The sequence below is a fragment of the Rattus norvegicus genome, chromosome 18 (assembly GCF_021556685.1).
Source record: "Rattus norvegicus strain SHRSP/BbbUtx chromosome 18, alternate assembly SHRSP_T2T, whole genome shotgun sequence".
In the NCBI taxonomy this organism is placed as follows: domain Eukaryota; kingdom Metazoa; phylum Chordata; class Mammalia; order Rodentia; family Muridae; genus Rattus; species Rattus norvegicus.
In genome coordinates, this window is record NC_141551.1 from 20,934,368 (window position 1) to 21,006,456 (window position 72,089).

The 72,089-nt window shown below is 39.1% G+C and overlaps 1 long non-coding RNA gene across 1 annotated transcript; it reads left to right on the forward strand.

Moving 5' to 3' along the window:
* The first annotated feature begins 24,876 nt into the window (after positions 1–24,876).
* On the forward strand, positions 24,877–58,071 carry LOC134483003 (uncharacterized). Its single transcript, XR_015643118.1, has 2 exons — positions 24,877–24,974; positions 57,817–58,071. It is a non-coding gene; the product is annotated as an uncharacterized LOC134483003 (long non-coding RNA).
* Positions 58,072–72,089: the final 14,018 nt, after the last annotated feature.

A 72,089-nucleotide genomic window follows, 5' to 3' on the forward strand; every position in this document is an offset into this window, starting at 1 on the left:
CCAGTTGATAATTAAGTTACAACTTTTCTTCATAAAATAAATACTTATCACAGTGTTTAAGTTAACCCTACATAACTGACTTGTCCACAAGTAAGTTGGAAGAGACAAACCTCAGAAGTTTTGATGTTTTCAAACTTCAATATCTAGGCCTCTGCTTCATTTACAAGGTTAAATACCAGGAGATAAAAATATACAAGAGACCATGCCTGTTGCTAGTCATTGGAGAGGGAAGAGAAGGAGTTATATTTTTTCTAGAGCTGCTCTATCATGTCTCTTGCAGATTTGATTAGCAAACTTCTAGGAACTTAAGATAAACTTTTCTTCAACAGCCACATTTGAAAAGGAACCTAAAGACCGCATCCTAGCAAATCCTGGAGAGCCTTAAACCAGCTAGTTAATTGTCTTCTATGATTTATGTATGAATGACTTTGTATCTTTCCAGAGAAAGACATGAACATATTTTGTTCTGAAGTAGGAATAGAGTAAAAGTGTGTTGTGTCTTCACTCCTGGTACGAAACAAGAGCTCGCGTCATCTGCTGTGTTACATGAAGTGCTTTACAAATGTAGAGCAGCAGGTTGACTACATGTGTATTTGGGATGGAGACATCTGTCTTTCACTATTATTCTCTAGATTGGACATGGTCATTTCTGTGGACCATGTATATTTTTGTACGTTTTTGAACAGTCCCTGCAGATATTCTATTGGTCACCATGTTTTCCATGACGATGCACTGACCTAAGTCTGAAAGCAGGCTTGGGAAGTCAGGTGTTGTCATTTTGAAAGAGCTGGCTTTCAAAATGTGCTCTCATCTAAAGAGAGCCTCAGTAACACCGAGCCCTCATTTAGTTTATGGCATTTGGAAAAGGGGAAAACAGAGCTAATTTATTTCCTATTCTTTAAATAAAGGAGAGACCCATGTACATGAAACAAGATATCAGTTAAATTAGTACCTGTTTTCAGATACTTTGCCTTCGTAAGACTGTATGTATTGTGCTTGCTTTGGAATCTTGGCTAAAAGGATCATCCCAACATATTACCAAGAAGATTGTTCATAAAGCTAAGGATGCTCCAGGGTCTGCATTATCACATCGTACACTCATGGCACAGATGACACAGAAGGAACAAAAATAAATAAATAAAAGCAGGAGGCAGCTGCATGGGGGTCTGACCTGATGGCAGGCTTTTCTGAGTCTGGGCCCCATCCACACGTAGCATAGCTTGCTTGTTGCCACATGCCACGGTGCCTTTCAGTCCCCCATTCGTACGACTACTGCAAATGGTATCATTTTGCAACTAATTTACTCGCTTAGTTTTGGCCATTAGTCATTCCCAATATCCTCAATCTGCAGGTAATTTTCCAGATTATTAGTTACCCACCTGTCTTATTAGACTGGACTCTCTGAAACCCTGTGTGCCTGCGTTTTCTGCACCTTTAGATCAAGCAAATAATTGCCTGTACCTGGATGGAAGAATTTAATAGGAAGATTAGAGTTGATTCCAAAAGTTAATAACTATAGCATCTGGTTTCCCTTTTTAACATTTAAATGATAAATTCAGTGTTCATGGAGAGCGAGAATGAGTCGGCTCACCAGAGTTGAAAATCTTTTTTTTTTAAATCATTTTTGGTGAGGTTAACTGGAGAAGGGGGAAAGGTATGTTTTAATCTCTCTGCTAATGCTCTTAACTTTGACCCTAAATGATCTACCTTGATCAAATTAAAAGAAGAATGTAGTTTACTGATGGAAGAACCACGTACTGATAAGGTTGGTATCCAAGTCATTTTCCTGTGCAGAGATCTCTGATGGATTTGGTTGCTCTGTTAAGAGACCCCAGGTGTACTGAGCCTCTCATTTCTGTGCACATCTCCACAGAACCTTCTGCCTGGGATGCTTTTTAAAACAATTCGAGGTAAAGCTCAGAACATTATTTTCTAAACCAGGTCAGGAAAATCCAACACACACACACACACACACACACACACACACACACACACACACACACTTTCTGTACTCAGGGCCAGAATTGCAATTTGCCAGGAGTCTAAGGAGAGTACCTCATTTGCAATTAAATTGATATTCATTTTTTATCAAAAATAAATGTGCCTGGGCACAATATTTGCTTGGAGTTATAACTCTGATTTTTTTTTAGCTTGAAAAGAACTACATGTTTGCCAGTAATAGAAACAGAAGCCAAGCATTTCTGGAATTATATATATTTTTCTTAAACAATGCAATCATCAAACTCACAGAAGTTATGGAATGCATATGGAAGAGAGAAGACAACAGCTTCACAAACGTTGTGTGAATGTACTTTCGAGTGCATTTTAGCAAGCTGAATTGTAAGTCCTCGATTTCTGTACATGTCTATAAACCTTGTCTTCCCTCCTCTTGTAAAGACAAATAGATCTGCTCCATTAGTTGGCAGTCAAAAAAATCATAATCGAATTTTTATATAAGAGAAGAATGTATGAAGAAGGTAAATCTTAGTGTATTTCAGCACTCCCCAGTGATGTTCACTAATGGCTGGTATATAATGTAATCATCCTTCCCGGGTGTTTTGACTTCTACTTGGGTGTTCATCCAGCACATTATATCACAGGTTTATTCTTTCCACCATGTAATTGACTTTCATTGTCTCTTTCCAGCCTTCCATGCTTGTTCAATTAGATTAAACACATGGGGAAGAATTCTAGACCAGAGGTCAATAAGCTTTATCTGGCTATAATCCACACAACTACCTATTTTGAAATCATTTGTGTTTCAGTGGTGGACTCTAAGTTGAACACATTTTCACAACCTTACCGGCTATTTGTATTTCATAATTTGTTTTTGTTTTCTCGCCCTGACTGGCTGTTTGTATTTTATCTTTAGAGAAACTTCAGTCTGATTCTTGCTATTATTTTTTTGACTGGATTGCTGGTGTCTTATTATTTTTTTGAGGGCTTTAAATTATTCTGGATGTCAAATATATCAGAGAGTTTCCTTTCATTCTGCATATTGTCTCTTTACTTGATTAGCTGATTCCTCTACTGTGGAATACATTCTTACAGAATTTGAACCACCCATGTTTAATATGTTGTTGACTATAGCCTTACAGTTTATGGCAGAGTTGAGTCCAAGTAGGATCTTAATATTCTAGGGGCATATAATGGCTAAAATATATAATGACTGGCCTTCTCTGGAAATAAAAATGCTGATGTCTGATCTAGGCTGTTTACTTTTCTCAGTGAAATGGTGCTGGGATTCCAGATAGTCAACATCTTCCTCAGAGGCTGTTACATTAAGTAGGTTATTCCCTCCATCCCTTAAGATTCAGTCATGGCCACAAACAATACAAAGATTTTGATTTTATTGAACAACTGCCTCCAGTGTTAGAAACTACCACAAAGTTCTAAATCCACATCTCTAACAGGTCACAAACATTGGTTCTCAGTACTTTCAACATTGTAATGCCATGAGCCCAGATGTTATATTGGCATTCATTGATCAAGGGAAGAAGTAAAAGATTATTATCAGTGTAACTCTTAATATTAACTTTTGGTGCTGGCAGAGCTCTCAAATTGTCTTCAAGACACTTTATCCATTTGGTCTTTGTTCATGAACATCATATAAATTAAATATTTAATAAGATACCTCATCTTTCATCTTTAATATGCACCTATGATCTGATTCTTGGAACCGGACTGCATATAGGCAAAAAAAATTGAAAGACAGAGCAGAGTCACATCTATAGCCTCCTGACTGCAATGTAGAAGCTTTTATATGCTTGCTGCCTGTTGACATATTCTAAGTCCACAGAAGTAGAAAGGATGTCTTTTCTTCCTTCTCACATCCAAGAGCTGCTAAGAGTCAAGGGACACATTTGTTCAAGCAATTGCTTGTCTAAGCCTCTCTGCAATGGAACAACCATACTAAGCAGAAGACAATAATCCTGTCACACCTTCAGAAATCAGCAGAAGTGTCATTTGTTAAGGAAGGCATATAGAGAAGATTACCTAGTAGATTTACCCTTCTCATTTTGTTAAGATTAATTATTACCTCATGCATATGGTTTTGTTACTTACATGTGTGTCTGTGAGACCTATGCATGCAGTGCCCAAAAGGTCAGAAGAGAGTGTTGTACTTGTATCTAGAGTCACCGATAATTGTTAGCCACCACGGGGGCGGAAGACACTGAACGTGAGTCCTCCACAAGAATAATCAGAGCTGTTAGCTGCTAAGCCATTTGTGTAGCCCTCTGCATGGTTTTAATGCCCGGTCACCTCTATTCCCTCTAATCCACAAAGCATCAAAGACTGAAATCTTTCTTACTTCAAAGCATTCTACCCTTTCTTTTCCTAATTATGAAGTGTTCATGCTTGCACTAGAATCATTACACGTAATCCTATGAGCTTGTCAAGTTGCTGGATTATCTTCTAGCGTATCTCGCGCAAGTATCATTATTTATGAGGCGGAGTTTAGATATATTGTATGGTTTTTGTTTGTTTTTGAGTTTACGATGATGGACCCATGCCTAGATGCATAGACGGCACAGGTGCAAGCTTTATCCTTGTGCAGATGGCACGGGGTGGGGGCAGGAGGTGGGGAAATCAAATGGCGGGCAGTCTTCTTTCTCAAGAAGTCTACATCTCGTCAAAACTATGGCACCCTTATATGCAGACACTTCATCCTTCAAAAATTTTTTTCTTTGATCGTTTCTCCCCAAAAAGAGGCCACCTGTAGCAACAGCCTTGCGAAGCTTTGCTAGCAGCCAACCCTGAGCATCTGTCAACCAAATGCAAGGAGGAAAGGAGCGGAACACGAAAGAGAAAGCAGTTGTCTGGGGCTGCTGGGAATGCGCTGGCACGGAAGTGGGTGAGCACAACACCACTGGGTCTGCTCCTGCATAAACAGGTGAAGGCGAGACTGGGGGAGGTGTGGAAATAGCTCCTCAGTCACACTGCAATCTGCCTCTCCCAAGGTGCTGGCCTGCATCTGTTCTGCATTTTGTCAGAGACGCCTCTTTGGTGAGAGGCCTGCAGAATCACAGCCAGCCAGTCTATAGGAAAAAAAAAAAGAAAACAAAAACAGAATGAAATCTTGCCTGTGCATCCTTCAGAATTAATGTTGTATGATTCACTTAAAAAATTTTAGGTTTGTTTCCCACATAATTTAGGTAAAAGTGGAGAGATCTAAATTATTACCATTAAGCCCATCATGGGTAGAATGTTTGACTGAAACAAACCCTGCTCCACCTCCAGTTAACATAGAACTTCATAGCTCTCCAAAATATAGAAAACAGTGTCTGTGGAATGCTCAGACACAAACAGGGTTCATTCAGAAGGACCCATCTCTGGGCTCCTCATTCTAGGTTCTCTAAAAAGCAGGCTGAGGAAGAAATAAAGAGCAAACCAGTAAGGAGTGCCCCTCCCTGGCCTCTGTATCAACTCACACATCCACGTTCCTACCCTTTTTGAGTTCCTGCTCTGACTTTATTCAGTGATGAACAGTGATGTGGGGGTATAAGCCAAATAACCCCTTACCTCCCGCAAGATGCTCTGGATATAATGGTTTCTCACCACAACAGTAAATCTGTGCAAGACAGCACGTTCCCACAGTGTCCCTATGTTGAGGACTCTCACAGTGGAAGCACAGTGCTCTAATCCAGTCAAATAATGCTAAAAACATGAAAAGGGGAATTTATAAAAGAGAAATGTAACTTAAAGCCTTCTTTTTATTGTATTATATGAATAAATATTGCTATCACATTAACCTCATAAGAAAAGTTGATGTAACGTGTATTAATGAAAAAGCACAGAATAAGAATTGAAATAAACGAGAAAGAGGAGAAAGAAGAAAGGGAAGAAAGAGAAAGGAGAAGGAACAGGAGGTCACTGGAGAGAGATGGATAAGAGGGAGAGAGTAGGGAGAAGAAGGGGTAGAGGGAAGGAGAGGAGAGGAATGGAGAAGGGTATCAGAAGGAGGTAGATGAAGAAGAGGGGAAGACCAGGAAGAGAAGGGGTGTTTCTATAGTTCAGCTCCCCACAGAGCCCCTTGAATATGTGAATATGTTTCCATATTTTGTTCTGAAGCAGTAATATGTATAGTCAGAAATGGACACATCGGAAATATTAACTGTGCTGACTGAAGTAGCAAGACTTCAATGGCTTTATTTTTCTTATTCTTACTATTAAATGAAAAGTGCACTCGGTGGGCCATTTAAGCATTGCTTTTGTTCTTAAGAATAAAAGACTACAATACCAGTAATCTATGTTGTGCACTGCAGTAGTTATGCTGATAGTCCACAGTATGCGTTCAATTCATGGCTTGACAGGTACTTGTATACTTTACTAATTTGCATAAGAATGTATGATCAGCAGCTGTTGTTGACATATTGTTTCAAAATTGAACCACTGGGCTCTACAGTCCAGGGCACATGTTTTCATAGTTCTGTCTCACTGATTGACCTGTCCTTGGTATGGAAGCTTGAAAATAGATGTCATCTTTATATCCAACCTAAGAATCTCAAGCTTGACATTATCAAGTCCAATTGTCTCGCACCGGTATACCACAAATATTGTAAGACAATGCTACATATTTTTTGTGCACACTCAGATAATAGAATTACAGTACCAAGGTAAGACATGTCTGAATAATGAGAGGGTCATATGCTTGCTTATGATATCCTTCAGGTAGCTGTTTGCACTTTATGTTCGGCCATCCAATCTTACAGCAATAAAGGGCTGAAATGTCCTGTTCATCATTGCTGACTTATTAGGGGCTTCTCACAGGTTAGCAAGCATATCACTGGGTTCTGTATGCAAAATTGGAATGAGGGGATGTCTCCATCAACACTGTTCATTAGTGACAGTGGTCAAATGTCCCAACCTGATAAACATGAGAAAGTTGTGGTTACCGTCCATGTGTCAATGGTTCTCACACAAGCATTTCTAAATCTAATCACCATGTACTAAGAAAGTATATAGAGAAAAGGCAAGCAGCCTCTTCATGTATCAGATATTTAATGGAATCTCTCAAATGAATTCTCACATCCTTGGATGCTACTGGATATAGGTGGACACTTCCCTCAGAGTCATTATCCTGACAATGAAGTAATAGTACCATGACTACACTTGCCTATGGTCACGCAAGTTGGCACCTTGAGTACCATATTTAAAACAATGATAAAGGTTCAAGATCCTGTCTCCACCTACTTCGGAGGCAGCTACTTTAGCTGTGTGCCTACAATTTGGTATCTTGAGATTGAGGAAGACACAATAGTGTAGTGATCAGGCTAAGCTTTCTTTCCACCAATATACCTAGAAAGATGTATGTCCAGGGGAAGTATGAGCCTTGTGACAAGGTGACACATCAGGTACCAGAATCACCATTTGGAGATATAATCAGACTCCTCCAGACACTCAGTAACAGTAATCAACTTTTAGTCCTTCAAACAGAGATCCAAGCACCAATTGTTTTCTGACTAAGATAAAATAAGCCCATATAGAATGTAGATGTGAGCATTCTCTTTGTAGTCCTACAGTTAGTACGGTTGATTGTCCCAGAGCTCCCATTTGGCAAAATATAAAGACCTTACTTCGCTTGAACCAATACTTTTTCACTGTACTGACTAAAATAAAAACAACATATTTTCATTTTACTTTTTTTCTTTAAATAAGTCTTTACTATCCCCTACTGCCACCTTTCTCTTTAGCTTATACTATGCACTCAAACATATGCCATTTCCCACATTTTTTATGGTTTGGCCTGGGCATCATGTTACTTCTTTGTATAGACCCTGGAGTAAAACAATATAGTCTGGATTCTCACTTTTATCCTTCTTTAATCTGTACTGTTGACAAGTTCCTTTGCCCTCCCATACCTCAAATTATTAATATGCAAAGTGCTCATAACACCAAAAAACATTTCTCAGATCAGAACAAACATTAAATGAGACACTGTTGATGAAAACATAGATTGTATCATAAGATCCCTGAGGTGAAGAACTTATAAAGCTACATTGTTTTCCATTGTTCTTTGTAATTACTTCAAATTATTTTACCTTCACACAAAGCATAATCATTAAAAATTATTCTTCACCAAAATTAGACAGCATTACTTTGATGTGAAGGAAATTACAACACTGAAATATTGTCCAAGGAAAGAAGAAAAAGTTAGTTCCCTTTCAGTTTCAGCTGCTGGCTTAATCTAATAGGGGTTACGGGTAATAAGAGTATTTTTGATTTTAGGAAGTAAGGCTATGAAAATAATACTCAACCCCTTAACTGGGGGATTCTCCATTAGACTCCTTTAGATGTTCAGCGTATATATTGTGTGACCTAAACTAGTCTTTGTCCTAAGCGATTGGTGTAAACCTTAGGAACTTCTCACATTCAGTATTAACTGTCAATATTTCTTTGATGTGAAATTTTGGAAGGAAAATGAAGAACAGTTTGTCATTCATGTCTGTTTTATGGAAGAAATAAGAGCTGAACCAGTGAAATATTGGGAGTAGCATTGAGAGAAAAATGTGTTAAAGAAAATTGTACAATCCACAAATTTATATGGGGTCAACGTCTCCCACTTTCTTCACAAGCACTTTCCCAAGAGAAGGAACAGAGACACCTGCCACACAGAGTTAAATTGGGGTTACTATATAGCGAGTCTATTTTTAGCTTCCCTTTGCCTCCAGACTAGATGATGTAATGATACCACCTTCAAAGGAGAGAATTCTTCAGGGCCTTCTCATGCAAGGATCTGAGGTGCTTCATAAACATAATTAATTCTCCTAACACCTCTGAAAGGAGAGAATTCTATTTTTTGTACTGTTAACATGTTAAAGAATTGCCAGGAGCACATAGACAGGATCTAGGCAGCAGAACAAGTTGGGTCCTTCGGTGTTAAGGAAAAAGGGTCTCCTAATTGGGTTCATGTTCAAAAATGTGAGGAAAAGGACTGAGGTATTAAATGTATCATTGAGAGGTTCCCGGCAGGGCCCACTGACTTATTGACTCCAGTTGTAGAGCTAAGACTGCCTGAGTGTCCTTGGTCAAATATATATAAGCATGTGGTGTGTCATAAAATGTAATATCCCCAATCAATAGGGAAGTAAAGAAACAAGAGTTAATGTCCAGCTGCATTACAGAAGCTGCATTACATAGGTCCTGTCACTATGAATTAGGAACCTGTGATTGTTATAAACGTAGCCTGCAACTGTGTCTCTTGTAACTCATCTCATCATATAAGAAACCCTTTTTATTAAGTGTTCAATTTTTACTTAATTTTTTCCTCCTTATCTTTGGCCCGTGGCCAAAATGTCTTATGAATCTTTTTTCAAGACAATCTTTTTCACCAAGTTGTTCATTGACAGTGTTGCTGGCTTAGTTATAGCTACTGGCAACATAACTAAATAGCTTACCTCAGCAAGTCTCTGTCCACGCTTTACCTACCAACTCTCATAATTATATGCGAGATAGGAGAGACATAACTCTATTTTGAAAATACTACTTCTTTTATTTTTTGAGGACACAATATTATTATGCCAGTTCCCCCCTTTGGTAGGTTTGTCTGGTACTGTTATGTATTCAGATGCTAAACACTGACCCCCAAGCTCTGATTGCTCTTAATGAGATCCTCATGTACTCCAGATTCTGTTGTGTAGACCTTGACCCACAAGTTATCACTGAATGGTTAATAAAAAAGGCTAGACATCCTGTAGTTAGACAGAAGAGAAGTAGGTGGAGCTTCAGTTTCTGGGCTTGGCATATCAGCCAAGGGAACCATGAGGGAAAAAAGAAAGAGCTTCCTATATGACAGTCTGACCTATAAGCACAGGACCATGAAGGCTGACCTGATGGAATAAGAACGCCCAGGCAGAACTGGCAAGTGAGATTTCAGGGATCACTGCAGGGAAATAGACAAAATCACATTAGAGGATTGATATCATTCCAGCTGTATTGCTTTTAAGCATATTATAAAACGTTAAATTTCTATGTCTATTTTGGGGGAGAACTAAATGATGTGAGGTAAGGCGGAAACACCTAAAAGATACTTAAAGGCAATGAGGTAGTGTAGCAACCTCTAGAATAATATGGAGCACAATAAATTGGCACCCCATATTAGGCACCATTTGTAAAATAAATTATTTTTAATGTAAGTAGAAGCATTGAATTAATATGTGACTGCATTTTTTAACCAGTTAATTCTCCAATGACCACACAAAGATGACTAAGATTTATTAAAATGCCTCAGTCAAGTACTGAACAATTAATACTTCATTCTAAATGTTTCAGCTAGTCAAGCTTCCTCCCAGACAATATTTCCATCTTACTTGATGCTTTTATTTTGTCTTTTCTTGATTCAGCTCTCTTCTTCTGATGTTTTCTGCATTTCCCTCATGGCTCCCTCCTTCACTTCTCTTTCTTCATCCCTCCTAGAATCAAAAGTCCCACATATTCTCTCTAAAACTTTGTATTGGCTCACTGTTTTTATTGGCAAGGAAGAGAGTGAGTGAGGAACAGTGCTTATAGGATCTTAAGACAGAAGATGCTAAGAACAAACATAACAAAGTCGTGTCCAGACTGAAACAAGATAGGAAGGCAGAGAAATCAGCATTTGAATAGCACAGTGTACAAAATCCTTGTGCCTACACCTTTTTATTCCCTTGAGTGTAGAGAATAGATCCATCAACAAAACAGTTGCAACTTAACCATGAGAAAATGATGTTCTTACATATGGAAGACAGATATAAGAAATGTTGCAGTATAGTATGATTGTTATATCAGCATAGAGGAGCAGAGATAAGAGGATCTCTGAAGTTCCTTGAGTAGCAACCTAGATTCATCAGCTAACTCCAGTCCAGTGACAGACTCTGTTTCACAGATACTAAGTAGGGAGAACTAAGGTTGACCTCTGGCCTTCACTTGCATATGTATCCACAGGAATAATCAAAAGTGTTTGATGCAGACTATGTAAGTGTGAATGAATAGGCATATCATAAGTTAAAAGTAACCATAAAACTTTTAAAATTGACTCAATCTAGAATAATTATCTGCTTTACTTCTATTTCAAACTAAGAGTAATTTCCTCATAAATGCAAGTCAACTCTGATTGTAGCTCCCTGGGTAACTCCCCAAATTATATCTTGTAAGTTGAATCAAGTATATATATTTTAAGTCACAAAAGAAATAATAAATTTTAGGTGAGTATAAATGGAAAACATTAAAACTCAGCACAGTTCTGTAGTTAAGCCATAGTTTTGTACATGCAACAAGGAAATCTATGTCAGGGTTAACCTTTATGGAATGAAGAATTTATACCAGGACCTGCTACCACCAACAGGTCCCTTCTGTAGGACTTCTACCCCTTCACTTAGCACTCCCTGGTCCCCAGACTTCCCACAGGCTATTCTTAGTTCTAGCCAGGAAAGTTGTCCTTACTCCCTCATCCCTAAAAGCAAACAAATCCATACTTTTTCACTTTTGTTTGCTTCTTTGTTTGTTTTAAAGAGAGAAAGAACCTAAAGTTGGGACAGTAGAGACGTAAGAAGAATCTGAGATGAATTGGAAAATGAATTGGAAAAACAGGATCAAAATCTATGGAAAAATATTTCGCTATATAAGCCTGAACAATGTAATAGTGTTAATGATGATAAGGAAACTGTAGTCATACAGAGAAAAATATAAAAAAAACAAAGAAAAATAAAGAAAGAAACGTGTGATGACCGGAAAGCTCTGAAAGCACAGGAAATGAGTAGAACCAGAGGCCCCATGGAGGGTTCCAGAGGCCATGTAGAAGATTACTACTTTTTATTTAATAATAATTAGGAAATGATTGAGATTCTCAAAGTGAAAATGACATACTTAATGAATCAGAAATAAATAGTCTACAAGTGGCAAAGCAAAATCTTTACATTTCATGTATTTATTTATTTTTACACTCCAGATTGTATTCCCCTCCTGGTCTACCCTCCGAGTGTTCCACATCCCGCCCTGTCTCCATGAGAATATCCCTACCCCACCCATCCCATTAGCCCTTTCAACTCAACACAGAACTTATGGCACACAAAGTTCAACTGATGCTAAATCCAGCCACACTCATGGAGATTTACCTAAGAGTTTTTTCTTGGACAGCCTTCAGATACATTGTTCAGATAGAGACAAAGATGTTTGCTAATGTGTTAAGCATGTTCTGCAAGGTTCAAAAGGATATGGGATGTCTAATATTTTTAACCTGCACAGTCAAGTAACACTGTTAAAATGAGTCAATTGATGTCAAATTTTAGAATGTGTATGTACTTGGACTTCTAGTCTAAATTCACAAAAATAAAAACAAAGAAACAAAAGCTGAATAGGATATTTTTCCCATGCTATAAGGAGCATATATAATAATCACCAGACCTTTATCTGTGACCATGCGGAGTCTTCCCTATGATAGTGAATGTCACGTGTTAGAATATATCATCTAGTTTGGTGGTGTATTTAATTCTAATTAAAGTCAGACTAAGTAAAACTGACACTTTTCAAAGTGTGACAGCTTTAATTTTTTCCCTGTATGGATCTCATGGAAATGCTGGTCCTTTGGTAATGTGTCAGGATCTCTTTTCTCCTCAGAAAGATCTAAGGTATCTGGACACACACCCTCCTTCCATTATATAGCTGAATATGGCTCCTATGGCTTTGAATAAGAGTGTCCCAGTAGTCCAAAATATTTGAGTGCTTAGACATCAGGAAGTGTCATTCCTTGAGAAGGATTAGAAGGTATGGTCTTGTTCGAGTATGTGTGGGTTTGTTGAAGGAAATATGTCACTGGGAATGAGCTTTGAGGTTTCAAAAGCTCGAGCCAGGCCCGGTTTCTCTTTCTTCTTCCTGCTGCCTATGATTCTGGATTTTGAAATCTCAGCTACGTCTCTAGTGTCGTGTCTGCCTGTAAGTCACCATGCTTCACACTGTGTGATGTTACAGGAATAAACTTCTGAAACTGTAAGCAAACTCCAATTAACTGCTTCATTTTATGAGTTGGTATGGTCATGGTGTCTCTTCACAGCAATAGAACACTGAGTAAGACATCTCTACCCCTAGAAACACAGTCAAACCCACTTAAATGCATAGGGCATGTGTTTTGTTTATGAATGGATAAAATAAACAGCTGAACTGGGTGGTGGTGGCACACCTTTAACCTCAGCACTAGGGAGACACAAAGGGACAGATCGCTGAGCAAGCCAAGATCTCTGAGGCCAGCCAGCCTGAGCAAGTCAAGGTTAGAATAATCCCTTCATCTCAATTTATGATGTCTATGACATCTGCCCTACTGACCTAATTTTTACCTGTTTTTAGGCAGATGGCATTTCTATACGATGAAGATATGGATAGCTCCAACAACCTAATTTATTAGAGTCCATTTATAGTAAAATAATTATGGTAATGAAGTTAGCATTCCAGAAGTTAATGGCTTTAAAATGGAAACTAAACAAAACAATTCTATGAAGTTTAATCTCCCAATCTTGAAAGCACACTCCTATTTTTCATTGTCTGGTTTTTTACAAGTGACATTTGGTTTGCTTTCTTTAATTAGATTACAGGCCAGTTTGAACTTTCAGACTACTACATAAGTAAAAGGACTCATTATTTATATGTTTTTACAAGTAAATTGAATTAGATTGCCTTAGATACGGAAAAATACTAATAAAGGATATAAAATTTCTTTTGAAATATTTGTTACTAGAAGTAACATATTCAGAAATCAAGTTATAAGAAAAATATTAGTGCTTTAAAAACAATGACCAAGCCATTTCCTCAGAACATATTAGAAACAACAAATGGGAAGATGTCTCAGAAAGTAAAGAGCTGAATGACCAAACATGATAGTCTGTGTTCAATGTCCAACACTCTGCAAAAACAAAGAAACAAAGAAACAAGCAAACAACCAGGTTGTGAGCACATTCCTGAGATCCCATTGTTGGGAGAGTGTATTCATGTGGCTCCCAGAGAATAAGGAAGATCTTATTTCCAAAAACTAAGATGGAGAACAATAGAGGGGGATAGCAGCCATCTGGCTCCCTCATGCACACTCAGGGTAGTGCCTGCATGTGCACCACGGACACACACGCATGCACGCACACACACGCGCACACACACACACACATCATTGAATCATAATTAAAGAAAGGAAAGAAAAGTATACAAAAGTTGTATTTTATAACTTTAGTTATTCCCCAGGTACGGAAAGAGGCCTCATGAGTTTTATGAATTTTTCTAAATTCAGGACTTCAGAAAACAAGTGGAGAGAGATTATATATAATTCAGCTTTTTTGATCTGGCAATTTAAATACATTGTTTGAATAATGAAGGGAAATAAACCACAAAGATTCCTTTCCACTATGGTACATAGCACTTTAGCAATTAGGAGAAGCACCTACCAATTTACAGGCAAATGACTGGAACTAGAAAATATCATTCTGAGTGAGGTGACCCAGACACAAAAGAACACACGTGGTATATAGTCACTGATCAGGGGATATTAGCCTTAAAGCTCAGAATACCCACAACACAATTCACCAACCGTATGAAGCTTAAGAAGGGAGACCAAGGTATAGGTGCTTCAATCCTACATAGAATGGGGAACAAAATATTCACAGGAGGTAGAGGGAGGGAAAAACCTGGCAGGGGAGAAAAGAGGGGCAGATCAGATATGGAAAGGGATAGGAAAGAAGTTCAGAGGGTCAGGAACGGCATATAACTGGGAGTAGCCACTAGAAGCTTCTAGAAATAGGAAGCAAGAAGCTCCCAGGACCCAACAGGGATCACATTACCTGAAATACCCAAAAAAAGGCAAAATAGAACCTGTAGAGATCATCTCCAGTAGATAGGCCCTCACCCCAGTTGGGGGATGGGGCCACCCACCTTCTCAAAATTTTTAACAGAGAATGGTTTCTGGCTAACAACAACAACAACAACAACAACAACAACAACAACAACAACAATAAAAGAACAACAAGTGAAACAGAGACTGAAGGAAAGGCCATCCAGAGACCACCCCACCTAGGGACCCATCCCATCTGCAGACACCAAAGCCCTACACTATCACTGATACCAAGAAGCACTTGCTAATAAGAACCTGGTATGGCTGTCCCCTGAGAGTCTCTGCCAGCACGTGACTAAGACAGATGCAGATACTTACAGTCAACCATCGGACTGAGACTAGGGAGCCCAATGGAAGAGTTAGGGGAAGGACTGAAGGAGCTGAAGGGGCTAGGAAGAACTATTATCAACTAACTAGACAATATCAACTAATTCATGACTTGGTTTTTCTTTTAACAATGGAAAATATTTATTTTTTAGATTATAATATAATTGATTTTTTCCCTCCAGTCTGTCCAATATACCTTTCCCTGCTATCTTCAAATTTACTGCCTCTTTTACTCTACTTGTTTTATCATGTGTGTGTGTGCGTTTGCATTTATACATGTAATCCTAAATATAGTTTGCTCTGTTCATATAATGTTACACATATGTATGTTCTCATGGCTAATCACTTGGTATGGGACAAGCAGTTCATGCATTCTTCCCTGGAGAAGCCCATCTCTCTGGATCCCATCTTTTCTCAGTTACCTAGAGTACTTTTGTCTAACATTGAGGCCTATTGACATGTCCTCACTGACTTTGGTTTGACTATGGTGCTGTTCGTGGTAAGCTCATATTTGAACATTTTTGATGTGACTTTATTGGTCTACAAAAATCATCAGTGTTAAGAAGGGAAATCATACAAGAAAACAGAGATTTACAAATATAACTAGTGCAATACATTGAAACATTTCCAATATATAAGTGGCTTAGTGCTGTTGTTGTTTACTGCTGGTTATGAATATAAAATGAATGCAAAGAAAACTTATGACAAAAGCATTAGAATGTATTTTTCTGAAGAAAAATATGGTGTAAGGTAGGAATTCAGCAATGACATTTTTGATATCTCAGTTAACAATATTTTGAAGATATGGCTTAGAATATGATGAATTGGTTTATAAATCACATATGTATTTTTAAAATTAATTGAGGTGGAGAGAACATAATATTTTGTCCACCATAAGTTTTATGCAAAAGACAATTTCTTAGAAGAAACTGAAAACAAGACTCAGAAACTGAGTGGAGGGGTTTGAACAGCATGGAGTGGAAATTGGGAGAATTGATTTCTCACAAGTTAACTTTTGTCACTAAAGTCACACAAGTCCACTGAACTTACATTCCCCTCCAGAATGAGCAGCATTTTGGACCACATATATTAAATTAGGGGAAAATAAACATGTATAGAATAGCCTGCTCAGAATTCTCTAGATGTGCTTTGCACAAGAGAAACTGGTCATTTCCACACTTGCTTTACAACAATAATAAAACGTATAGATATGCAGTTTACTATATGTTATATGAGAACATATTGACACAAATGATTCATTACCACAAGTGGATGCTCCACACATGAGTCTGACAAGTTCCAGGTTTTAACCAGTCTTCTGAGGTCCTTTGCTCTAAAGTTTTCTCTGTCCACATTTATTTGGCCACAGCTTGGCAGGGTAAAACTGTTATCTAAGAAAACAAGCTCTCAAGAAAGTTCAATTTGCAAGCAGATTTATTTATTTCCTAAAGGATTATAATCACCCCCAAATTAATGTGATCTGCAATCTTGTGTATTTCTGATTCATAAAATATTAAATCGGGCACAGTTTTGCACTGTCATTTCTCCTAAATGCAAATATTATTAATTGTAGTCAATCTTTATTCAATTTTAGTAGAAACTGACTCGTAAAAGTTCTAAATAATTTTAGACTAATTTGAAAAAAAACCTGTATAAAACCCTATATCACACAGTGGCATGCTCCACTCTGTTCATAGCAGCCTTGTTTGTAGCAGCCAGAAGCTGGAATCAAGCTAGATGTCCCTCAACAGAGGACTGGACACAGAAAATATGGTGCATTTAAACAATAGAGTACTATTCAGCTATTAAAAACACTGACTTCAAGAAATTTGCAGGCAAAAGGATGGAAATTATCATGCTCAGTGAGGTAGCCCAGTCACAAAAGAACACACATGGTATGCACTCACTGGTAAGTGGATATTAACCCCCCCTCCAAAAGCTTAAAATAACCACGATACAACTCACAGACCGTATAAAACCAAAGAAGAAAGAAGATCGCACCAAAATGTGGGTGCTACAGTCCTACTCAGAACGGGGAAGAAAATAATCCTGGGAAGAAGAGGAAGAGAGGAAGGGGAAGGAAAAAAGGGGTCCAGCTCAGACACGGGAGGAGATGGGGAGAAGTACAGATGATCAGTATTTTGAAAGGAGGCATGTAGCAGTCGGGAAAGGGAACTGGTGGTAGCCACTAGAAAGTCCCAGATGCCAGGGACCCAAGAGGTTCTCAAGACCCAACAGGCAGGACATTAGCTAAAATACCCAACAAATGGGAGATAGAACCCATAGAGACCATAACCAGTGGATAGGCACGGCCGTTGATGGATGAGGCCATCCACCCACTTCAAAAATATTAATCAGAATTCCTCCGGTCCAAAGGTAATATAGGGTCAAAATGGAGCAGAGACCAATGGAAAGGCCATCAATAGACTGCCCCACCTAGGAATCCATCACATCTGCATACACCAAACCCAGATACTACTGCTGATGCCAAGAAGTGCTAGCTGACAGGAGCCTGGTAGATGTTCCATAAGATGCTCTGCTAGAGCCTGACGAATACAGAGGCAGATGCTCACAGTCAAGAATCAGACTGAGCACAGGGACCCCAATGCAGGAGTTAGGGGAAGGACTATAGGAGTTGGAGCGGGTTGCAACCCCATAAGAAGAATAACAGTAGGGTTGGGGATTTAGCTCAGTGGTAGAGCGCTTGCCTAGCAAGCTCAAGGCCCTGGGTTCGGTCCTCAGCTCAAAAAGAAAAAAAAAAAAAGAAAGAAAAAGAAAAAGAATAACAGTATCAATGAGCCAGACTCCTCAGACCTCCCAGGGACTAAACCACCAACAAAGAGTACAGATTGCGGGGACCCATGGCTCTAGCTGGATATGCAGCAGAGGATGGCCTTATCGGGCATTACTGGGAGAGGAGTCCCTCAGTGCTGTGGAGACTCAATGACCCAGGGTAGAGGAATGCTAGGGCGCTGAGGCAGGAGTGGGTGGGCAGGCGGGGTAGCAGGCTCATAGCGGCAGGGGGAGGCGATAGGGAGTTCGCAGAGAGGAAACTAGGAAGGGGGAATGGCATTTGAAATGTAAATAAATAAAATAACCAATAAAAATAAAAAAAATAGTGTTCACAGGTTTTCACTTGCATCAGTTCATTTTGAAGCCGTTTAACTAACACAACTTATCCTCTATAGATTCACTGCCCCTCCTTACAACAGCGTACTTTTCTCTGTACCGTTCATCCTGACCCTTTGCCTCACGGTGTTGAGTTAAATTAGAAAGCAAATTCATTTTAGAGACTCATTTTATTTGTGTTGATGTACGCCTGTGTATGTGTATATGGCTACCACTACTGGCGGAGGCCAGAACTGGGCTTCAGATCTTCTGGAGTGACAGTTACAGAGAATGGTGAGCTACTGGCCTGTGAGAACTCACTTGAACTGATATAGACCATGAGTGTCAAATACTCTGTACTGGAAGTCTTCTTTCTTACATCTATAGTAAATTATCTTTCGGGACCCATAAACCTTGTGGCTACTTTTAATATGTCTTTTATAAAAATTCTCAAAAGCCTTCCCATCCTAGATACAAAGAAATCGAGAGTCCTTATTGTGGGGGTTAATTATACATTTAAAAGGCATCAGAGACAAAGTTGGCCATTCATCCACGGGCCCACATGTCTTTGAGCAGTGTTCATGCATATGTACACTGTAAATTCAGAGTAGATGTGTTTAATGTACTCTATTTCCCCACCTATTTGTTGAGCTAAATAAAATTTTCCGCCAGTTGCTCAGGTGTGATAGCTGTTAAGCAGCTCTTGCTCCCTAACGTTGATGTCAGAATTACTTTATTAGAAACTGAGCCAGAATCTGTAAGTTTGCACAGTGATCTGCACTGTTCTGCGTTACATACCCTGCCCTGCGTACCCACCCCTAATTCACCTCTGTTTCCTGTTCTCTGTGTTTCAATTGATTCTCCTCTCGAAAAACCTTGATTCTGACTGTCCTGGAATTGTGTCACTTCTTCCCTTAGCATTAGGTTGTGCAAGCTCTGCTGAGTCTCTGGTAGCGGGGTAAAGTATTGCTCGTGTGTACATCTATGTGGAGTTCGCGTGGGAGATACTGAGTGTGGGAGTGTTTGAAGTGGAAGTTTCTGGTGGTGTCGTGTGATGCCGTTTCATGTGGTGTTTTGCTAAGGCAGATTCACGTGATGTGTGGAGAGTATGAGTAGGACTCAAGAGACAGTGATGGGATGCTTGCATAAGTGTCTGCGCAACACTTCACTGATGTCAAGGCTTTGTTCTTCTTCTCTTCCCTGAGAGAGGCTCAGCAGAGAACGTTTCCTGGAGTCCAAGCTTGTCCTGGAATTTGTGCTAACTCTTCCCTACTGGGCAGAGGCCTAGTGGTTTCTGCTGGATTGTGCCACCACTATTGACTACTGTTTGGTAGCCTGACAGGACTGAGCTGGACTGCTGGAATCTGATAACAGAAATTGGATTCTCCCCAAAGAACTAATTCTAAACAGGTTCACATCCTCTTGTCCTATTTACAATATTTTCTCCCCTACCTTGGTACTGTGGGCTAGAGAGGGGTTCAGTGTGTTTGAAACCCTTATTAAAGTAGATTTTGAAAATTCTAAGTCTACAAGTGTTGATGTTAATAATTCATACATCACATGCGTAGAATAATAAATCAGACCACAATCCTATTCATAAAGAAAAGTATTAATATGTCATCAGAAAAAGTGGGAAAGTAGGTAAGCAGATGCAAGGAAATACAAAGGATTTTCATTTTTTTCATAAATTAATGTTTTATGGATTACCAAAGGTGTTGAATAACTGATTATAAAAATAATATGGTTTTTCAAATTAGCTTTCTCTAGAGAAACAGGAACAACATAACATATAGGTTGCTATGACAGGGAATTTTTAAGGTCAGCCTATAATGTCAGAGACTGAATAGTTTCACAATGGGAATATTTAGGCTAGCGAGTCAGGGAAACTGTTAGCTAAGTACTTTAAAATCCTAAAAGTCTCAGTACATGACAGACTTAGCTCTTCAGTTCCAGTACAAAGATAAAGCTTCCTCCCTGCCCTGGATAAGGGTGGTGCAAGTCCATGCCAATCTCAAGTCGTGAGGTGGTTGAACATAGATCTTTGGTAAGACTCAAGTATGTGGGCATGGATGCTCCCCTCTTCCTTCACATTCTGCTCCTCTGCCACCTGGAATATGCTGTTTACAATTGAAGTTGTCCTCATCTCCCCACCACTGAACCCCACACAAGCTTGTGAATGCTCTTTCCCTCTGAAACATCCAGAGTACCCACTGTTTACCAGCGTCTCTCAACCCAGGCAGTTGAAAGGGACCGCAACAAAACTGAACACTCTTTCCTTGAGCAAATAGATTTGCATATGTATTCACGTGTGGCTTTATTTTGAAAACTTGAAAATTCTAAGCAGTGAGGGCATTGCTATGATTTGAAGAAAAGGTGATAAGTTCAGCTGTAAATCAAACTATTTTTTATTTAAGACAGTTGTTTTTCATTCTATATATAAGGGCTTTCCACCCCCTATCTCCTTTCAGATCCTCTCTTCTACCCACCCCACCAGCTCCCACCTTACTTCTAGCTTTCTTTAGAAAAACAAACAAACAACTAAACAACAAGAATAGAATGAAATACACAAGGAAACAAAGTTGGTGTGTGAAAGAGAAAGAGTGTGAGAAGCAGACACTCAGAAACCCCATAAATGACTCATGTTGGAAACCAAAATATGTAACAAAAATTCAGAAAAGAAAAATTCCAGTCAAAGCATCATGCAAAAATAAAACATATCCAAAAACACAATCAAGTTCATTCTGTATTGGCCATTCACTGTTAGGTGTGAGGCCTACTTTTAAGTGTGATCTGTACACCCAGTAAGACTCCACGACTCGACTAAGGAAAATTAATTTCTCCTTTGTGAATGGTTGTCTATCGTCGATAGCTTTTTCATTAGGGGTTCAGGGCCTATGCCCACTTCAGCGGTGGGACCACCTCTGGCTTCAACCTGTGCAGGCTCCGTGAATGCTGCCATAGTTTCAGGAGGTCATATGTGTGTCTGTACTGTTGTGTGTGGAAGGCGTGGTTTCCCTGTTAGCTTCCATACCACGGATCTTACAATATTTCTGCCTTTTTCCAAAGTGGGCTGAATCTTGAGGGGGGACTTGACAGAAACCTCCCTGCTAGCGTTGACTACTCTGAAGTTTCTCACTCTCTGAACACAGGTCAATTGCGAATCTCTGTCTGAGCTTCCAACAACTAAAGGCAAACCTCCAATGCTGAGCAAGCCACTGATGCATAGAGCAGGAAGTCACCAGGAATCACGTATTGCTGCATTCCCTCAGAAGCATGCTAATTCGGTTTTCTCTTAGGTCCCTGGCCTATTTTGTCCCAGATTTTTGACCACCCAAGCAGTTTAAAACCAAAATATTAACTATAACAATGTAAACTTTCTCATCTGTGGTCCTCAAGTTTTATCTTGTACCTGTCTATTATTCATAAACCCTATGTAAGTTCCATATTTTCTGAAATTGATTGAAAAATAAACTAAGTTAAAAATGTTTTCATGACCTCAATTTACTTAAAACAGAATGAAATGTTGAATCCAGGTCACTTATTAACTATGAAACATAAAAGCTTATCTATGCATGCATGCCTATGTGGTGTATATCCATGTGTATTTTAAGTTTCTTGCTCTGTGAGAAAATTATATATTTATGATATTAATTTTTTTAATTTAATTTTATTTTTTTAACTTGACTATTTCTTATTTACATTTCGAGTGTTATTCCCTTTCCCGGTTTCCTAATCCTTCCCCCTCCCCTTCATTATGGATGTTCCCCTCCCCATCCTCCCCCCACTGCCGCCCTCCCCCCAACAATCACGTTCAGTCTTAGCAGGACCCAGGGCTTCCCCTTCCACTGGTGCTCTTACTAGGATATTCATTGCTACCTATGAGGTCAGTGTCCAGGGTCAGTCCATGTATAGTCTTTAGGTAGTGGCTTAGTCCTTGGAAGCTCTGATTGCTTAGCATTGTTGTTCATAAGGGGTCTCAAGCCCCTTCAAGCTCTTCCAGTTCTTTCTCTGATTCCTTCAACGGGGGTCCTATTCTCAGTTCAGTGGCTTGCTGCTGGCATTCGCCTCTGTGTTTGCTGTATTCTGGCTGTGTCTCTCAGGAGAGGTCTACATCCGGCTCCTGTCAGCCTGCACTTCTTTGCTTCATCCATCTTGTCTAATTGGGTGGCTGTATATGTATGGGCCACATGTGGGGCAGGCTCTGAATGGGTGTTCCTTCAGTCTCTGTTCTAAACATTGTCTCCCTATCCCCTCCTAAGGGTGTTCTTGTTCTCCTTTTAAAGAAGGAGTGAAGCATTCACATTTTGATCATCCGTCTTGAGTTTCATGTGTTCTGTGCATCTAGGGTAATTCAAGCATTTGGGCTAATAGCCACTTATCAATGAGTGCATACCATGTGTGTTTCTCTGTGATTGGATGTTAATTTTAATAATAAAGAAAATTATATGATAATCGGGATGACTTTTTTCACTTGACAGAGTTTGAAATTTTTAAAAAAAATTTATTTCAAATAAACTTGAAAGCTAGTAACCAAGACCAGTGTCTTTCATGTTTGACAGATGGTCTAAAAATCACAATTTTTAACAAAAACTTTTAAAGAGCAAAAGCAGTAGACTTACTATTTGTTCATGAGTTGTCATGTTTATGCTTTGTATTTTGACAGATAACATGACAGAAAAAAATGACTAAGGCTCTCATTTCACAATGGACTTCTGTTTTATTTATCATCAAAATAAGTCATTTTGTGAGTCAATTTTTAATCTTTTCTCTCCATCTCAAAAAATATTTTGTCTGGAAACTAATTTTCATAAATACCTCTTTTCCCTTAATGACAGGTAAGTCCTTTTAAATGAGTCCTTGCTAATTAGTTCAGTGCAACATTCCAAAGGAGTATTTTATTTTTGGAGCCCTGTTTTATTGATTTTCTGCTCCAGTGGCATGGCTAATGTGCGTCACAGTTAGCACACTGCACGGTGTTTGCTGAAAAGCCCTCAACCTGGTGATTATAACCTCGTGTATATCTGGGGTCTTTGCTTTGATATCAAACAAGCCATTGGGCTCAAATGAAAAGCCTTTTGGCTTTGACAAAGATGCCCAGCAATGCGGAGTATTCCGCCATTTTAAGACCGTTTCTGTTGTAAGTTCCCAAGTTTAATCCAGAAATGGAATGAGAGACAAGAGGCTTTGGCTGTTCTTTCTTTTCATTTATTAATTTTACTTTTGGATCAGTGGCGCATGAAACTCAAAACAGGACTATACTCAGGCAGTGGAGATCATTGAGTGATTTAAACAAAAGCCCATGAATTCAGTGTGTAGAGTGATCAGCGCAGGCCTTGCAAGAGCCACAGAAAGGACCAGTTTGCAGATCACCATGGAGACTGGCGCACATCTTGGCATCTGCAGGCTTCTTTCTCTCCATATTGATTTCATTTCTCACCTCTGATCATAATGGTCAACTTCTTGCTCAGAAAAACCATTAGTCTGGACCGCTTCTGGCCCTGCAGCACAAGGAAAGAGAACAACTTCGAAGTGCCTGAAAGATAAGTGCCTCACTTCCCTTTATGCTCTTAGAAAGCTGGATTTTTAAAGATGACAGGCATATTATAAAAGTACTCATCACGAGAAGATTTATAAGAAGGGAATAGAAAATACCATTTATTCATCATGAATTGAAACTGACTAAATATATTGAATCTGATAAAATGTAACATTCTGGATTTGCCTAAGTGAAAAGAAATTGTCCATAAAGATTTGACTTTCTAGAATGACATGATATACAAATAAATATAGTCTTTCAATGGGCTAATGCACTAATGGAATTAACTGAGATAGTATACTGTTGTGGGTTGGGTTTAAGACTTGTATTATGTTAATCGGGTTCCCAAACTTGCAGAAGATTCTGTATGTCAAACAGGGAAGGTCCCTTCTCCCAATTGGCTTTAATTGGTAAATAACATTGCCAGCAGCCAATGGCTGACAGGGAAACAGAGGCAGAACTTTAGGATTCAAAGGGTAAGGGGACCTAGGAAAGGAGGAGAATCGCCATGCATGGAAAGGAATAAGATCCAGGCTTGAGGGCTGCAGGGAAGAGATCACACCAGTTGATCCATGTCTTGGGTTGAAGTATTGGTGTAAAATTCGTGGGGAATATGAGGAAACCTGTAAGGAAATAATGTCACAGACATTCTTAATTGTGAGATTTTAATGGCTTCATGTTTTCCAAATATTTATTGCAAATACGATCAACCCAGAAACACACCCTCTTCCTCCCTCTCTTCTGCTTCTCATTATAGCACTGGTTCTCACTTTAGGCTGTTATTGAGATAACTGTGACATTTGACAATGATAATAACATCCATCAAATTGCTTTTAAACCACAACTGCTTGCTTTTTAAGATATAGACAATTGGTTGAATGGTGGAGAGAAACCGAAACCAAGAAGGGCGTGAACTTCTGATATGTAGCGCAGTGAAAGGCATTGTGGTGTGCAGGTTAGTTTTAGTGGCCTTTTGGAATGGAATTTTCCTTTACATCACATGGGAATGTCTGTGATGGTTACCATGGTATTACTTCCGGGTTGCTACCACATTTCCTCTATGGATTTCTCATTTCATTTCTAAACCTGGGCTGTTTTACCACCACTTACTCTTGGTACCGTGAAGAGAGGGTATAGGAGCTGTTCTCATTACAGAGTCATCAGGTAACATTAGCTACACATTATTCTGAATCCTGATCTTTATCTCTGCTATCTGATATTCCTAACATAGGAAAAATGGTTTGTTTGCAGGAAGTTCAATATTTGAGACAAATTATTAAGGACAAAAGTTAGCAAACAAGAAGGACCACACCTTCTCCTTCAAATATTTGTTATGCATGTATCGTGATCAACACTATTCTCTTCATTAATATAGGTAGTTACCCCTTCCGATTTCCTCTTCTTTGATACTTTCCTTCCTCCTCATTGGCCTCTTTTCTCTATTTCTATATCTTTCTTTGGTCACCTTCCAAGAATACACCAGGCTATACCTTGTTCTTCCCATGTTTTATTGGTCATTACATCATTACATCTTCTTCCTTGAGTGGAAATGAACTATGAGGGTTTTATCTTCATGCCTCCCATACTTTCTTTAGTCAATTATTTGAATTTCTTGGAATTTTCTGTTGGTTTATTTCAAGACAGGCTTCTCTGCATATATCTTGATTGTCCTAGAATTCCTTCTATAGACCAGGCTGGCCCAAACTCAGAGATTTACTTCACCTGCCTCTGCCTCCAGGTGCTGGTATTAATTATTCAAATTGTATCTCTTCACACCGGTTCTGTTCACACAGCTATTTTCTACTCAGAACTTTGAATTCTCCCTCAGGAAGTCATTCCTGCTTAAAGTCAAACTTTCTTTACTCAATAGTCGTGGCCTGGAATTAAGAAATATGGAAATAAAAGTTTCTACCTTAATGTGATTTGCAATTGCATCTGCTAAACTGTTTCTTGTGAAGTGAAAATATCAATAACTACAGGCATTATATTTAGTGTTCGAGAGAGATAATAGCATAGAAAGCTGGTAGACTGATATGCTATCAGTGTGTACTATATATTTTGACATGATTTCTTCTTCTTTCTATCTTGCTTCATTTCTGCCTTCCCCCTTCATTCTGTCCTCTCTCTGTCCCTCCCTTGCTTTCTCCTTCCCTTCTTTTTCTTCTTTCCTTTTTTCCTTCCATTCTTTCCTTATCTGCTTGCTTTGAATCACAGAAGTTCAGAAGACATCGCATGCTAACTTCAAACTTATGATCGTCCCTGTGAATTCCGTGATTGTCATATGCACCACCATCCCAGATACAGTTATAATTGTTTTTATGCATACTAGTTGGTTACTTTCAAAAACTATTGCAAACATATGGGCCAGTAGTGTGTTTTAGCTGTTAAATGTGACCATTGTCACGTCTGACAACCTGATCTGGATGTCTATAGTCTACATGTTAGAAACAAAGAACTGACTCCTCTGAAAATTGTCCTTTGGTCTTCATGTGCCTTCTTGAAACCTCATATATGCAAGTACACAAAATAAATAAATGTGAAACATATAAAAATACTACAGATGTGTATCATGATGCTCTACGTGTACATTTATGTACGTATGTGTGTGTGCTTACACATAGCTCTATACTCTGTCAAATACAAGGAAATCTCTCATTTCCCCAAGTGAAGTTCTTTGCCAGTAGCCTCATTGATGACCAAGGTAAGTCAGAAATCATGTGGACAAATGTTCTTAGAAAGCTTCCTTTCTGCACCTCCGCATACCTCAGATTTCTCACTGTACCTATAAAACTATTTATAATTATCTGATGATAGTGTCATTTTTACTGTGTTTTTTCTGATTACTTTTATGCTTCTAGTATAATCACTCCATTTATATTCCTAAGTGTAACCCGACTACCAGAGCATGAGCTGAACTTGAACAGCAGAGGATGTACCAAAGTTGTGGGGGAAGGACCACAAGCCCTCGAGCTTACACAAAGAACAGCCAACAGCCTTGGAGTGCTGCGAGATGAAGAAATTATCTTCTCTAGGGAGGAGCACACTAATCTGGTTATCCAACACCAAATGGTCATCTCTGAAGTGATTTTTCACACTACATGGATGTCGTCCTATAAACTGAAACTAAAATCATGTCACATGCAATTTTATATGAAGATTAACTAATGAATGCAAAATGCCGATAACCGTACATGTGTCAACGTTCCTATTTTTGTTCCTTCTCCGAGGAAGGAAAAAAGATTTTGTAATATTTCAGGACTCCCAAGTAAGAGCTTCCTATTCAGAAACAGAGCCCTTTCAAATCAGCAGGACTCCAAGCTCATCATCGTCTGGAACCCTGTTGGCCCCTTTTATCCCAGGGACTTACTGGCCATCCAAGCTAAACTAGACAAAAGTGGGATATTTGAAAATGAAAGTTCTTAACTTAGTGCATGAAATGCAGGGTTGCTTATGATAAATAAATAAGTAAATAAATATTCGAGGAAAGAGTCTCTTTGTAGCTCAGTCTCCCCATAACACAATGGAGTGCCCGCTGCTGTTCAGTCTGAATGCACAAAACCCTGCCGGAGGGTACAGAGAATTTTTATCTTGCTTCTTTTTGTTGTGTTTTACAAATTGTTCCAGGCCCTGTGGGCCTAATTTTTGATAGAAGAGGGGGACTTTGGAGTCCTCTCCAAATTTTCATTGTGGGGCACAGAAGGCAACCTGGAGACATTTCTTTCCTATGTGACTAAGGGAGGGCATTCAGTCCCCGGGCTCTGGCAATCCATGCTTATGAGGCTGCTTGTGGCATTGAAGGTTCAAATACAAAGATGTGGGTAGAAAAATATCCCAAAGTTTCAAAGGCGAAAGCTGCTGTCTGAAGTTCGCTAACGTTTCTGTGGGAAGTAGTGAGGGAGCAAAGCTGAACTCCCTGCAAATTACACAAAGGGGACTTGAGAAGCTGCCGTGTGGCAGCCCTCAGAAGTCCTCATCTATGTTGATTTATGCAGTGATTTTCTTTGACCCCAGGGAAAGCTGCTTTATGTTTGGACATCTATGCCTTCCTACCCATCTGTGAGATCCTCCAAGTGACAGTGCAGAGAAATGAGTGGAGAAAAGAAGACAGTCAGGAAAAAAAATAAATTACTCATTCACAAGTGAAGATGGATTTTTCTTTGTCTCTATTGGAACATTCTACACATACTGTGTCATAAACTCTACCCTAAACTTTATTTTAAGCTGGTTTTTATGTGTGGCCACTGTAGATAATTTCATCTTAAAACAAAGAAAAAAAGAAAAGCTAGAAAGAGTAATGGACATATTTTTCATCAGGAATTAAGAAGGGCATTCTGCCTAAATGTACACACACACACACACACACACACACACACACACACACTCTTCTGGGCAGTATTTCCAGATTTAATACACCTGCTTTCTTGAATTATTTTCTAACCATAATGGTCCACAATTTGGCTGTGTTGAAAGTCTCTGTAAAACCTATTATCTGAAACACAGTTTGATAATTAGTCAAATTTGACTACTGCACTATATATTTGTTTCTGTTTATTTTAAACTTTTGGCTGTGATTTATAGTGACAATTATACTTTAATGCTTTTGGAAAAAAGAATTCAATAGTGTGTAATAAATAGCTTAATTTTGTTTTTTGATCGTTGACTAATGACGGCTTTTAAACCTCAGCCTCTTTCTTCTTTCTTCGATCCTACATCTGGGTAAACTGATAAGCATGACTTGGTGTTCTCTCTGTTGACACAGGAGAGATTTAAGCCGTCCAAACTGCTACCTCTATGTGGGGGTCTTCCCAGCTACTTGATTGCTAAAATTCACCCTTTTTTCTGTTGTTCACCCAGTCAGCTTTCCCACTAGCTTGGAACATCTACTCTTTCACAGAAACCTTCCCATATAAAATAAACCTCCGCCTGACAGCCCAAAGACCTCAGTATTAACACTGAAAACTCATCAGGTTGAGAGTAGGTCATCTAACCAGTTGTCTACTGTGCCATACCGAAAGACCCCAGGAGTGGGGAGAGCCTTACTCAAGGCTCGGGATGACGCAACGCCCCCCAAGAACTCACGTAAGACCATCCTTGCTGTAAAAACATGAGATTTTTTGATAGGAACCAGTGCACTGGGGTCGAGACTCATATCCCACACAGAGGCAGAGGAGTTCGATCCTGAGTGGCTGAGAGAAGAGGTATTTAAAGAAAAAAAAACAACAGCCCAAGGGGGTAGGGAGGGTGTCATTGGAAAATGTCGATAATACCAGTGAAAAAAATCACAAGGAGAAGATTCCTGTTTCTCAAGATTGTTTAACTTTATGGCCAGCCAGTTCCTGGGAGTAGCTTCCTGTTTCTCAAGATTGTTTTTTAAGATTTTAATCTAACTTTATGGTCAGTTAGTTCCTGGGAGAGAGTTGCCGAACCAGCTGGTATAATTGCAGTTCCAGGGCCCGACCAGTTTCTTTTTTCTGCTCTAAACTTTTGTCTAGGGGGGCAACCTTAAAACTTCTTTCAATACAAAGAGACTCTCACCTTCTCTCCACAATGAAGAAGTTCTTATTTTCAATTTTCTCTAACAAAATGAAATGCCAACCTGAGTTCGGGATGGATCAACTACAGTCTTACCAAGTCATAAACTTCCCTATTGCTAAATTGGGAACATAGTAGGCCTTGGTTTTATGTTTGAAAAGTCTACTTGGATTGATTGGACAATCTAAGTCTGCAGAGAAAATGGACATGGCAGGAGAGGGGAAGGAGGGAAAGAAAAGAGAACTGGGAGAAAAAGGGAGAAGGTGGAGAAGACAAAAGTGGAAAGTAGAGAGAAATGGAACAGAGTGAAGAAAAGAGTCGGGAAAGAGGAAGAAAATAGAAGGGACAAGAGGAGAGATCCTGTTTCAAAACCAAATGCCACTGACTGAGTAAGAACGATGCAGATGGAAATAGAGAGAGAAGAATAAAGATGGGCATCTTTATTTCCCATCAGATTTTACCAAACTATTTCCTCTTTAGTTATGTCTATGAATGATTTTCTTCAAGAACTAGTACCCTCTAAGCCAAAGCTTAAACAACAAACAAACCACTATTGCAAAGCACACAGGCATTTGTGATCCTGGACATTGCAGATATCTTTATGAATACAATTTAAACTGAGCAATGGATACTTAATTCATATTATAAAGCCACAGTTACCTTAATACCTAAATCACATAAAGATTCCACAAAGAAAGAGCATCACAGAGCAATTTCCCTTGTGAACATAGATGCCAAAATTGTCAATAAAGTACTTGAAAACAAAGTTTAAAAATATATCAAAAAGATTATTTACCATGACCAAGTTTGCATCATCCCAGGAATGCAGAGATGATTCATTATACATAAATTAATAAATGTAATTTATCCTAAAAGCAAACTGAAAGACCAAAACCGCATGATTATCTCAGTGTTAAACATATTTAGTTATCAGTGAAATGCAAATAAAAACTACTTTGGGTTTTTATCTTACAGCCATGAAAATGTCTACATACAATAAAATAAGTAGCAGTTCTTGTGGGGTAGGGAAACATTTGTTCATTGATGATGGGGCTGCAAACTCATGCGGCCACTAAGAAAACCGTAGAAAGATGGGAATCAATCTACCTGAAGGTCCAGCCAACCTTCTCTTAGGCATATCCTCAAAATATGCATCCCACAAGGAGATGACCAACAGAAAATGGAATCAAGGGCATCTTTGGAAATTTACAATGCCATGTCAGGGATTTTCCTTTAAAAAATCTCACTTCAATTTAAATTTAATTTTATTTATATATGTCTTCTTCTCTCCTTTGACCTTACAGGACCTTTTTCTACATATTATGACTTCCAGTTTAGTAGTTTTAGGGATTTCTTGGGTATACAATTGAGTGAGTTCTCAGTGTATATCTGGATCTTGTATCTCTTCATAGGTTTTTTTTTCTTTTGTTTGTTTTGTCTTATTTTTACTTTTATCTTTGTCTTTGTTATCATCACTTAAGAGGCTGTTTCCTAGTGATGAGTCCAAATGAGAGGGGAGTTGAGCAGATACTGGAAGAAGAGGGAGTGGATATAATTAGGATATATTATGTAATTTAAAAACTATTTTCAATAAAGGAGGAACAAAAAATACATTGAGCAATGAAGAGGTGTACCTTCTTTATTTAAGAAGTAAGAACTCATTTGATTGGTGTATTTCTTGGCATACTACAACTATCCTAGGACAGATAAATCAACCTCAAATGATTGATATTTTCTCACAATTAACTAACACAAAGTTTGGGTAGATAATATTCTTAAATCTGTGTCAAGTCCTTAGGAGTACAAACTAAAGACACAGATGCCTCCCCGTCTTGGCTCACAGCTGTCTTGCCCTTCTTTTTGTGGAGCTCATCTGGCTACTGGCCACCACCCATGACTGGCAGCTATTCACGGTTCATTGTCTGCACTGGACTAGTTCAGACTTTGAGCAGTTGGTTAATGATGATGATTATGGTTTAGATTCTAGTGGGTAGTAAATATAAAATATTAGATCATTATGTGGCTTCATGAATGTAAGTGATTGTTTACAGACCCTGTAGGGAGGATCAAGTGATTGAAGCATGCTAAAAAGTACAAGCAAGAACACAATGATGTAAAATAAAGATAAGGCAAGGAGTACTTCGATTTATGGTGTGATAAAAGTGAACCAATAGATAAAAATATTCAAAAACTATTTAAAGGAAATCTTCATTAAACAAGGGTAAGTTACATGTGCACATAAATACGAGAAAACTGACATGCTTTCAATATGCTCTGAAACTCAAACAACTAATGCTTTTTTTGGATACTCTTTTCCACAGTAATATTAAGGCATCAAGTTAGCTGAGTAGATTAGCCACACATTATGTTTTATTTTTATAAAGAAAAATATACAGCTTTAAATGTTACTACAATATCTTTCTTTACTGTGTGATGGGGAGATGAAGAGATGTGTGTGTGCCCCAGTGTGAGGATTGAGGTCAAAGGACCACTTACTGGAATCTCTTGTCTCCTTCCATTGTGTGGATTCAGGGGTACAAACTCAGATAATCAGACTTGGCAGCAGGTGTCTTTATCGTCTGAGCAATCTCACAGAGACCAGGAGAAAGGTCAGTGTGTCACCGCAGTTATATGAGTTCCATAGGTGAGAGGATGTTTAACCAAGTGAGAGGTCAAGTATGGTTCATGCAAAATGAATATAATAGTGGGATGAGCAAGTTTCTTTTCTTTTCTTTTCTTTTCTTTTCTTTTCTTTTCTTTTTTCGGAGCTGGGGACCGAACCCAGGGCCTTGCGCTTGCTAGGCAAGTGCTCTACCACTGAGCTAAATCCCCAACGATAAGCAAGTTTCTTAACATTCGTTTCTATATCTGAAATGGGAAAACAGAAAGATAGAAATGTTACATTTTCATATTTACTGATTAGGGCTTTATTTTTCAGTATGACTAATATATTTTAGGACACCATTGTGTTTCATACACATGGTATGTGCTAGTCATTCTCCAAGAGCTACATCTAGGCTCTACAAAACACACATTTGTAAGTTACAGTGGAGCAGACACAGCTCTAAGCTTGGAGACACAGGTACTATTGAAAGACCCCCTTCCAGAAAGAGAATTATACAAGCCCTAGGCCCGCAAACATAGAAATGAAAAATAAGTTTTAAATACACAGGCTTGGAACTAAAATAAGCCTTATGAGAAAGTTCAGGAAGTTCAAATGTGTCCCAAGACTTGTGGGACAAGCTGACCCAACATTTAGACAAAATAGCCCAGAAAAGAAAACAAAATGCAGAAACAAGACTCAATTATGGGCATTGCTCCGTGGGCCACCTGGCAGGGAAAAAGAAAAAGTCCCTGACCCCCCGGGAGACCTGATCACCATGTACTTTTTGCTGAACTCACTGTTATGATTATAGCCAAAATAGGTAATGTACACGTATGCCTCATTTACTCCACCAATCATATCCCTGTAACCATGCATCTGCTTCTGTAAGTCTGCTTCTGCTCTCCAATACACTATAAAAACCCATCCCTGGTTCTGCTAGGCACGCCAGTCTTCCGAATTGACTGGGACACCCACAGATACCTGTGCTTCCTGATCAATAAAAATCCTCTTGCAGATTGCAGCCTGTGGACTCGGACTGGTCATTGGGGCTTGAGGATCTCCCTCCTGAGGGAAGATTCTCTCTGAGAGTCTTACACTATGTGTCTGACAGAGAATTTATTCATTATGTATTAAAGATACTGCAGCATTAGGAAAAATTTTTTGTAACTAAGGAAATCAGACTTTGCTAAGGACATGACCTCCATACCTAGTGTTACCATCACAGGTTTACAGAGTACAGCTTTATGATAACATGTTTATTTTTCACATTTTTTGGTTACTTTTGAAATAGACTGGTCTCAAACTGAAGATCCTCCTGTGAGGATCTTGTGATCCTCCTGCCTTTATTTCCACACACAACAAGTGTAGCTTATACAGTACTGGGGATTAAATCTAGTGTGCTGTGCACTCTAGGCTAGCACTCTATCAAATAAGTAATTTGGAAAGCATGTTATTTTGTGGATAAATCCCTTACCTGACTGAGTACCACCTATGAAATTCATGTCCACCTTCAGTAGTTTTCAGAACAGAGTACTTTTCAGAAATATAGATTTCTGTGCTCTCCTCGGATCCTGAGTAATAGCCTTCCTGACCAATTTCAGTGTAAGAAGGATGAGAAAAGTTCCTGGTAGAGAATATGAACCTAGATTCTTTGTGTACACTTTGAATCACCAGCATAATTAAAAAAAATAGTATGATGTCATCTCAAGTCCAAGGTTTAGGAAACCATGGTTTAGGAAAGATTAATCAGGCTTTGCTCTAAATCTCTGAAGAAATATGGAGGTGTAGTTAGGGGGGAGAATAAATTTGATTCCCCAGAATCCTCAGTACTGTGGCACTAAAATCTGTCTCTAGGAAAGATTTTTACTAGCTTTTGTTTCCCATATCTATTTCTGTGGACTCAACATCTTCAATTAAATCTGTGCTTAACTAATGGCCAACAATGTCACAAAGAGGGGTGGGAAAGCTGAATTTAGAAGCTAGTTTCTACTGACACAAATTAAGACTGGACATGTATGTGATAGTTATATCTAACTATGTCCTAACCCCCTTTCTGATATCACTGAATTTTTCTGGCCTTGGCACTTCACCTAGGATTTTGTATTTCCTGTTCTTGGAAGCATGGCATATAGCTCAGAGATCTTTTTGTCCTTTAGTTCTGGAGAGTTCTCTTAGTCAATAGACTTTTTCTGACTCTCATTTTCAACCTTAGATATGGAATTCCTTTGATATGGAATCCTGACCTCATAAGCAGCATTCAGTAAGGCTAATAAGTCTTAGTTCAAGTTCTACTGAGAGAGGCATAGTCTGGATGTGCTCTGCATTCCAGTTATTGGATGATATCTCTAACTATATTCTTTTCCCATCTTTAGACTCTGTGTACTCATAACAAACAACTATCCAAGTGACCAGCAATGTTCGACTTTTAACTCCTTCCTGCCCAAATAATCAAGCTTACTTGACCACTACCCTTTTAAACTTGTTAATTTTTCTGAAAAATAATGGGGGGCACTATATGTAAAGACACACATTTTGTGTTGTGACTGCCAACATTCCTTTCAGGGAGCTTCATTTAACATTTCTATGCAGGACTTCCCTAGTAGAATTGCATAATTCCAAGAGAAACTCATGGTTATCATCACTTAAATTAAGGTGGTCTTACTTCCTTGTAACCAAGCAAGTAAAAGATCTGTACAATAAGAACTTCAAGCCTCTGAAGAAAGAAATTGAAGAACACCTCAGAACATGGAAAGATCTCCCATGCTCATGGATTGGCAGGATAAATATAGTAAAAATGGTCATTTTACCAAAAGTGATCTACAGATTCAATGCAATCCCCATTAAAATACCAATCCAGTTCTTCAGACAGTTAGACAGAACAATTTTCAAATTCATCTGGAATAAAAAAAAACCCAGGATAGCTAAAACTATCCTCAACAATAAAAGGACTTCTGGGGGAATCACTATCCCTGAACTCAAGCAGTATTACAGAGCAATAGTGATAAAAACTGCATGGTATTCGTAGAGAGACAGACAGATAGACCAATGGAATAGAATTGAAGACCCAGAAATGAACCCACATACCTATGGTCACTTGATTTTTGACAAAGGAACCAAAACCATCCAATGGAAAAAAGATAGCATTTTCAGCAAATGGTGTTGGTTCAACTGGAGGTCAATATGTTGAAGAATGCAGATCAATCCATGCTTATCACCCTGTACAAAGCTTAAGTCCAAGTGGATCAAGGACCTCCACCTCAAACCACATACACTCAAACTAATAGAAGAAAAAGTGGGGAAGTGTCTTGAACACATGGACACTGAAGAAAATTTCCTGAACAAAACACCAATGGCTTATGCTCTAAGATCAAGAATTGACAAATGGGATCTCATAAAACTGCAAAGCTTCTGTAAGGCAAAGGACACTGTTGTTAGGACAAAGTGACAACCAACAGATTAGGAAAAGATCTTCACCAATCCTACAACTGATAGAGGGCTTATATCCAAAGTATACAAAGAACTCAAGAAGTGAGACCGCATGGAGACAAATAACCCTATTTAAAAATGGGGTTCAGAGCTAAACAAAGAATTTACAGCTGAGGAATGCCAAATGGCTGAGAAACACCTAAAGAAATGTTCAACATCTTTAGTCATAAGGGAAATGCAAAGCAAAACAACCCTGAGATTTCACCTCACACCAATAAGAGCGGCTAAGATCAAAAACGCAGGTGACAGTAAGTGCTGGCGAGGATGTGGAGAAAGAGGAACACCCCTCCTTTGTTGGTGGGATTGCAGACTGGTACAACCATTCCAGAAATCAGTCTGGAGGTTCCTCAAAATTGGACATTGAACTACCAGAGGACCCAGGTATACCTCTCTTGTGCATATACCCAAATGATGCCCCAACATGTGCTCCACTATGTTCATAGCAGCCTTATTTATAATAGCCAGAAGCTGGAAAGAACCCAGATGTCCTTCAACAGAGGAATGGATACAGAAAATGTGATTCATCTACACAATGGAATATTACTCAGCTATCAAAAACAACGACTTTATGAAATTCATAGGCAAATGGATGGAACTGGAAAATATCATCCTGAGTGAGCTAACCCAATCACAGAAAAACACACATGGTATGCAGTCATTGATAAGTGGCTATTAGCCCAAATGCTTGAATTATCCTAGATGCACAGAACAAATGAAACTCAAGAAGGATGGCCAAAATGCGAATGCTTCACTCCTTCTTTAAAAGGGGAACAAGAATACCCTTGGGAGAGTATAGGGAGGCAAAGTTTAGAGGCATAGTGATCTCTTTGGTCACTATTATGCTATGACGAATGACCAGACTGTCACTCTCTGAAACACAAAATACATGTGATTAGAACTTTCTTGATGCTGTCAGAAGATATGTGGGATTGAACACATCAGTAAAGACATATATTCAGAATGGAAAAAGTACACGGGAAGAAAATGAGGATGTATCTGTGACATTTTTCCTAAATCGACTTGGACAACCTTTAGATTCTTAAAGTAGTCCTTTCATTAAAAAAAAATCTTTGAGTGTATTTGTATGCATATATGAAGTGCATATGTGTAAGTATTTGATATGAATCAGTGACATATAGGCATGCTTATGACGTACATGTTCATGACATGTGTGTTCAATATATTTACGAGAACCATCTTGTGTATGAATATGCAGGCATACTCATGCCAAATACGTGTTTACAGGTCTGAGGCCAACCTGAATATCAATCATTACCCTCTATCTTCAGGGGAAGCAAGACTTCTTGTTGGTGATCACTGTATACACCAGGCTAGCTAGTCCAAGAGCTCCCAAGGAGCATCCTTCCCCCACCTCCTGTCTAGGCTTAGCCACACTAGAGTTGCAAATGTATTCACTACCACGTCAGTGTTTCCACGGGGCTTGGGGGTACTGAGTTAACTCCCTAGCCAAAGATACTATTTCTGATCTAAAATAAATGCTAAGTGACCCGTTTTTCATAAAAATATAATTAAAAATATTAAGCAGCCAATATGCAATGTAGATTCTAAATGTGGACTGTAAAAGAGGAGGCTTAAATTTACCTTCAGCAGATATGCAGAATTAAGTCAGCAGATTGGAGTCTTGCACAGGACGTAATCAAGACACGCACATGCACAGCATGGCCCTGCATGTGATGGAGTCAACACACATATCAATATAAGCTGAAGCTGCCTGTGCAAACTTTGCATTCCTAATTGTATGGCTTTGTCTATATAAAGTACCACACTACTGTACAATATTAATAATTTTCTGTTTGTCTCAGAAACATGCTTATTACTGATGAATAGTGCCAGAAACTTCATATTTGAATTCTTAATGAAAAGCTTTCTACAAACATGAAGCTTAACTCTTGCCAGTATCTCTCTTTGCACATAGGGAACTCACCACGGGAGTCATATTTTCCACGCATCTACCTTTTAGATTTTGACTTCCATGCTTCCAATTCCCAGGACCAAGAAGCAAGTGGCAAGGCCCTTTTCCATGTTTCTAAAATAAAGTCATCCACAATGAAAATGGCTTACTGGTAACAGATGGACTTCCTGCAGAGATTAACCCAATTATCTTTGTTTTAAGAGCCAGAAAAAGCCATAAGATCATTATCTTACAAGACAAGAATTTTATCAGGATGCCAATCTCATTATATGAGTGAATGGAGGTGTTTAGTGATAGCTCTCCTGCATAAATATCCTTAATAGATTTAGTTTTTCAAACTCTTCACTGCTCATTATTTTCAAATGAAAGAGTTTGACAGATGAACAGTGCTGTGTGGCAGAGGCCACCGGCTCTGCTCCACGCCGTTCCTCAGCAATGACAGCGGGAAGCTTTTCACGTTTACACACTCCTGGATGAGTGAGCCTGCTGTCGTCCATGTTGAACTCAGAAATGAAACACAAAGAGTTCAGATAGTTTACAAAAACAAGGTTTATCTAAAGATGCAACATGTTTACAAGTCAAACACAGAATTTTCCCAGCTTCAAATGACTTGTGATATTTTTTTTTCCATTGATGAATGTTTCTTAGAATCATGAAGGGTTTTTTTTTTCAGAAGTTTTGCTTCCATTTTTTCGTTTGTGTGTGTGTGTGTGGGGGGGGGACAGTGATAGAGAAATGAAATTTAAATGAGATATTCAGGAAAAAATGGTTAACACTCTTTTAGTTGTGATTGCTTTTCATTTATTCAACATGATACTTGTGTTTATTAAAATGTCTGCATGTGCAAGAGAAATAGCTCGTTTCTAATCAAAATAATTGATTTTTTTTCTTCATGGTGGTACACTGAGATAGTCAAACATTAAACAGAAACAAGCCTGAACCTAACACTGATCTAAAAATGGGATAAAACAAGTGGATTTCCAAATAAGAGACTGATTTCTGGTCACATCAAGCCATTCCTGTACAGCTACGTCAGTACCCCAGGTGGTAGGGTTATAATCTCAGTCTCTAAGCATAGTGTTGTGCATCTCTATTAAGTAAGATTTTAAATAGTACTGAATGGGATAATACCTAAGTATTTCACAAACTTTATGTTATTAGTACAAATAATAGGTGCTGTTTATGTCTATAAATGGCTCACCGACCTCTCCCCCTAACCTTGCTGACCTGGTAATCAAAGTAGTGGGGGGACAGAACACTGACAACATTCTTACCAGGAAAAATATTTTATTGTTTTTATAAAATCACAAGTTTGTAACCATAATACATATATTATAAAGTATCCAGACTAGATTACATTACATTGCCTATTGCCGTAGACAGGGAAAGTACAATGCATATGGTAGGCTAGTCATTATTTAATCAGAGAAGAAGCTGATTCAGAGAAAAAGGTCCTAAGGGACAGAAAAGTCATAGGGATAGTTCTTTGTTGCAAACTGAGGTGAGAAAAATGCATTTACTTAAAGCAATTTCACTCTGATATTAACAGATCTGTGGTGTTTGTTTTAGCCAAGTGGAGTGGGGCTCTTCAGAAATGAACAGTCTCATCTCTCTATGAAGAACAATCAAACACATGCCTGTCTGCATGAAAGCACAGAGGAGAAGGTTCTGTGCTGGCAGTGATGCTCATCATTACTAAGAGTGGTTCCAAAGAATAGCAGAATAGCATGCTCAGTGCTTCATGACAGTTTTAACTCAATGACCTTTTTAGACAAAGGTTATCTATTTACTATTTGTCTGTTTGAAGTTTAAGATGAGAACTGCACATCTGAAAGAGACTTCTTGGATTAATTGATTTCTTCTCCCATGCTGGCTCAACTGCAGCTTTAAAAATGAATCTGGGGATCACAGTTTGCTGATATGGTTTCTTCACTCATAGTTGGGATACAGTGTATATTTTTCTAATTGCTTAATGTGCGGTATTGGGTAGGAAATATACTATGAAGTATTGTGCAATATTTTATGCAACTAAAAATAAATCTCATATATCTACAGATAACATTTTATAATTTAGCAGATGCATACATTTTACGTCTATAGGGCCATGCAGAGCATAACATTGGGTAATTATGGGGAAGATGAAAGAGAAAAGAGAAATGGAAATAAAAACAAGTAAAATATAACAAGGTCAGGTCTGCATCTTGAGCTATAAATAAGTCAACCTGGCATAATAAGTTTCAGCGTCTACATGAGGTATTGAGAATAATAGACAGCAGTTCAAAGGGAGGCAAAGCCTGAGCCAGGCTGGGTGAGGCTTCCTTCAGAGAGAATGGGCAATTTGAAGTATGTCTGAAGAACTAAAATATGTGAAGATGAAAGGAGGGACCAAGTCTTATTTATGAAAGGGAAACCTGGAGGAGATCTTGGGGGTGGAACAGTACAAGGAGATCCAAGTCCCATAAGTATGTGTTACCCTTCCATAGATGAACCCAGCACCTGTGTACACGGCAGATAGGAAGCGTAATACTGATCTGGACTCTGTCACCAGTGCTGAGTCAATCAGCCTTACAAACACAGCTTCCGTGCGCATTACCCACATCATAGGAAGTGTAAATATGCCAAGTTCCCTCTCTGAATTGTTCCTTTTCTCTTGTAAAAATCAAAGAAAGAAAAGATATTTATCATCAATCTGATCTCAAGATTAAAAGATAGGAAATGCTATGTTTCCTTACCCACCAGCAGCAAACGCCCCTCCGAGAGAGAGAGAGAGAGAGAGAGAGAGAGAGAGAGAGAGAGAGAGAGAGAAACAGGCAGACAGGCAGAGAGACAGAGAGATGGAGAGACAGAGAGACAGAGAGACAGAAAGCTATGGCCTGTAGTCTACTCCACTTAAGGCAGTGTGGCTTGTCTTAGTGAGTCCCTGACTGCTTATCAAGCTTAAGGCAGTGCTGTACTATTGCTGCTTATTCTAATCCATGGAATATAGTTGATACTAAAGTTAAATGGCATTAAGTCGGTGTAGTAGGAAGTACTAACAGCCATGCTATTGAGACAGCTGTACAATCTTTGTCCATGCTACCGTCCCTGGCACAAGAGCAGCATGCCATAGAAGCGACTCTCAGTGCCTCCAGGTTAGTGTTAGGAAATAAGTAGATTTTCCTGTTTGCTCATAAGTACACTTAAATATGTATCGCAGCAGTACAATAGAATATCTGAAAGTTACTCGTCTGCTCAGCTTAAATAAACATAGAGTATTATAAAATTAGAACAATCACAGGGAGGGGAAGTCTACGGTCTGAGACTAGTCTAGACCATAGACTAAATTTGAAATGTTGTGGATCTTGATTAATTTTCCTCTGTTTATGGTTCTTCAAAACGGCATACACTAATCTCTGTTCACTGTCACATCATTGAGGTTTCAGATTCAAATTGCCATGTATGTATCAAGTTATTTTAAAGAATTTCCAAGTATTATCTAATACATATGTGTCTTTTCTCCAAGCAATTCTCTAAATATAAATATATTTCTATATTTTTTATTTACTAAATTCCCAGCGAAGGGCATAAGAAACAAAGACTGAGCTTTCACAGTACACAGTAGATTGCCCACTCATTCACACTTTGGGCAAACCCCCCACCCCAAGGATGCATATAATCGAAGTCTGCACAAACATGTCTCCTTGAGCAACACACACTACAATGCCTCCAGGATAAACAAAAGAGAACTGAATTACAGGAAAGGTCCCAGGCTGCACTGTAGACTGAAAAACATGCACATAACTATCAGGCTAATGAGAGAATGGTATGATCAGCCTGCTCAGATAATGTCCACCAACAGAATGGGTGTGTTTCTCTACAGACCATCCACAAAGGGTTGCTGATCAAAGGGATGTATCAAAAATTCAAAGGTGCAAGGAATGTCATCTTTTGATGTGAGCACACGGTTGGCTCAGTGAAGAGCAGAGTTGGGAATTGGTGTTAGAATTACTAACACTCCATCCCAATTGGAGCTGCAGGTAGAAGAGATTCAGTTTTTTTTCTTTTTCTTTTTTTTTATGACTCTGATCAGCCATGGTCTTATAGAGGAAAAAGACTTGTTAGACCTGAAGATAACCAAACAGTTGTTGAAATAAGTAAGAAAAAAATTAACAAAAAATCCAAACAAAATGAAATCATCCAAAGAAGTTCAGTCAATATGAGGAACTCCAAAAGTATAAATTATAACAGGAATGGTAGGGAAATATAGCTACTTGAAAATATAAGAGTAAGAGCTATCTCTTGCAACTTTTTGTAATGCTAGAGAAGTCACATAAGTGCTGAGTGTTGTGGGTTAACTTAGAGGTAATTTGCTGGAATAGTGGCCCCTGTGTTTGTGGTTGCATGGCTTTGCTGGTAGTAGTGGTAGAGGTGCCTTTGAATATTTATTTATTTTGTAGTCATCTTATATTCTACTCACTGCTTATAATTCGTCATCGCTACAGGAACATGAGAATAGAAAACTTGTAGCCAATTTGTAAAGATTTACAAAGACAGTTAATCATGCTCCGAAAGATGCACGAATACCTCCTGAATGCTCTATGTAAAATTTTACTGAGGATTATATATAAGATATGGCAGTCTAGAGTGAAGGGGACTTACTAGATTGGACATGCAGCTTCTTTCTTAGAAAATTTTACCTCACTGAATCTTTATTGAACCCAACTTTGGGGTAAAAGTGGTGGAGGCAAGACCTAGTCAGTAATGGGAGAGTCTTAGAAGGCCATTTTAGGGACCACAACATGGATATTTTTCTATCTGAACCTAATTATGTTGTTATAGAAGAAGAGAGAGGGACTCAGTAAATCAAGGCCACATCATTAGAGTATAGACATTTTCTAACATCTGGTTAACTTCTTGTATCATACCTCATGCTTCTTGTAAAAGGGTAGACACATGGTCCTGGAGCAAATGACAAGACAGAAGTAGATATTTAAAGAACAGAGATGTACTCTATTTTCTTAACAAGTTACACAGTTGGCTGGCCTCCGTTCTTGACATGGTGATATGAACAATAATACATACTTAGAAAACTACCATGTTTGAAAAACTTATTAGCTAATATTTGCTGAGAGCTTTGAGCATGGGAACAGCTATACAGTACTACTGCAGTGTCATGCTTGTTTTCAAGCTAATGAACTCAAAGGGAAATCTATCTACCAAGTACAGGTTTTCTTGAAATGATATAGTATCCTTCCTCTTCTCAAAGTAAATAAGATATATAAGTTTAATACCCTCTATGTCTGGTAGAGGAGCAGATAGGGGATCTGCCAAGGTTACCAGCTTCTCACCATTGTCTTCACTACTGTTCTGCATTCCATGCCCTGCCCAGGCTGCAATTCAATTAGACTAATTGCTAAAACATCCTCTATGGGTTTTGTTCTGGTGCTTTGTATACAAATGCTAGATTTGTATTGGTACTGAAGCAGATGCACCAGGAGCAAGTGGCTAAGTGAAATACCCTTTAAGGACAGACTGATGGAGCAGAAATGACCCAGGTGAAATGCAGTTATCAAGTACTTGGTGAGCGCAGCTGGGGATTTAACAATATAGTGTATAGAAAAATAGATGAGGAGACACCGCCGGAACCTGAAGGAAACAGACCAGATAAACAGTTCTCTGCACCCAAATCCCGTGGGAGGGAGAGGTGAACCTTCAGAGAGGCGGGCGCGCCTGGGAGGCCAGAAGAGACTGCACTCTGCGCACGTCCAGACGCCAGAGGAAAACACCAAACGCCATCTGGAACCCTGGTGCAAGGAGGCTCCCGGAAAGAGCGGCGCAGATCTTCCTGGTCGCTGCCGCCGCGGAGAGGACTTAGGCAGTACCCCACGAGCAAACTTGAGCCTTGGAACCACAGGTAGGACCAACTTTTCCCCTGCAAGAAACCTGCCTGGTGAACTCTGGACACACAGAGGTAAAATTCCTCTAGGACCGGGCACTTCCTGTGTTTACCGGAAGTCCCACACCCGCGGATCCCGGCCCGCAACAGCTCTCTGCTCCCAAACCCCGTGGGAGAGAGACCTCACCGCCTGGTCAGGTGGGCACTCCTGAGGCTGCAGAGCAGAGGAGACCACCAACACTGCCCACCCCTGCCCACATCCCTGGCCCAAGAGGCAACTGTATAAGGCCTCTGGGTTCCCGTAGGGGAGGGCCCAGGAGCGGCAGGACTCCTGCGCCTGAGACACCGCCAGAACCTGAAGGAAACAGACCAGATAAACAGTTCTCCGCACCCAAATCCCGTGGGAGGGAGAGCTGAACCTTCAGAGAGGCGGACACGCCTGGGAAACCAGAAGAGACTGCACTCTGCGCACGTCCAGACGCCAGAGGAAAACACCAAACGCCATCTGGAACCCTGGTGCACGGAGGCTCCCGGAAAGAGCGGCGCAGATCTTCCCGGTTGCTGCCGCCACGGAGAGGACTTAGGCAGTACCCCACGAGCAAACTTGAGCCTTGGAACCACAGGTAGGACCAACTTTTCCCCTGCAAGAAACCTGCCTGGTGAACTCAAGACACAGGCCCACAGGAACAGCTGAAGACCTGTAGAGAGGAAAAACTACACGCCCGAAAGCAGAACACTCTGTCCCCATAACTGGCTGAAAGAAAACAGGAAAACAGGTCTACAGCACTCCTGACACACAGGCTTATAGGACAGTCTAGCCACTGTCAGAAATAGCAGAACAAAGTAACACTAGAGATAATCTGATGGCGAGAGGCAAGCGCAGGAACCCAAGCAACAGAAACCAAGACTACATGGCATCATCGGAGCCCAATTCTCCCACCAAAATAAACATGGAATATCCAAACACACCAGAAAAGCAAGATCTAGTTTCAAAATCGTATTTGATCATGATGCTGGAGGACTTCAAGAAAGACGTGGAGAACTCCCTTAGAGAACAAGTAGAAGCCTACAGAGAGGAATCGCAAAAATGCCTGAAAGAATTCCAGGAAAACATAATCAAACAGTTGAAGGAATTAAAAATGGAAATAGAAGCAATCAAGAAAGAACACATGGAAACAACCCTGGACATAGAAAATCAAAAGAAAAGACAAGGAGCTGTAGATACAAGCTTCACCAACAGAATACAGGAGATGGAAGAGAGAATCTCAGGAGCAGAAGATTCCATAGAAATCATTGACTCAACTGTCAAAGATAATGTAAAGCAGAAAAAGCTACTGGTCCAAAACATACAGGAAATCCAGGACTCAATGAGAAGATCAAACCTAAGGATAATAGGTATAGAAGAGAGTGAAGACTCCCAGCTCAAAGGACCAGTAAATATCTTCAACAAAATCATAGAAGAAAACTTCCCTAACCTAAAAAAAGAGATACCCATAGGCATACAAGAAGCCTACAGAACTCCAAATAGATTGGACCAGAAAAGAAACACCTCCCGTCACATAATAGTCAAAACACCAAACGCACAAAATAAAGAAAGAATATTAAAAGCAGTAAGGGAAAAAGGTCAAGTAACATATAAAGGCAGACCTATCAGAATCACACCAGACTTTTCGCCAGAAACTATGAAGGCCAGAAGATCCTGGACAGATGTCATACAGACCCTAAGAGAACACAAATGCCAGCCCAGGTTACTGTATCCTGCAAAACTCTCAATTAACATAGATGGAGAAACCAAGATATTCCATGACAAAACCAAATTTAAACAATATCTTTCTACAAATCCAGCACTACAAAGGATAATAAAGGGTAAAGCCCAACATAAGGAGGCAAGCTATACCCTAGAAGAAGCAAGAAACTAATCATCTTGGCAACAAAACAAAGAGAAGAAAAGCACACAAACATAACCTCACATCCAAATATGAATATAACAGGAAGCAATAATCACTATTCCTTAATATCTCTCAACATCAATGGCCTCAACTCCCCAATAAAAAGACATAGATTAACAAACTGGATACGCAATGAGGACCCTGCATTCTGCTGCCTACAGGAAACACACCTCAGAGACAAAGACAGACACTACCTCAGAGTGAAAGGCTGGAAAACAACTTTCCAAGCAAAGGGTCAGAAGAAGCAAGCTGGAGTCGCCATTCTAATATCAAATAAAATCAATTTTCAATTAAAAGGCATCAAAAAAGATAAGGAAGGACACTTCATATTCATCAAAGGAAAAATCCACCAAGATGAACTATCAATCCTCATCTTCGGTTGGTTTATATACAAGTGTGCAATTTCTAGGCTTGAAAGTAAAATGATGCTATCTGGTGCTGGATAGAGGAGCCTTATTTTTTATTATGGCAGCTTGCTATTTTTGTAACATGGTGATTTGGTTGAACATAATAAAGTACAGTAGTAACTGATCTCCCCTTCTTCCTGGATGAGTGAGGAGATGATTAAATGTTGATGTCAGCATCCTTGAGCATATTCAGATGAGCTTCTGCTTCTGTTGAAAAGGATGCTGTGTTTGATTGTGGTCCGAAGCTTTGAAGCACTACTTGGCATCTCCTTCCTTGTAGGTCTCACTGTTTAAACATAACAGATTTGAGAGCTTGTTGGTAAGGTGAGGTCCAGCTTGTCTCCACTAGGTCATCTTCATGTGAATCCGGTGGTTATACGGTTTTGTTTTAGGGATATTTCATTTTTTTAATAACGGTTTTAGCTGACATTCATGGAGAGAATGAATCCTTAGAACTGTGCCACTAGTGAAAGGAAATCCTGTCTAGAGTATGTTTCTTTACAAAGCTGTGTCACACCATCCTTTGGGCCCTCTGCTGGAAAAGTAGAATCAAGTCTCAAATAATGCCTTTTAAATTGTATCCTCTAGTATTATAGATGTAGGACAGTACTGTATCATACCTCTGTGGATGTAAAATAGCTTGTACCTGCTTTATGATACGTAGTAGTGACCGTGCTTTATCAGAGCTGTTTTTAATGATGTTGCTCAGAATGTTTTCTTTCCAGATGATGATTGAGAAGCTAATTTAAAAAAAAAATGCTGCCAGGTACCACAAGAGTAACAGAACTGTGCTGTTTTCTCAGGTTTTGTTTTTTTACTTTTTTTTTTTTAATGGAGTGTGCTGGATGTCTCTACAGTTTTGTTCAGATGACTGCAGAACCTGGAAAAGCTGTTGCTGCTGTTGATGCATAACACACTGCTATTATTGGTCTTTTTATATAAATATAAATATATATACAGATATATAATTTGAATTTTTGGAAACTTTAGCTGTGCTGTCAACTTTGGAAAAAAGTATCCCCATTTACTGTTTTGAGTTGGCACTGTACAGAAATTAACCGCCATATTGGTCTTGAAATGTTGAACTTAAGTTTTTTCCATTTGTACAGGGGTAACACACTGTATTAAATATGTAAGGTCTTAAAAAAATGGGGTTTGGAGCTAAACAAAGAATTCATAGCTGAGGAATGCCGAATGGCTGAGAAACACCTAAAAAAATGTTCAACATCTTTAGTCATAAGGGAAATGCAAAGCAAAACGACCCTGAGATTCCACCTCACACCAGTCAGAATGGCTAAGATCAAAAACTCAGGTGACAGCAAATGCTGGCTAGGATGTGGAGAAAGAGGAACACTCCTCCATTGTTGGTGGGATTGCAGACTGGTACAACCACTCTGGAAATCAGTCTGGAGGTTCCTCAGAAAACTGGACATTAAACTACCTGAGGACCCAGCTATACTTCTCTTGGGCATATATCCAAAAGATGCCCCAAAATATAACAAAGACACGTGCTCCACTATGTTCATAGCAGCCTTATTTATAATAACCAGAAGCTGGAAAGAACCCAGGTGCCCTTCAACAGAGGAAAGGATACAGAAAATGTGGTACATCTACAGAATGGAATACTACTCCGCTATCAAAAACAATGATTTTATGAAATTCATAGGCAAATGGATGGAACTGGAAAATATCATCCTGAGTGAGCTAACCCAATCACAGAAAAACACACATGGTATGCACTCATTGATAAGTGGATATTCGCCCAAATGCTTGAATAACCCTAGGTGCACAGAACACATAAAACTCAAGAAGGATGACCAAAATGCAAATGCTTCACTCCTTCCTTAAAAGGGGAACAAGAATACCCTTGGGAGGGACTAGGGAGGCAAAGTTTAGAACAGAGGCAAAAGGAACGCCCATTCAGAGCCTGCCCCACATGTGGCCCATACATATACAGCCACCAAACTAGATGAGATGGATGAAGCAAAGAAGTGCAGGCAGACAGGAACTGGATGTAGATCTCTCCTGAGAGACACAGCCAGAATACAGCAAATACATAGGCGAATGCCAGCATTAAACCACTGAACTGAGAACAGGACCCCTGTTGAAGGAATCAGAGAAAGGACTGAAAGAGCTTGAAGGGGCTTGAGATCCCATATGTACAACAATGCCAACCAACCAGAGCTTCCAGGGACTAAGCCACTACCCAAAGAGTATACATGGACTGACCCCGGGCTCCAACTGCATATGAATAGTCTAATGAATGAATAGTAGCAATGAATAGTCTAATAAGAGCACCAGTTGAAGGGGAAGCCCTTGGTCCTGTCAAGGCTGGACCCCCAGTGGACCTTACTTAGGATTGTTGAGGGGAGGGCAGTAATGGGGGAAGGATTGGGAGGGGAACACCCATCTAGAAGGGGAGGGGGATGTTGGCTTGGAAACCGGGAAAGGGAGTAACAATTGAAATGTAAATAAGAAATACCCACGTTAATAAAGATGGAGAAAAAAATTAAAAAAAAAAAAGAAAGAAGAAAAATAGATGAACTAATTTGCTCAGCTGACTTAAAAATGTGTATGACTTTGCCTCAAATTTGGGACAAGTCATATTAATAACTAATACAGCTATTAAGTAACATTTGAAATACCATTCATAGTGCACCATACATGGTTTGTTTGCACATGTTATTCTCATCTCATACTTTTGAGTAAAAGAGAATGGGAGCATGAAATCAATGGAACCACATTGAGCTAGTGGATCAACATGTCCTATGTCCCTTGACTTTCCTGTCTCCACACCATCTTTCCTGTGCAGTGGGGATCCCATGTTCTCTGTCCCTGCACTTTCCAGTCTCCACACTGTCTTTCCTGTCCAGATGCAATGCCATGCGGTTATTTGGTCATAACTTCCTCAATCTCACTATGCAACTTCTGCTCCTATGATTCTATTCACACAGGTTATATTTCAGAAGGGTATTACAGATGTAAAAATACATCTATTCTTTTCTGATTCTATGATAGCCAACATTGATTCATTACCTATCCTCCATTCATATTCTATATCCCCCTGCTTATCCTCTGTCTGTTATCCATCAATCTACCCACTTATCATCTACCAATTACTCCACATATCTATTTGTCCATTCTTACATCTACCTATTTTCATTTCATCTATTAATTCATTTTTTTCTCCTACCCATATTTCTCTCCCTCCATCCATCTATGTATTTCATCAGTCAACTATTGTCTTCACATGTATCAATCTGTCAATGTCCATAATTTTTCTTCTATTACTAATCTATGTTCCACCTATCTAACATCTATCTACATATGTCCATCCATCATCTATCAATGATCTATCTATTCTGTTTTCTAATATCTATATATTCTTTTGCCATTTATTATTTATCAATTACTCTCTATCAATTTATCATCTATTTTATATCTGTCTCTAATCATTATCATCAATTTTTATCCATTTCTCCAATGCTCTGAGTTCTTTTCTCTGGCTCCCTTTTCTTCTCTTAATCTTCCTGGAATATAAGGTGTTTGTTTCTTAGATATGAATACTCCCATTTCACTCCATGCTTCATAACTACACAAAAATACAATTCACTCGTATACTAGAACTCACATCTGAAGGAAAATATATTAAATTACCTGCACTCTTTAACTACATTTCTACTTTTCTCACATCTTGTAAGAGATCTTAAATGAAGTGTTTTACATACTTTTCCATTGTACTTAAAAGTGAATGTGGAATTTTCTTCTACAACCCCTTCTTTCCTTGACTTCCCCTTGTTAAAGTAAAACACACCACTCCTTGCAGGATATCAGATTCAAACCCAATTTCTCTTTATGTCACTCTCTCCCTTTTCCTTGTCCACCATGTTGATTTAGCTTAGGGCCTCACAAATAAAAAGAAATGCTGTATGAGCGTGTATGTTCTTCTTTACTTCTTTGAATAACATTTATCATTTCTGTCTACGCATCTCTCCCCTGGTTTCCTTACTTTATCTACTTCTGGTCACTGCCCAGCGATGTTCACCTTACACATTGCCCCTGTATCCTCCTTGATATTGAAAATAATAGCATTGTTCTTTCTAACTCGGAAATATCACAGGCTCCAATAACTGAACTTTGACTCCCCATTAATATAATCTTCATTTAGTTAAGCTTAACTGTCGTTGATGTGCCACAAACCTTTCAAGACACTCACTACTCTTTGCCTCTCTCTTGTCATTCATTCTGCTTAGTATACTTGGTCACCTACTCTATGACGATCTAATTCTTATTCATTCTTCAGGACTCTGTACAACAGTCAATAGCTCTCAAAATCTCGTCCATCTACCAACTAGAAAAGAAGCTTTTTTTTGTCAAAAAAGCCTTTTCAGCAGTTACAGGGACATATAACAATATATACATCCACTAGTAAACTCACTCTTTACATTTGTAGTGTTTCCCCCATAAATATTTTGAAGGTAAGTGTTAACTGTTAACTTGGAACAATCTAGAGTCATTTGTTAGAGAATGTCAATGAGGAATTGTCATACCCAGATTGGCCTGTGGTTGTACCTAAGGGGAACACATTATTGCTATGAATTGAGATATGAAAACAAGCTTATTGTAAAAGATACCATTCCTTAGGAAGGGGATTCTGTACTATATAAGAGTAGAGAAAATGAGAAGAGTCTTAATATGAATGCATCAAATCACTACTCTCTGTTTTTGACTGTAGGTTTTGTGTGACTGGCTGTTTACATTTTCTGATGCCTTGATTTTCTACCCTGAAGGATTATAACCTATGATAGTGAGTTGTATAAATCCTTTCTCCTATAAGTTGTTTATTTATTCAGGATTTCCATTGCATCAGCAGAAAATAAAAGTAATGTAAGTTTGTATGTAATTTTCTTCCAATTCAATGATACAATTTCAAATGCAGATCTATCTTTTGGTTGGAATTGTAAAGAGTAAACTCAAAAGCATGTTCTTATTTACACGTCCACCTTTAAGTTGTTCTAGTTTTACCAAAGATAGGCTCTTAGTGAGAAAATGCAGAGGCCCAACCACAGACAGCAACAGACATACTAGTGCTTGGGTTTGGGATTGGAATTGGTTTTGTTTTGTTTTTTTCTTTTCTGGGAGACTGGTTCCTAATTGCGTCCAGAGTCCAGAGGTGATACTGGTACCAGTAATGGTTAAAAGGAAAAATGCAAGAGAAGAATGAGAGAGGATACAGTTCGAAATAAGATTTTTCTTTTCTTGCTCTTCCTCAATCACAATATCATTCTATCATGAGCAAAAGACTCCCCATGGGCTCAGCTATTTTTCCTGGATAAACTCAACTGAGAAATAAACGGTGATAGGAAATGATGAGTTTGATATTAACCTCTTAACAAATAACAGCCACATTGGTGAATAAATTTTGTTATCTATTTTCACACTATTACTGGAACAGAGACAAGTAGGACCATGATACTCATATAAATTAATAAGCTACTCAAAGGACCTCTCTCAATATTTCATGTGGTCTTTTGATGCAATGATTCTCTACTACTAAATTTTGTGCTGAATAGATGCTTGGCTTGTCATTTTTCCTAGCTATTGGACACTGTTCGTCATCTTCATTGATTACATTTTTTTGTTTTGTTTCATTTTGTTTTGTTTACCTTTTGGACTCTGCCCTTCTCCAGTTAACTTTGCATCAGAGCCTGATGACCCATTTACCCTGTGACAGCACATCAAGAAATGTCTCCATAAATTACATTATATGATTGACTCTGTACAAAAGGACTGCCAAGTACCCCAGTAGCTATTTCTTGAAAAGAAAAATAAGATGAGGGGGTTGGGGATTTAGCTCAGTGGTAGAGCGCTTGCCTAGGAAGTGCAAGGCCCTGGGTTCGGTCCCCAGCTCCAGAAAAAAAAAATGATTGTCTCAATAAGATGAAGTGAAACTTATGTATATCATAGATTAACTCAGACTATTGAATTATGGGAGAAGACAATGTCCCTCAGATGGCATGGCCTTGAACTAAGATATTTGATGTAATATTTCACCCATATGTCTTGACAGTCATTAAAAATATACATTTGTAAGACAGAATGGAAAAAGAATAACAAGCATATAAGAAAAAGAGGAGAAAATATATATTAGAAAAGAAACACATTGCCATGATGAGAAAAAAGTATACTGGCAATCCTTCATGCAATCTACATGAGTTCCTTAATCATTTACTTATCATTCTATTAACAAAAATAATTTGAATTCTTTTTCTTGAGATACCTTGAACTGGGCTATATTTTAAATAGGGAGCATAAGAAACAAAGTCAAAGAAATTCTCCAATGTTCTTCTATGTACCATTGCAGAAAGTCCTGATTGTGCTTCAAAATATCATTTTTTCCACCAGAAGACAGAAATCAGTTTATAAATTTATAATTTATTTGCCTTTAAAGTTTGATAAAACATTCTTGTCGGAAAGACCTACAGCAATGGAAATTGGACAGTGGATGGGTTATTTCTTCAACCTCTATGAGAAAGGCAGCCTGTCACACAGGTGGAGGCCATGGCGCATTCAGTATTCATTTAATTTATCACAATTATTCCAACACCTGGACTGAGCGATCATGTAGTCACCCTTAGTATCCAGAGAAGAAAACAGCTTCTGCGGATTAGAAGGTTAGATACTGATATTAAGAGATATATGAGAACATAGATGAACATTCTTTTTTTTTACTCAATTAAAATTATAAGGCAAGATTTTAAAAACAATGTGATAAAAAATAAAATAAAGGTTCTGTGCATAATTAATGCCGAGGAAGGAACATATAATTGGGCATTGCTCCGACAAGTTTCATACTCTTTCCATATAATTTCTCCTACAATGAACAATACCGACTGATTGAATAGCTGCAGAATACACATCACTGACCCCTTTCTTAAAAGATAGGTAGCCATATATCAATGCAACAGCATGCACAGACTTACTTTGCCCATGTACAGCTCTTCCATTTCATCCCTCTTGTTCAATTAATCACTGGTCCTCAACCATGCCCCAAATATACCCCTCCCCCTTTTAAAGTCTCCATGGAATTTTTGGAAATTTATTTATTGTCATTAGTGGTTTCCCTGTCCTAGTCTACACTTCTGTTACAGTAGAGTGACATTGCAATTAGCTACTTTATTCTATACTCTTAAATGCTCAAATTATAATAAGGACTGCTTACATAATATCTATTGATTTCTGCAAAAATAAAATAATTTCTGCAGGGAACAGAGTATCCAAAGCATCATGAAAATGAAGTATAATTTTAAACTTTGCAATGTCTTCTATCATTCTACCATGTTTTTCTAATCATATCAATATGTACAGGTTTTAAGGTTCAACAATTGGTTGGAAGACAAAACAGGAGATGCGTGGACAACAGATATAGATAGGTTTGCTTTTATTGGAAACGTACACAAATATATGTTAAGACACTGTTGAGAATCATCAGATGGGCTCATAGGTTTGATCTCTTTTCTTTCCTGTCATGTACAGCATGCGATTGACAGTCTGAAAAGTATATAGTGAAAGAGGAATTAATGTTGTACATTAAGTCATTGAAAGATACGAACAACGTACCACTGGTTGGGTTACTGTTTGGAAGATGGTGAGGATGGGAAAGGTGAAGATGATGATGCCAACAGTTGTCTTCCAGAAGATTAGGAGGCTGTTCAGCATCTGAGCAGCTGTGCTTTCCTATGTATCCTGCATCGGAGTTCACAGGTCCCTTTACTGGATGCCATGGCTAGATGAAGTCTCTGTATCTGTATTCAGTGATTCTATCTACCATTTTGCATTTCATCTTCTATATACTATTTGCATTTGTTGTAAGTTGACAAACCTTGTACGATCCCCATGTATCCCTAATGATAATGATACTGTTTCTTCTGCTTTTCCTTTCTTTAGCTATGACTTACTACTCAGAAAAAAACAACAAAACAACAAAACAAAACAACTTCAGGGATTCTGCCATTTTTTACCTCTTCTATCTTCTGCCCTCAAAACTACATTTGAAGGCTGCTCTTCTTCCACTCATTCTCTAAGGAAAACCCCATTGATTGTCATTGTCGTCTTCTAGGACAGAGGCTGCCAGCAGGGCATTACTCTCCTCTGATTTCACGAAAGATCCATCTGATTCCTTGGTCCTTAGGACACACGTGTTGGAGTGCACAGCCTGAAAACCCCTCTCTTCATCTCTTATGCTTACTCCCTCACACATTCGCTCGCTCGCTCACTCTCACACTCACTTGCTCACTCACTCTCTCTTTATCCTACTCTGTCCCTCTCTTTGTTCTCACCCTCTGTCTTCTTTCTTGCCTCATTGTGCTCATCTTGAAACCTTAAGGAACTTACTTTTAGTTCTTAGTCTAGAATAGAGACCCTAATATTCTTCCTTTATGTTAACATGTATGTTGGTGTCATCCTTGTTCAGGTCTTGTTTATCCAGCCAGGTTATTGTTACTTTATGTTTGTAACCACTCTGTCATCTCAAGAAGATATTATATCACAGCGGACAGGTTATTCCTCTAGTTAAAATATTCTCATTTCTTTGTCTATTACTTTTAGTGCATGGGCTTGGCCAAAAATGTATCATTTGTGGCTGGGCCTCAAAAGATCATTTGTTTTCTGATTTTAATGTGTTGCTTTCTGTGATAATATCTTCCTCTTTTTTTTTTTTTTTTTTTTGAAAATAAGAGTTCCTTTGATAAGGGCTGAGAGCTAAATTTATCTTAGGAACAGGAAGAGAGGAAAAACAATCACACTCAGAGAAGATCTTCACCATTGTGGTTTGCCCTGGAGTTATCTGCATTTTGATGCTAATTCCACTGCCCCAAGGACAGCTGCCTAGTCTGTACTCAAAACTCAGGTGACTTTACCAGAACCTTCTGTAATTTGTAAAATACAGGTGAGGGCAGGTACAGGATAGAAGGAGGCCTGTAATTGGACAGAAGGAAGGATGGGTGGGAGAAAAGTTTGAAGGAAGAGGAGGAGACTGAAGTGGAAAGGAGGAGAGACAGGAGGGACAGAGAGGGTAGTCACGGCAGAGAGAAAATGCAAGCTGATGTTAAGATTTCACTCTGTGTATTTACAGGTTGTTATAAATGTTCTTAAGAGATGGATGCGTACAGGGCTTTGTATATTTAGGTGGGCAATTATATCTTATCAATTGGGTCAAAGGTTATTGAGTTGTGTGCTCTTTTATGTTATAGTGTAGGAAAGTGAGTGGAGGCTGGAGACATTGGGCCACCATGGAATTGGGATGTGGGTTTCTGGCGTGGAAACCTGCCTTGGGAACTAGAGAGGTACAGAGATTGCTGCCAGGCTCAGACAGAGGCCTTCGGCAGTGTGATAGGGGATGGAGCAAAGAGAGTGAGAGGCTTTGCTGAGTGAGAATTAAGATATCTAGAAGCTATCTTGGGGCACTGCCGTGTAGACCTAGTGGGAGATAAAAGACAGCATTTTTATTTTTTATAACTTTACAACAACAATTCACTATTGGTTGTCCAATACCAAGTGGCCAGCCCTAAAATTATATACATATAAGTAAAATTATAGAGACTGAAAAATGTTTAAATATTAATTATATATACAGGATGTATTCATATATACTATATATTATATATGTATGAATACACATATTATATATGTATGAATACACACACACACACACACACACATATATATGTGTGTGTATATCTGTAAATAGTCAGGAAAGGAGGCCATGAACTTGAAAAGGAGGAGGGAGAGTGTACATGTAACGGAGAGAAGGAGGAAAGGAAAGAGGGAAAGGTGTAATTATATATTAATTTGAAAAAAACTGAAATATATATTAAAGATAAGAAAGAAAAGGAAGCAATGGGTACACATTGTTTTTCTCTCTGGAGCAACTGACACTCCAGATGGGGGAGAAATCTAATCCAGGGGAAAAGCAAAAGTCTACATGGCAAATCATTGAGTGTCAAATCACTTTGTCCCTATATAAGTACAACTGCCCCTCTTTTGTGGTATTTAGTGATTTTCTTCTAATAGCCTACAGTTATATTCTTTTGGACACATATGGAAAGATCTAACCTGAACTTGATATTTATTTATGTTTTGAAAATCTCAACTCTTCCACTTTTACTTTCTCAGATATCTTCACAGAAATGTAAATATTTACTCTCACGTGGACTTTTCTTTGTTTGTTTTGTACTTAGGTAAAGAGAAAACAAATAGGCAACAAGAAAAGCAAAACTGAAAAAGCCCATGATGGGGACTGGGGTTGGAGGCTCCTAACCACCATCAGATTGTCAGAGCTCTTTATAGTTATGATATTCCATCCTGCATGTTTGCAGTCAATGAAAAATCATAGTGCTGCTGTTATTTGCCCACAGAAACTTTTAGAAGAAATCCACAGAGTGAAAAAAAATGAGTATTGTATTCCTTCCATATTCTTCCTTGTGCTTTCTTTAACAATAAACACTGGAATAGACATTGCTTAGTTTTTTTGTTTGTTTGTTTTGTTTTGTTTTGTTTTGTTTTTTGTCATGGATACCATTAGTTAATGTTTCCATTGAGGCTAGAACACGGTCTGTCACAGCAGGTACTCTCTAAGTGTTGATTAACCAACAGCAACCAGGACAGGAAAATGTGTCAATGGTGGCCAAGATCCAAGAGGCATGCTAATTACCCAAGGGTATGAGTTAAAGCAAAAGCCAGAAGAATGTCTGAGTCTTTCAGGCATTATTAGTGTCCATTACCTTATCCTAATCGATGCAAAATTAGGGCAGCGACAGCTTGGAGAGCCGGCCTCACATCTCACCTTCACGTCCTTGATCTAGGAAGAGTTATGTTTTCGTAAAAGATTTTACAACTTGTTACATGTTTACTATTTCTTACTCTACTGACTTTCTAGTACCAGAATGTGATAGAAAGGCTTTCTTTAAATGAATATAACAAAAGCAACAAAAGTGTAAAAGAAACTCTAGAGATAGTAAACATAGTGTGAATTTCACAGACACGGTGTGACCTCCAGTTTGGAAGACATTCATAGAATACTGGCCAACCTTGTAGAGGGTAGAGGTATATTAGACTAATTGTAGAATAGCTCAAAGCTACATGTTCCAAACATATGAGTTTAACAAGGCCAAAATGAAACAGAGACTAATTATGATATCATTTCCCACCCTGATATCATCCATAGCACATATGTGATCTACAAAAATCTTTTTTAAGGTCTTATTTATATTCATTTTCCTGTCAATGAGAAGAAAAAAATCAAATGTGTTTGCTTGAATCACAAGGAAATGGTCTAGAGGACAAGAAATAAACACGATGTAATAAGGAAGGCAAAGGATTGAAAGTTTGTTTATGTACTTAAAATTAAGACAGTCCATTGAAGGCACAAATGAACAAATGTACAAATGAATGAACAGATGAACAAATGAATGAATGAATGATTAGTAACTCAGTGAAAGTGTGTAAAAAGAGAGTGGTTTGCTCTTAGAAGGAAGATGAGATCACTGTGCTCAGAATTAAGGCTCTAAAAATAAACCAGTTAAAATAACTTGTAATTAAGGGAGATAGCAAATGAGTCACCAAATCATGAAACTTTGAGAGTTCCTTAGACTCATAAAGTAGAAGCCTTTACTTAGGGGTCCACTGTGTAGTAAGAAAATGTTATAAGAAAATAAATCAGTCTTAAACGGGTTCTACATGATGTGTTAAACTATAAAGACCTACAGTGCCTAGTGGTCTAACACTTGCTCACCGAACACTTGTTAGTCAAACATTCAAGTGGGGCATCCAGGGGAACATTTTTGTGGTAAACTGACTTAAAAGAGACAGGAACACTATGTGAGGCAGAACTTATTTTTGTTTGACCAGAATCCCGATAGGTGGGAGATTTAGGCAACAGATAAGGAAGTGGGAAAAAGAAAGGATCAGGAACCAAAACATCACACATGAAGGTAACGTACAGAGATGTCCTCAGTGTGGATATGAACCTGTGACCTAAAGAAAACCAGCTCTGACACCTCTTACTGCCATGGTTCTCCAACTTCCTAATTCGGCAACCCTTTACTACAGTTAGTTCCTCATGATAATGGTGACCCCCAAACAAAACTACGTTGTTGCTACTTCAAAACTAGTTTTGCTACTGTTAAGAGTTGTAATGGAAATATCTATGTTTTCTCATAGTGGCCCATCTGAAGGAAATGTTTGCCCTCTAGAGGCATTGCAGGTTGAGAAGATGCTTCATTAATCACTGAGGGAAAGCGAGAGGGAGATGAGACTCACAAGATTCAGGACAGCTCCAATAGAATAGCACAAATCCCTCCCTCCCCAGAGATTATATAAATTGACCTTGGACAGAAGTGGAGTTCTGGATGGTGTAGCTGCCTTTCCCTCACATGGTCCTGTATGTAACCCCAATAAACACATTACTTCACCTGGCTGGACTTGGTTGGAAACTTTTCTTTATCAATGCCCTTTTCATCTGGTGTGAATGGATGCTGCTTTAGAAATCACTGGGGAAAGGCACACAACTGCACAGAAGTTTGAAAGCACAAGTACTTGAAAATGGCTCGAAAGATTTATTCGAATGGGACCATCGAACAGAAAGTGGGGCAGGATGCTTGCAGAGACAGAAAACAATGGATGACGTTACCAAGAGAGCAATCTAGAGTAACATGGCTTTAGAATTGAGGCCAAAATTCAGGGTTGCATGGCTCTTCGAGTTTCGATTGGTTTGTCACAGTGGCTAGAGATTAAATCTGCCTCACTCTAAAACCGTTTTTGTTATAACTACATTTGTCATTATGTGAGGTTTTTATAGGCTTCGGAGCTCTTATGAAAATCCAATCAACATAAAGATTTCATTGATATTAATAACATGTAAGTGTGCCCAGGCCCATCACAATGGAGTCTGTTCAGATATCATCATTGTCAGGAAAATAAAAATAGGAGCATGGTTACCGTTCTTCTGGAACTGCGAGTGGGTTCCTTCTCCCTCCCAAGGGCATTGTAAACCCCTTGCCATACCTAATCCCCAACAAACATTTTATATGTTATTGCCTTTGCAGGATTCTCTGTATCCTAAATCTGTGTACCACTGCTTTCTCTACTGGTGTAAACAATACCCTCCAAAATAAAATATGTTTTTTCAAATAAAAATTTTTCTGTGTATTTCACATCTTACAAAATGAATATTTTGTTTTTCTGCCCTGATCCAGAGATTTTTTTCATATATGTACCATTGAGCAATCCAGAGTCATGTTCTAACTACCTTAAGTACTTCAGTAAGATTTACTAAGGAGAAATGATGCCCATTCTCTCCTGGATTCTGGACAGTCCCTTTGGATTACAAGTCTGGCCAGTATGAAGAGAAAGTCCATGGTGATTTTAGGAGAAGCAAACTAAGCCTTGAACATGATAGAATCGTTTTTAAAGAACCAAACACTGCTCTGTGAGCAGAAAATACACACCCACAACTCCTCTGGGCCTAGGGTCTTTCTTTTGTAAGAAGAAAAGTACATTTCTTATTTAATATCTAATTAATTAATGACTCTTTTCCCATCTCTGAAGATGGTTACCTGATAAATCAATAAAGCTCATGGCACTTTTTCCTCAAAAAATCTCCATAGTTACACATATCCAGGGTTACATGTCACGGGATATACCCTTGAGGTCTGAATTTTATAGTAGATGGCGGAGCTTTGTCCTGTGAATTGACAGATACATTATGTATTACTTTGAACAGTGACATACGCTTTTCCAACATGAAACACTTCTCCTTCCCATTGTAGCCCCATGAAATGTTCAAAGGATCAAGGAATAGTCATGTCCTGTCCCATAATGGTGCTAGAATTCTTTTTTTAAGAAAGTGCTATGAAGAAAAACCTTTCTGTCAAAATTTGGTAATGCTTGCCTCTTGAATGATGTTCCTAAAGAAAGGTTAAGATTTGCACAGTTTTCAGGCAGTAATCCTGGACCTTTATTTTAGGTTTCCTCATGAACAATACTTGTCAATTGCTTTCTGTCTTCAGAGAACAGTGGTCTCATCTATGCGATCTTACCTAGGCTGCTTGGTGATGTGTAAAGCTTGTACCGGTTGACACTTTCTTTGTCTTGTCAGGAACCAGTACCGGACACGGTACATGAATATATTAATAGTTTATTTAATTTAACAGATGGACTACCGAATTAACTTGTAGAAATCTTATGAATTCTTCAGTTGTCAACCTGCTTCCAGTGTGACTAGAGACAGCAAGCACAATTCTAGGTGTCTAGTTTTCATTTAGGATGATAAAACAGGTCCTTGCTTCTGTATAATGAAATGAAACTTCTACATCTTAAAGGAAAATTCCACAAAATGTAGAGAGGAATTAGAAGATGGCCTACTCAGTAAGCGACAAGGAAATGTCTTTATTTCTGACCTATCATAATCAACATGAATATGATCTGTGGGGTCTCTTTGCCATACTTCATTTTTTAGTCACTAATGGTTTCTTCATGACTAGTTCACTATAATGATATTTGCTGGAAATATATTTAACTTCATTACTATCCCACTGATGATGAAATATCAACCACCACTGGAAGGAAGCCAGCTCTGCTACTTAAAAGAGACATTCCAAAAGCCCAGTTGTCCATCTGAACTACCCTAAACCCTTAAACCTGGCATTCTGTCTCCAGCCTTTCACTCCCCTGCAGGTCTGAGTTTATCTGTAGTGTCAAACACATGATTTGAACACTAAAAAGAATTGCTGAAAGGAACCACTGCTGGGTAATTTTTTCTTTTTTTGTAAAATTGTATTTAAAAATTTACAGATATTGTATGGATGAGTAAGCTACTGTGGGAATTACCATCACTTGTATTCTAGTTTACTACAGTTCTTCTTTAATGCCACATGGAGAAATTTAATTTGCCAGCATTGATTTAAGAAAGAAAAACAAACAAAAAGAAACCCTAGCCATCAAGTCAGTGATACTGTATCCTACGTCATGCCACTGAACCCAGTTCCGTGCACACCTCATTTTCTCACTATTATGATGAAATATATGACCTAGTAACTCAAATACAAGATGGGTATGTTGTTGAAAGTGATCAGATGCAGTCCTTCCCAGTGGAGGAGGCATGATGTCAGGAACAAGAGAAGTTGGTCACACTGAATCTGCTGTTGGAAGGTAGAGTGAGGTAGGCGCTCATGCTCAGCTTGCTGTCTCCCTGTTTCCCATTTGTTGTCTGGAACTCCAACCCGCATCCAAGGTGAGGCTCTCCTTCAGGCAATACCCAGAAGTGAATAAACTAGATGACTCCAAATCTAGTCAACAATGGAGATCAACACTGACTTTGTAACTTTAACATTCACTTAGATAATCAGAAAGGTAACATGGAAATAACTGAGGGGAAATTTAATATAGAATGTCTTATGCTGGAGACGAGGAACGTGAGAACTAAAGTTGTTACCTGATTTACTAAAGTTCACAGGGTGATCTTGTAACTGAGATGATAAGGGCACAGACGCCATCTTCCATGGCATCCAGAGATTATAAGAATGCCAAAGTGACTCAAAGGCCTCCATGCCTGTCCTTGTTAAAATGTTTTCTGATGAACTGAGATGTCTTTAATGTGGTCTCTACAGCGCCTGTGTCTTCAGAATGTCGCCTTCTTCCTTCTTTTTCCTGTTCTACTTCTCTCTGCTCTGCAGTTCCTTCCCTATAGCTGGCGTTTCATACTCCGTGGAAAACCTCAAACCACTACGTGAGCATATTTCTTGTTCTCACCTCCTTACAGCAGACACATGACATAGACTTTAGTATAACATCATACTTTATAGCTCTTAACCTTTTTGATTGCAAATTTTTAACATCATGAGGACAAGAGGTCTGCTGGAATGAAATGATGCTGCTTCTAACAGGGTAGCTTTCTGGCTATAACAAGCAAAATCCTTATTCAACTACTAAGAGAGGGAAGTAGAATGTTGTGGTTACAGCCATAAGGCTGTGGTAGGCCACAGCCCACATAGGGAAGCAATATTGGAGACCACAAACTCCTCTCCAGAAGCTCAAACCCAGTTATCCTGTCTGAAACTTTGGTATTTTCAGCATTTGTAGAGATTGTTTCACTTTTGAAGATCCTACTCAGATTGATGGAGGGAGAGACCATGTTAGTCCCTGTCTTCTGGAGGGAGAGACCATGTTAGTCCCTGTCTTCTGCTGTAACCCTACAAACCATATAGCGTTTGTATTATTTTTCTCAGACCTGAAGACCGAACTCAGGGCCTTGCGCTTGCTAGGCAAGTGCTCTACCACTGAGCTAAATCCCCAACTCCGCGTTTGTATTTCTTGAATAAATTAATGAAAGCTTAACAAACCCAGAGTCTCATCAGCATGCCAGACTTGATTATGAGTCATGTGTTATTTAGATTTAAAGATTGTATTCCAAAAACTAAATCATTTTTCCTCCAAAATATTTCAAACATATTATGAGGGAAGCGTTATATATTTCTGATATTCCTTTATAAAATCTGGCCATTTTTCTAGTATCCTGGAATTTTGAATGACAAATAACTCTCACCTGTGAATATTCTCAGTCATCAATATTTCACAAGCATTCTGCAAGTAAGTGTAGCTGCATCCATGTAGATCACTTCTTACTGTGTCCTGACTCCACAATGATGACAATTCCTAGGAAGTCAGTGGGGACGCTGTCAGAGCAAATATGGCTTGTATAATGTTGTCCTCAACTCTGCATATAGGTTGTAGGAAGACTTCCTTAGGCTAGCTGTAGAATATGAAAGATTTTCTTATGTCCACCTTTCCGTTTCCTCTTCATCATTGCCTATTGAGGAAAGATCATAAATGATGATATATTTAACTTCATCTGTCCCATTCAATCAAACCGAGTTCTTCTCCAAATCCAGTCCTCCCAAGACAACAGAAAAGTATAACCTATGTAAAAAGGTAGATGAATAATTAACCTTAAGATGTACCATTTGCAAAGGAGAAAAGATTATACTTAATATAAAAATTATTACAATCTACTATGGACTGGAATCTTGTAGAGACCAGTTGAGGGTCTTAATTGTAAGTGGGTGGCTGCCTCCTTTGTGGCCCCTGAGCCAAACCATATCAATGACTAGCTGCCAGTAGCATTGACTGCATATCCTATAGACAATACCAGAGTCACATTATGTTCCCTGGTGCTTTCTGTAAAGCACATTTCCATTGGATTTCTTCTTTGTCTATTGCTTATTTTAAAAATTCCCTTTTACACTTTAATTAAGCTCCTTTTGCACTCTAAGGAGTTAAAGAGCTTTACTGGAGAATAATGAAAGAAAAGGGGAAAGGGGGGAATTATTCCTTTTGGGGAGAATTTTCTTTCTTTGTTTATTTTTGTCTTGCATGCTATTATCAGCTGTAGGTATATTCATACCTATATATGCATGGCCAAAAGAGAACAGGAAATAATGTTGCCTCGGACCTGACATAACTAATCAAAGGCCATTATCTCTGGGGATAAACCCACATAGATGAGTGAGAACAAATAGAGACAGAAAAACCACAAAAGGAAAGATGAAAAATATTCATCAAAATGAAACAAAGAAAGGAAGGGAAAAAGGGACAGGTGGGGGGAAGAGAGGATCAGGAGGGAAAGGATGGGGAGAGGTTAGTGTAGCTCTCCTGAGACGGCCCTCAGGGTAAGTTTTTAATAAGGGGATGAGTTTCAATATGATTTACTGCTAATCCCGCAGTGAGAGCAGGAGGCAGGGAAGGAACAAAGGTTTACAGTCCCTTTGGAGGTTTGTTTCATCTGCACATCAGCCCACAATTAATGGCCATTTAGCTGTTGTTCTCCTGCTGGACACTGGTGGATTGATTCAGTAAATAAAAGTGACAGAGAGATGTCCCATGGAGGCAGACAGTGGAAGCTCTGCACCTGTTATTTGTGAATCTCGCCTTGCCAGGTCATTGACCTTTAGAAGCTGGCGAAAATTAATAAGCGGAAGCACAAAGCAGGTTGCTGCTTTTAAAATGCAGAGGACCCAGGCAGCGGTTGTAGTTGTGTTGATTTTCTCAGCGACTAGTCGGAAGGCTCGCCAGGGTTCTCTACCCTCTGTCCTTCGTGCAGCGGCATCTACAGGAGGGAAGGCTACTGGTGTAGCACCTGTCAACCTGTCAGCCTATCTCCCCATGTGATGCTAAAAGCAGGAGAAGCGGAGATGTGGGAAGCTGGCAGTTGTGGAAAGCCACACATATTCTGCTAGTTCGGGGTTCGGTAGCCTGGTTCTTCCTGAGGCAATTGGGGAAGTTGCAGATGTGTGGGGAGCTGCCCAGCTAGGCTGGCCTGGTGCATCTGAGCAGTTGTGCTTGGCCTGGCCATCGGGCTAGCAAACAGCTGCAGTGAGTAAGCGATCATTTGCAAATAGTTAATGACAGACTTGTCCGCTGCGCTCACTGCCATCAGAGGGGAGTGAAATAAAAGGGAGGGAAGGCAGGCCGGGGTGGGGGACGTTTATAGCTATAGTTACTGCAACTGCTGTTGTCACTGTGGTGATTTCGAAAGTGATGAAGGTCAACTGAAGTTAACAAGGTTTGATTCTTTCTGGGCAAGTTGATGGCCGACTGGTTACATCCATGGTCATAGGCTGGTCACAGTGGAGGAGGAGGAAAGAAAGACCCATAAGGCCAACAAGAGTTTGTACTAGCACTAGCCTTGTGTACCAAACAAAACGCAAAACAAAATTTGTCCCTGGTTTTATAGCGTGATTTTGAAAAGCTCTCTCTGTCCCATCGTTTTTGTAATCTGGCATTCTGCTATTTATTTCTCAGTGAATAAGCAGTCATCCACGAGCATAATTAGCCTCTGTCTGCCGCACACAGAAGAGGAACAGTCTGCATTTGGTTAAGTGAGTTACTGAGCATTTAATGGTGCCGTGGTCCACGCTGAGTTGTTATTTGAGGGATTATGAAGGACACCTGTCCTAATGTGCCCTAAATAGAATTGCACCATTAGCAATGCGTCCAGCTGAGTTCAGACAGTTCAGTGGTAAAGAGTCTTCCTCTAAACAGCTAATTCTATGGGAACATAACTCACCCACCCGTTTTACTGTAGATCAGTGAACCCATCGCCCAGGTTTCTAGAGCCAGTTTCTGATATGAAGGGAATAAACATCTCCACTGCTCCCAGAGCTCTGCCCAGCTAAGTTTGTGGCACTTTTTGATTCATCTGCGCTCTTGTTTCAAACTTCTAACTGGTCTCAAGCTTCTGCCCATCTTTTGCCAGAAGTTCAAAGAACCTTTCAATCCAACTGTGCCAGAGCTTTAAGCACTCCGGCAGTTTCCTCAAGCACATCCTGGGAGATTAGCACACTGGACTCTGGCCTGCAATTGGAACCTCCATCCACAGCTCTCTGTGCTGTTTCCTCTCTGCGGTGAAACACACGCCCTCTCTTACTTGACTTGCTGCCCCAGAGTTCTGACCTCACTCTTAGTGTTTGACTCCATCTGTCCCTACAGCTGACACTTTCTCAGTGATCACATCCTAGGACAAAGGTCACCTTCTGGAAAGAGAAGTAATCTTTGCTTGGAATAGGATTAACCATGCAATGATTATCAGGCACTCTAGTTCTCTGGATAGCCCCATATTTGCGGACTATTATCATGGGGTCTTTCCTGCACAGCTGACTTGTTCTCAGTCCTCAGATCCCAGGTCAAAGGTCACCTTCTTGAAGAAGAACCCCTGCAGCGACAATCAGACACTGTGACTAGTTCTCTGGATAGCCCCATATTTGCAGACTATTGCCATAATAAGTGGATCCTATAAGTGTACATATGTCTTAATGTATGAAAGGTTAACAAAATGGCTATGGGAACAAAGGAAAACACTTCTCCATCTGAGAAGAAGTGAGAGAGAATCCCGAACTAACTATGCTACAGTTGAAGTAAAAGAACTGGAAAAGCAGGGCCTTTCATAGGTCCATGTGGCTTTGTAAGAGAGCATGAGAGGTGAAGAGCATGGTGAACTAGCACTCGGCAGAGAACTAAGCACTCCCTTTAAAAGTTGTGTTAAATGTATATAAATATGTCATCTCATCTTGCTATATTCCAACACACCCATTCCTTGCAACCATTTCAGGCCTGCTCCGTCTGGATGCCACCTTCCTTCCCTGTGACAATGCATTCTCCTTCTACCTTTGTGGCATGTGTAGTTCATTACCCTCTCTTACTAGAGTCTTTTTTTTTTTTTTTTTTGTTTTGGAGCTGGGGACCGAACCCAGGGCCTTGCGCTTGCTAGGCAAGGGCTCTACCACTGAGCTAAATTCCCAACACCACTAGAGTCTTTTAAACTACAGGTTTGTGGTTATTTTTTCTTTTTATTTTTGCGAGAAACAAATGAGTACACATATACTCCACCTTGGCATTGGAAAATGAACTTTTGTAACTTTGAAATAGCTAGATATCCCTTCTTCCTTCATGAAGGTGAGCAGATAATAGATCTGTGAAAAGCTCCTGGTTCCTTTCTACCTTTCTTCAGCTGCCAATTTCTAGGGTCTCTGAAGCTATTATCAAGCAGCAATCTGAATGGAGCCAGGCACATAAAAACTGTCCCCAGACAAAAGGATGGGGCTGTTCATGGCCTACGGACAGCTCAAGTGCATCAGCCACCCTGAAGTGCCCTTAAAGGTAGCTGTGAGATTCTGCCTCACTAGTTCAGTAATGCCAGATGGTTTATAGAACCCCAGAGTAAGTAAGAAGTGTCTTGGTGAGCCTCAGAGCCCAATGTCTAGTCATTATCTAGGAACTCAAAAAAATAGGTAAAAATGTAGACTTTTAAAATTCAAATTGGTTGAGGGCTAAATTCATAAAAAATCAGAATAGCTGAATTCTAATTACGTGTAGTATATTCAGTGTAATAAATTCAATGTCACCATGGCTATAGAAACACAGAAAGGCCTCATGCAACATACATACCTTACTTACAAACACCTTTACCCTGGTTTCTCTTGGGATAAGGAACATCTGGTAGTGCTGGGTGGACAGGAACAGTATTTTGAAGTTCTTCTCAACTTGGAAGTTACCCAAAGTGTCAACACGGTAGGCAGACAAAGGAAGGTAGATTGTAATGTTTTGCAGAAGCAGATTGGATTCTGAGCTAAGGTTATAAAAGAGCAGCCCCAGTGTTTCTGCCTTAACTGGTCAGATGGCAGCAACTGCTATAGGTATGTGTGCTTGGGGAATTCACCAAGGAGCCAGAAGGACAATCTCAGCTGTTGCTATTTAGGTGCTATGCATCTTTCTATTTTGAGGCAAGGTCTTTCATTGGCATGAATATGAAGTGGGATGGCTTGTTAGGAAACTCAAGGGTTCCTTCTATCTATGACTTCTCGGCACTAGGATTGCAGAAATGCGTTATGACCTCTAACTTTTCTTTCATGGGTTCAGGTTTTCAGAGATACTTTTGCAGGCAAAACCATTACTAATTAAACTATCTCTCCATTCCTGGGGTGATTTTGAAACATGCTTAATGGTGATCAACATGATAATTCTGTGTGGTAAGACAGAATTTCGTACATTTTTAAAATTTGTGAAATGAATGCACTGGATCTTGCAATGGTGCAAACTCTCTAGAAAGACACAAATGTGTTTACAGAGCAAACATTTGTGCACCACTCTGGAATGGCAAAGGACTTCACTTGCACTGCCCATGCAGAATGCAGTGGACAGACTCAGAACATTTAAGAAGATACGATGCTTTCGCTAACTCCTTTGTGCGAACACTTTGAAAGTAATTTTGCATATCTTTAGAGTTTAAAAAGGAAAGAGGCATCCGCTATGAACTAGAGTTATCTGGCCTCCCGCTGTTGATCTGGCAGACTACAGACATCACAAGTTCTACCACTGGCTCTGCACAGTGTTTATTTCTTTTCAGTTCAGCCACTACTTCAGACAGGAATCTTGAAAGCCATAGATGACATTGTTTTTAAATTATTGCCTTCTTGAATACAGAAAGCTTGGTCAGCAGTTTAGTTCAGGATTCTTAATGTCTGATTTTCTCTGCTGTAGAAAATGTTCAGAAAGCTTGTAGAGTAGTTGGGCAGTTTGTGTGCTTGGATTTGCCTTTATGGGGTAGGACATTAAGAAAGCATTTGATCGAGGTAGCTAACACGGAACTAGGGAGACCGCTTCCAAGAGAGCTATGGAATTTCTTATTAGGATGGTTCTGAACAATGGGTCAATTATTTTTGTCTCTGATACTGAAGCCAGTGGTGGGGAAGATCAAAGGGTTATGAAAAAGGTTAATGACCTAAATAAGTTTAACAAATAAAGGAAAATAATATTCTCTGCGTACAGCATGTGGACAACCCCTAAGAGTCATTTTAAGAACAGGTCATAGAGTCAAACACTATAGGGCTACACTGAAGAAAGGTTGGGCAATTTTATATTGAGTAATAGTGTTTACCTATCAAGCCAAGCTTGGGATAGAAGCCAAAGGCTGCAAAGATCAACAGAACACTGACCTCTCTCCCTCGAACAGACTTTTACTGTTTTGTTGATCAGTGTAGGGCACTTTGTGCCCTTTTGGGCTTGGCCAGCATTTGCATTTATCTCTTCTCATTACCCAAGCTGCTTTCTGAGACTGAGGTCAGAGAATTCCAATTCATACATGGTGCCTGTGTAGATTACTGATATGGACAGTGGGCCAGGCAACCTTCAGATGCGAGATAGAGAATATTCCTAGCATTGGCTTTGTGGGATTTCCTTTATGATAGATGACAAAGGGAGATATTGTGACTGAAGTGAGCGTAAGTTCTGTTATATATTACTGTGATAAATGCCATGACCTAAAACAACCTGGGGAGGAAACAGTTATTTAATATTATGATTTATAAGTCCATCCTGGTGGCAAGTCTGGGTAGGAACCTGGAAGCAGGAACAAAAGCAGAAGCCAGGGAGGAATGCTGTTAACTGGCATGCTAGTCATGACTTGCTCAGTCATACAACCTAGAAGCTTACTGCCCATAAAGGGCTGGGCCCTCCTACACGAATCATTAATCAAGAATATTCCTCCAAAGATTTGTCTATAGTCCAATCAAAGGAATCAGTCCCTCAGTTAATATTCTCTCTTCCCAGATAACTCTACCTGGTATCAAGTTAGGAAAAAATAATCCGGTACATAGTTTGAATAAAGGTCTAAAGCAATATGTTCATAAGATTAATATAAAAGCACTCAGTGAAAACCATTCCGCTTTTGTAGTCTGCCTTATTTTCTTTGATGGTCTTGTCTGCCTTACAAATCTTTTCCATGCTATGAGATTCCATTTATTAATTGTTGATCCTAGTATCAGAACTGAGGGTGTTCAGAACTTGTCTCCTGTGCCAGTGTGTTCAAGGCTATTTCCCTCTTTCTTCCTTTCTTCCTTTCTTTCTTTCTTTCTTTCTTTCTCTCTCTCTCTCTTCCTTCCTTCCTTCCTTCCTTTCTTTTTGAAGTATTTAGTATTGGATTATGAATTTTATTACATTTCAAATGTTATCACTTTCCCAGTTTCCCTCGAAAAAGTCCTATCCCATCCCCCTTCCCCCTTCACACACCCATTCCTGCCTCCCTGACCTGGCTTTCTGGCAGTCAGCATGTAGAAGAATGCAAATCAGTCCATTCTTATCTCCTTGTACAAAGCTCAAGTCCAAGTAATTGAGGACTTTCACATAAATCCAGATACACTCAAATTAATAGAATAGAAAGAGAAAGCCTTGAAGACATGGACACAGAGGAACATTTCCTGAACAATGGGTCATACTCTAAGATCAACATTCAACAAATGGGACACCACTTACTTTTCTATCAAATGTAGCATATCCACTTTTATGTTGAAGTCATTCATCCACTTGGACTTGAGTTTTGTGCAGTGTGATAGATATGGATCTATTTGCACTCTTCTATGTACACACATCAATTAGATAAGCACCACTTGGTGAAGATTCTTTGTTTTCTTTCCAGTGTATAGTGTTTGACTTGTTTGTCAATTATGAAATGTAGAAATTTACTTCTGGTTCTTCAATTCAATTCTGTTGATCAACATGTCTAGTTTTATTCTAGTACCTTGCAGTTTTTAATTACATTGCTCTGTAGTACAGCTTGAAATCAGGAATAATGATGCAATCATAAGTTCTTTTATTGTGTAAAATTATTTTAGCTATTCTGGATATTATTCCATATAAATTTGAGAGTTGTCCTATTAAGGTCTCTAAAGAAACATGTTGAATCATTGAAACGGTCCTTATTATCAAAATACTTCGACTTTTTAAAAGGTGATCTGTGGACTGAAGAGAAGGCTCAGTAGTTAAGAACACAAACAAACATGCACACTCACAAGCACACGCACATCCACACTCACACACATGCACTGCTCTTATAAAGGACACAATTTTAATTCTCAGTACCCACATAGGATGGCTCAGGATCATCTATAACTCTGGTTTCAGTTGCCCCAATGTCCTCTTCTGCACTCACATAACTTCCTCCCTACCCCACCATACAATGTGTGTGTATACATGTGTGCCTGTGTGTGTATATATATATATGTATATATGTGTATACATATGTGTGTATATATGTACACACAAAATATTCATAAATGTATATATGTACAATATATACATGTATGTATATACATACATGTGTATATGTACCTAACGGGTATGTGCATACAATATATATATATATATATATATATACATATATAATTGAACGTACAAGAAAAATAAAATCTTAATAAAATGAGGCAACTTAAAAAGTTTGTATTTGTACTGTATGTATCTTAAGATTCCAGTGACCTACTTCCTGTGACCTCAAGTCTCTTGAGGGTTAGGCGCATCTTCTTTCACTGAGTCAAGACCCAGCTGTCCTCTGCTATATATGTGCTTGGGGCCTCATATCAGCTGTGTATGCTGCCTGGTTAGTGACTTAGTGTCTAAGCAATCGCAGGGGTGCAGGTCAGTTGAGACTGCTGGTCTTTGTACAGGGTCACCTCCTCCTCAGCTCCTTCTACCTTTCCCCTAATTCAACCACAGGTGGGGTGGGGGTGGGAGTTGTGAGGTTGGGTACATTCTCTTGGAGCCTGGGGGGCTGGGGGTTGGGAAGAGGGGTAGGTATGGTATATGGAACAGTCAGAGGGTAGATGGGGAAGGGGATAAAGACTGGACTGTAAAAAAAAGATTAAAGAAATTTTAAAAAAGAAAACAAAACAAAACAAACAAAACAAAAAGATCACAATGCCCCTGACCTGGTTATTTGTAACTGTTCCCCTCTGTCAAAGGCATAGTTTCTGGACTTGTTAGGAATTTGTGAATTCGTGAAGGTTTGGTTGTCCTCAGGAGAAACAGTACTTTCTGTTTTGAACTCTAACTTTGTCCTCAGATACCGTTTCTGTAAGGTTGGTCAAGGCACAGAGTTGTTACTCTTCCTAAGATGACAGAGTTCCCAAGTTACACTGGACTTAGTGTCTCACTTAGGGGTTTTTAATGTGCTTTCAACTTAAGAGTTTTCAGCTTCCTAAAGGTTTATTAGGATGCAGAATATCCAGGTGGGTGGCAGCATCTGCTGACTGAAGTATTAGAATCACTGAGGACCTTGAATTTATTTATGGAAATAGAATATGTCCAGGACTGCCTTTAAAGTGAGGTAAAGAAAATTGTAGTGCTGGCATTATAACTAAACTCTTGTGAACGATAGATAAATTAAATAAAACGAAGAACACTGATTCCTCAAATTTTAAATTTATAAGTGTTACTTCCTCCCCAAATTAGTTAAAATACAACCCAATCTTAATTCCAGAATACGGGAGGATTTTTTTCCTTTTGCCAAGTATAATTAAAATTCAGCAGATATCCAAAGTATTTTTAAAAAGTATTTTCTCTTCAAAGTTACTGTGTGCTAAACCTTCCCAATATTTAAGATTTATTTACCATGTAATGGGGAGTCAGTGTCATAATGCCCTATGTGTGCAGAGATGTCAAACAATGCCCTCCAGCTTCAATAAACTGTGACTAGGACAGAACTTAAATCACAGAGATAAGATTTCCAGGCTACTAAGAAGCTGTAACCGGTAGTCACAGTTTATAAGCTGTGTGAAATCCGCCATGCAGCCTACTGTGTAATGCATATGCATATACACAGTTTAAGAAGAGATGTGAAAGTCAGCAGGCCGCAGGGAATTTGGCTGTCCTTGCAGGGCACTCTGGCCTCATCCCATCCCCTAATAACTTCAGACCCAACACAATAAAGCTTCATAGATAACAGCACTGTGCCCAGCCAACAATGGCCTACACTAAACAAGCTGCAGTCTCTTCTCTCAAGTTCAGGCCACTCCTTTCAATTATCCACATTCCAGTGAATTAAGCTCATTTGATTTTTATGTCCATGCTTGGTTTCCTGTCACTTTGTTGTTTTGCTTTCCCCTGGAGAGCAT